The following is a 69,488-nucleotide window of genomic DNA, read 5'->3' on the forward strand; positions in this document are numbered from 1 at the left end:
GACGTGGGCCCATCGTCACTGTTCTGGAGGATCTTTTTGCAGGAAAAACAAAACTCTGCTTCACTTTTAAGGTGCCCCCCCCCCCACCCTTCTGGGCTCTTCTCCTATTTCCAGAATTCGAAACTTGTTTACAGTCTTCTTTTCATAAATATTTCATTAATATCTTTGGAGAAGTGTTGTTTACTTCCGGGGAATGCCTCCCCCAACACCACACACACACACACACACAGAGGCTTTACAGGGGGCTGTTGTTAAAGTGCTAAACCCCAAAAGCCAACAGAATCAATGTATTTTTAGCCAGGGTGACGTTGTTGTTTTCCATTTGGGCTCAGGGGAGAAAGCTAGCTTTCATTTAGTTTGTGCCAGGTATCCGAATCTGGAATTGACCAAGCATTCTTAGAGGAGTTCTGGCTTCTGCTTTTTTTTTTTTAACATTGCCTTTTTCCAAGGCCCGTTGCTGAGATACAGAGCGTGCCACACATGTTGATTTGAATGGGGAAAACTTCTTTTTCGCTTTCCGCCGTTTTCTCAGGCTGCAGCTTGGTGTGAAGGCTGCTTTTTGAGCAAGAGAATAGAATAGAATAGAATTTTATTATTTGTATGCCGCCCTTCTCCGGAGGACTCAGGGCGGCGAACAATTCAAGGGGGAAAAAAGGGGAACATAAAAAGACAAAATACAAATAATAAAAGTAAACAACAGTCGCACAGCCATACATGTCGAGAGGGGAGGGAACTCATCACCCCCAGGCCTGCTGGCAAAGCCAGGTTTTGACGGCTTTTCGGAAGGCTGGAGAGAGGTGAGGGTCCGAATCCCTGCGGGGAGTTCATTCCAGAGGGCTGGAGCTGCCACAGAGAAGGCTAATAACCCGGGTAATAGCCAGGTGGCATTGGCTGGTAGATGGCACCTGGAGAGGCCAACCCTGTGAGATCTAATGGGTCTGTGGGAGGTAATTGGCAGCAGGCGGTCTCTCAAGTACTCAAGAGAAGGAAGATTTTTCTTCCCTGCTTCAGTGCGGAGACCGAGCGAGAATGTACAGTTACTCTACCGGCATCTGAAGGCACAATTTATCTGACGCACTCCTGGATTTCCCGTCTGCGGAACTGCAGGTGTTCATTGCCTGCCCAACTCTATTGGCGTAATACCATCGGCTATCCCCATGGCTAATTAGACCCCTGCTCCTCTTCCCATTCATTGCCAGCCCTCTCCAAGGAAACGGTAGCAGAATTCTGGGATGTTGAAGTAGCAATAGCAACAGCAGTTAGACTTATATACCGCTTCATAGGGCTTTCAGCCCTCTCTAAGCGGTTTACAGGGTCAGCATATCGCCCCCAACAACAATCCGGCTCCTCATTTCACCCACCTCGGAAGGATGGAAGGCTGAGTCACCCCAAAAGAAATGTTCACCTAGAAAGACTTCCTGTGCAGCATTGGTTGAGTTTATAACTTTTTTATTTTTTCTAAAAAAAAAAAAAAAGGATTTTTCTCCATTGCATTCCAGAACTCAAGAGGGCAGAAAACAGGCACCCAAAGGGCATCCAACCAAGCCCAGCGAGGGAGGGACAGAGTCTTAACTTAGCCCCCTCCCAATTTCCCCCCCCCCCCTGTTTATCCAGGAGGAGGAACCCCAAGCCTGGCTCCGATTGCCGATTTGAAGAAAGAGGTAAGGAGAGGAGGATGGAAGGGAGAGAAAGAGAAGGAGAGAAGGTAGGAAGGGGAAGAGGAAGAGTAGGAGTAGAGGACAGGTAAGGGAAGAAGGGGAAGGAGAGGAGGAAGGAAGTAGAGAAGGGAGGGAGAAAGAAAGGGAAAATAAGGTGGTGTTACAACAGGAGGAAGGGATGATAAATAAAGCAACCCAAACTGTGTATTATAACCTATTAAATGAAATAACAAATGTACAAGAATGACAAATGTCAAGAAGAATAACAATTAGGTGAATGTATACTTAAAATGCCATGTAAGAGAATAAAAAAATAAAAAAAACTTTGCAGGCAGGGGGCTCCTCCAATGAAAGGGGGGGTCGACCTTCAAGCCCCGCTGCCCCCAAGGGAGCCTCGGCTCAACCTTATGCATGCAGGAGCGGGCGAAGAGGATGTCCAGGGGAAAAAAAAGAGGCAGAAGAGGGGCTGCGGGGCCGAGAAACCCCCCCACCCACCTCTTCCCTCTGCGCTGCCCGGTCTACCAGCTTTGAGAGCGCCCGCCTGCAGCGCCTGCCCGCACCACAACTCCCGGCATCCCCTGCGGCAAAAGTCGGCGGCGGCGCCCGCGCGGGGCAGGCTGGGAGCTGTAGTTCGGCGGGCGCCGGCTCCCCTGCTCGGCGGAAAGGTGAGCGCGAGCGGGCGGCGGGCCGGGGTCGGCGGCGGCAGCGGCGGCGGCGGGGAACCCCCCCTCCAAGGGCGGCGGGGGGGTCGGGCTCGGAGCCCCCCGCCCCCTCGCGGCCTGGGAGTAGGCCCGGTGCCCGTCCAGGCCCTCCCTGCCCCGGAGGCGCCGCTGCCGCCGCCGCCGCCCCGCCGGGGAGGGCCCTCCGGTCGGGGAGGATGGGCTCTGGAGTGTGGGGAGGCGGGTCCGGGGTGGGCCTGGGCGGGCGGGGCCTCTGCGGAGCCCCCCCAGCCTGCTTCTCCCGCCGCCTCCCCCGCAGGCCCCGTTGTAGCTGAGGCCGCCTTCCTCCTCCTCGCAGCCGCCATGGCCCTCTCGCCCGTGGCCGTGCAGGTGCCCGGCATGCAGGTGAGTGGGGGCCCGGGGGGGAGGCTGGCGGGGGTCTTTGCTCTTCCGCGGGGGTCCCTGCCCTGTTGGGAGGGGGGGCTGAGTTGCCTGGCAGTGGGGGGGAGGGCTGGGGGGGCTCACAGGGGGTGGGGGGCGAGGGGACCCCCCCTGCCAGGGCTCCCCTTCCTTGAGGGAGTTTGGCAACGGGGGGGGGTCTCTGCGATCCAGGAATTGCACCCCGTTTTCCTTGGGGTGGGGTGGGGGGGTCCAAGCGGCAAGGGGAGGGGCTGTAAGGGGTGGGGGTCCTGCTGCCAAGCTGGGAGGAGGGGGAATCCTGGTGCCCCCCCCCCAAATGCAACCAGTGTTTTAGAGTGGGTGGGTTTCTTTCTCTCGTGTTGTTTTTCTCCACTGAAAAGAGTTGGGGGCTTCTTGGAAGACAAAGGCAAGACAAATTTGGGCTGCATTGAGTCCCTTCCTTACCCCCCATTCCACCCCCACCCCCCAAAAATCTGACCTTGCTCCAAAGGGGGGGGGAAACATTTGGGGGGTAGAGCTTGATTTTCTCCAGTGCCCCCCACCGAAGGGCTGATGAGCGAAAAGGACCAACACCCCCCCCCCCAAAAAAAGTATGGATGGTGAAACTCTTCCCCCAAAGTGTTTGGATGCAAAAAGTTGAGACTTTTGGTGGTATTTTTCCAGCTTGTTTCGGATCCTCTGCAGAATTTTGTTTATAACCGGACATCATAAAACATCATCCTCCCAAGGCCGAATTTCTAAACTTGGGTGTTAAAGGGTCTTTAAATCATTGAATGTCGTGTTTCGTGCTTCTTGTCCTTGCTTAATTCCACCTTGTTTTGCATCATATTATTATGAAACAGGATCAGATGCCTAGGCGGGAAAGGGGAGCGGGATTCCCCCCCTTGCCCCCCCCCCACAATCCTTTCTAGCTTTTGCATGATCCCCCCCCCCCCCCCAAACAATCCTTTCTAGCTTTTGCATGCAACCCGGCATCGGAAATGTATTTATTCGTTTGGTTAGAAGCCTTTTATTGCAGCTTTAATCCACGGGACTCTTTTTAAGGGACGGACAGCTGAATTAACCATTGTTTATAATGAGGCAGGAAAGAAACTATCATCATCCCGGCTCGCCTGGGGAGGTGCCTTTACACACTTCCAGGTCAGAGACTCTTCACTAAACATGGTGAAGCCTTCAAGTCACATTTTCTTTCCTCCTCTTCTTCCCCTTCTTGGGCCTTTTACATCCGGCTCATTTCCTCATCCGATGAATGATGGGACCAGGGGAGGAGGGGGGAGGTCTGCTTTAACCACCCGGGCCAAGGACCTGCTCCGTGCAGAAATCCAGAGAAAAACCTGCCCTGACAGAGGGTTGACCTCCTTCTGCTTCAGCTCATCCAACCAAGGGGAAGTCTGTGGTCTTCTTTGATAGTTGGCTTCACCGTCAGGCCCTTAGGAAGTGGGTGCTGTTTTTTTCACTTGGAGTCTGCTTACCTATCCCTTAATTCTGTGTTTTGGGACGGGCTTCCATGTGCTTTGTGGACAGGATGGGATGTCCATTGTAACATCCCAATCGCTGCTGTTAAATGGCTCATTGTTCTTCCCTTCTCAAGGTTAAACATTTCTGTCTTATTTTTCATTCTCTTGGCCGTTTCTGGATCTATTCCAGTTGGTGTGAGCCCTCCGTGTGTTTGTGTGTGTCTCTGTGTGTGTTTGTGTTGCTGAAAACTGAACACACTGATCAACATGGAGTCTGATTAATGCAGCGTAAAAAGTGACTTCCTGTGTTTTCAGAACTGCCCTTCGGTTGAAGCAGTCTAAAATTCCATCTGCCTTTTTTGTGTGTGTGTGTAGCCATACCACATCACTTCCTCATACTCAAAGTCTGCAAGCCACCCCCTTTTCCTAGACATTCTCCACAAGTATTGTCTCGTAAGGTGTCCCTTTTCCTCTTACCTGTGCTTTCGATGTTCAGTTTCCTTAACTCGGAGCAGGGTCCTTCTTAAATTTCATTCGGGCATCTTGGGCACCCTTTCTCTAATCTATCAGGGTCGTTCTGAATTTTATTGCCATGGTCTTAAGATATTTAGCTGCTTCCCTCAACGTTGTGTTATCTGCAGATATGATAAGCATTCTCCCTCCACTTCCTTCATGTGATTAATACAAATGTGCACAGCCTGGGACTTTACCCTTTCGGCATCTCGCATGGTATTTCCTTCTAGTCTGAGGAGGAAACGATAAACGGTGCACACTTTTTCGAGGCTCTGTGTGCTTTCTGAGCCAATTTTTGAGCTGTTTCATTTCATTTCATTTTATTAAGTTTGTATGCCGCCCTATTCCCAAGAGACTCGAGGCGGCTAACAATAAAAAAGGGAGGGGATACAAAAAATAAAACAAAACAACAAGCTGTTCATTTAATTGCTGTGCCACCCATCTAGTTTGATAGCCACAACGATGCAGTGTATTTTGTCAAAGGTTTTGCTCAAAATGAAGACTTACCGTCAGGCGCCTGTGGCACAATCAGTCTACTATGGTAGTTACCAAATCGGTTCCACCACAAAACCGCGGTAGACAAAAGCGCGGTTGACGAAAGCGCGTATGTGACGTCATCACAGCGCGACGAAAAAGATTGAAAAATGTAAAAATAAAGCGAAAACCTTACCCTAACCCCCCCAAACCTAACCCTTAACCTAACCCTAAACCTAACCCTTAACCTAACGAAAAACCTAACGCTAACCCTTAACCTAACGCTAAATGTAACGCTAACGCTCTAAACCTAACCCTAACCCTTAACCTAACCCTAACCCTAACCCTTACCTTTATGTGAATCGGCTTGCTGTAATTTAATTTTTATTTCAATTTTTCGATCTTTTTCGTCGCGCTGTGATGATGTCACATACGCGCTTTCGTCGACCGCGCTTTTGTGGAACGCGGTTTTGACGGGTCACGACCAAATCAACACTTGAAATAAAGTTAGCCTGTCAAGATCTGTTCCTAACAGACCCGCGTTAAAAGTTTGCAAGGTTTGGTAGATCATTTGAAGATCTGCTCCAGTCTTCCTAGGAATCGGCGTATGTTTCAAGGATCCCTCTCCTGCAACGTTTGCGCTTCTCCAACACATGCAAAATAACAACAACAACAACAACAGCCAGTCTGAATGCAGGAAGTGGATGGGTGAGTCTGGTTTGGTTCTTCCTGTGAATCCACCGAGCATCGTTGTGTTTGCTCATCTTTGAATAGATGTGAACTTTAGGGTAGCAGCTGGTTTGCTGCCCGTTGAGATTTCCAATCTTGGCTTGGGCCTGCAGCTTCCCAGAACCGAATAACCTTGCTTGGGGAAGAGTATTATTTTCCAGTGTTTTCGAAGTTGTGGTGGGGTACGAAATGAATCTTCTTAGCCTTCTTAGCGAACGGGGCAGCTCTGTTAGCCACTGTGCATTTAATGAAGTTTATCTACGCCTTGCAGTATCTTCCCCCATCTTCCTTGGCCCTGTGAGCTGGCCACAAGTTTATCATTGCCCTGCGTGCAGGAAGTGTAGCTAAGTTCAGCTCTCTCAAAGGAGCATGTCGTAAGCGTCAAAATACTGAGAAAAAGGCCTGTTGGGGATTTTTTTCTCTCTCTCTCTTTCTTTTCTCTGCTGAGAATTAGGGCCTTCGAGGCTGCTGATTAAGAGTGATTGTGCCCAGGTCTGCTCAGATTCCACAAAGGTTGAGCACTCAAGAATTTTTTTCCAGCGGGCAAAGTTTGACGCGAGAGGCACCAAGAACAAACACAGGGAATCTAGCTGTCGAAACAGGCATTTTTGTTGCTGCTTTCTGTGGAACATTAGAGTTCGCAGGGCACCGTGATCCTTCAGGGAGTCAGCGGCTGTTTATGTCATGGCTATATTTACATCCGTGTTTTAACTTGTAGGTGGTTTGCGTTCAAGTTGGGGCAGGTTCATCTCTGCGCCTCCAACTGCATTCTCAGCGTTACACTTGGTTGCCTATGTTGTGTTTGGCACCGCTGAGCTTTGACTTCTAAACCCCACCTGTCCCCCCCCACCCCCCCAGAAAGGTGAAGCTACCTGGTGCCCCATAGATTGGTGGCCTACTTCTGCCCCAGTTACAGTTAGCTTGAGCTGATGGATTAAAAATGCCCAAGGAGTCTCGGATCGTGACCCGACAAATGCGCGCCTGACAAAACCGCGGCGGTAAAACCGCGACGTCGACAGCGCGCCCACAAAGGCGCGGCGACAAAAGAGCGGCGACAGAAGCGCTCTTTTGATTACGGTTAAGGTAAGGGTTAGGTTTAGAGCGCGCTTCTGTCGGCGCGCTGTTGTCAGCGCACTTCTGCGATTTTGAACTCGCGGTTTTTTTCCCAGCGCTTTTGTCGGCGCGCTTTTGTCGAGCGTGCATTTGTCGGTGAACCGTCTCGGATTGCAATGCTTGGTTTATCAAAGTAGGAGAAATGGAGAGTGATGGGCTTTCTGGCACGTAGACAGCAATTATACGCCCCCTTTTTAATTATAACCAAGATTGATCGCGGACCATGATATTTCTCCACCAGGTTTCCCCCACCAGCTCCTTTGAATTAAGTACTGTATTTTTCGGAGTATAAGACGCACCTTTTTTCTTCAAAAAAGAGGCTGAAAATCTGGGTGTGTCTTATACATTGAATCTCTCTCTCTCCCTACCTACCTACTATACTTCTCTATCTATCTCTATCTATTTCCTCCCCTCTCTCTCTCCCTTTATCTACCTACCTACCTAACTACTTTCTCTCTCTCCCTACCTACTTACTGTATTTCTCTCTCTCTATCCCTCTATCTACCTACCTACTTTTTTTAAAAAAATGCCTCTTCAAAACCTTGGTGCGTCTTATACTCCAGTACGTCTTATACTCCGAAAAATACGGCACTTTTCTAGGAATAATCTACTCCCACTGGATCAATGTCTGATGTGACATCCCACCCATGGCTGAAACAGTCTTCTAAACATAGATGGAAGTCTAACTTCAGTCTATCTTGACTATCAGCTCTTCTGGGTCCCAGTTCCTTTTACAGCGGTTCTATATAAAACTCTTCTCAATGTTCAGCGTTAGCCGGGAAATTCAGTTAAACTATGTTTTTGTAATCTTAAAATGTACACCGAGGAATGTGGGAACTTGAGGAAAAGTTACTTGATCAGGAAGTACTTTTAAGCTGATCGTGTCTTCCTCCTGAAATTTCTCTTCCCACCTCCCCCCCCCAAAGGTATTGCATATATCTCTCTAATCAGACATGTAATTGAATTTTTTTAACGTGCTGGGAAATAAAGAGTCCATTACAAATTCTATTAGCTCAAAAGATTGTGGCTGAATAGCAACATGGAAAAAGTGTAGGTGAAGGGGGAAAAACACAGCCCGTTTTCCTCATTTTATCTCCTGTTTTTTTTTTTGCCAGTGAATGAATATTGACAGTTTCACTCCTTTGATGTTCAGGTTTTAAAATCAGATGTTCTGTTTTGCTCAAAAGTTTCCCCCTTTTTAATCATTTTCATTCTTGGGCTCTGCTGATTTCCTGGAATAATAACCTTGTGGGTTTCCTCAAAGCATTCTGCCATCGTATTAAGATAATAAAAACACTATTAACGAAACAGCTTCTTTTTGTTGTTGTTAGATCCTTAACTTGGATCGGATTATTACTTAAAAGGAAAGCGGGTGATATAAACAATCCCTTCTTCCACGCTTTCAAATTGCTCTTCAAGGCCATCCTTCCTCCTCCACGCTCCTAATAAAGAAAGGGACCATTATATGATTAAAAGATAGGAAAGGATTTGGCCACTTCTAATTATTACCATTAGCGAAGCCTGCTCCCTTATCCTGTTACTTTTTTTTTCTGGATGGCGTTGAAGTCCTTGTGGCTTGTTTTCAGGACGCGTAAATTGATCTGAAACTCAAGATCCTTTAAGAGTTTCAGGGAAGTTAGTTAGCCCTGCGGGGGGGAAAATGTCAGCGCGCCGAGATACCTTTCCAAGTAGAAATGATGGCAGAAAAATAAGCCAGTCATTCATTTCTTTCACGCGATGGTAAATATTTGTGCCTTTTTCGGTTTTTGTTTAGTTTACATTCATAACTCTCCTTCATTGAGAACAAAGCGGCTGGTTGTCGGCATTTTGCAGGTCTTCGGAATATAAATAGGATTTGGCTGGATCTGCTGCTCCAGGGCTCAGGATCTCATTCTTAAATTTGCAGGACGAGAGACCTGCAGGATTTGCAACCGGGGTGATATGGCAGGGGTGGTGAGCAAGAGGTTCCCTTTGGAAAAAGGAAGGGGGTCGAGAATATTCGGCCCCGGGAATGTCAGATCTGAGATTGGGTGACCCAAATTTATGCATCTTTAGATGGAAGCTCTCAAAATATTCAGCAGTGGTCAAACTGGGGCCTGAATCCTGCAGTTGCAGTTCGAGGCAGACATGCTGGTGAGATAAGAGTTACTAGCTTGGTGGCTTCTCAACCATAAGAACTTTTAAGATACGTGGACTTCAACTCCCAGAATTCCCCAGCCAGCTGTGCTGGCTGGGGAATTCTGGGAGTTGAAGTCCACGTATCTTAAAAAGTTGGCTAAGTTGAAGAAACACTTCTTTAAATCCTTTCCCTGGGCTGGAAGCAAGCAACCCTGTATTACGGCTAGTCCTCGACTTACAACAGTTCCCTGAGTGACCGTTCAAAGTTACAACGCCACCGGAGAAGTGACTTACGACCATTTCCCCACACTTGCGGCCGGTGCGGCATCATCCCCCCCCACGATCACATGATTTACATTAGGATACTTGACAACTGGCTCAGTTTTACGGCAGTCGCAGGGGGTGTGTGTGATGTGACCCTCTTTGGCGACCAAGCCGATAGGGAAAACTAGATCCGCTTAACAACCACGAGGCTAATTTATGAGCAGCAGCGACTCGCTTGAAAGAGAAGTCGTAAAGCAGATCGGTTAGCAAATTCCTCCCTTAGCAGCATAAATCTTGGCCTCAATTGTGGCTGTGGGTTGAGGACTACCTATCTTTAGCGATAAAGCTCTTTTTTTTCCAGATCTTAATATCGCAGGTGCCCCCCTGCCGAAAAATCTGGAACCCAACCTGCAATCCTGCCATTTGTAAACAAAATAATTCAGCAGCTCAGTTCATGGGCTCACTTGGTTTTTCAGGTTTCACCGGAGTTTAAATTAGCAAACAAATTAAAACCACGATAACACCCACCCCACTTTTATTGGGGCCGTTGGGAATTCAAAACGGCCCTTGGCGTTACAGAAGAGGCTCTTTTAAAAAGCTGCGTTCCGTCGTAGTGATCAAGAAATGCCTTGCGACGGACATATATCTTCAGGAACATTTTTTTTAAAAAAAAAGATTCTTATAAACCATTCGCATAAAGTGGCCCATGTTCAGCCTTGCCGTGCGATGAAATAACGTTGGAAATGATTGCTTAGTTACGACTCTTGAATCTTGTGGAGTCCTCGTGGCGGTTTAAAAACGTATAAATAAATGGAACGCGGAGATTTAAAATGAAATAAGGACATCTTTCAGCGTCTCTCTCCATTTCTGTAGACTCGGAAAGCAACAGAAATAATATTGATGATCCCATCCATCTTACAAGTGGTGAAATCAGAGGGAATCATGGCTTGGATGTTTCCTGATCTCTCTTTAACCAAATTGCTTACTCAGAACAAGATCCCACTAAATCCATTAACAATGGAAAGCCCAGTAGTCCCTAACAGTTTCTCAAGAAGTTTCTCAAACTGGTTCCACCACAAATCCGCGAAGCCCTTATCCGCGGAGACATAAGCGCGAAGACTAATTCGCGCCGTTCTAAGCGCTAAGGAAAAACGCGACCCTACCGCGATGACATAATCGCGGAGGGCAAATTCGCGCATTCCCAAGCACTCAGTACCCTAACCATAAACCTAACCCTAACCTTAAACTTAACGCTAAACCTAAACCTAAACCTAACCCTAAAACAAACCCCTAAACCTAATCCTAACCCTTACCTTAATTGAAGTCGGCTTTCTGCCGCGGCGCCGTTTTAAAGCGCCCTTCTGTTGCCGCGCTGTTGTCGCGGCGGTGATGACGCGCGGTGATGACGTCGCGGCTTTAGCGCCGTGATTTTATCACCGCGATTTTGACTAGCGCAGTTTTGTCGTGCCACGTCTCAAACTAACATCCTAGAAGAAAGGCTCAAGATCCAGAGGGATCTCGACAGGCTTGAACCCTGGGCCCTATCTAACAAAATGAAATTCAGTGTAGAGAAAAGTAAAGACTTACACTTAGGTAAGAAAAACCAGAATCACACGTATAAACTGGGTGAAACCAGGCTTAATAGCAGTGAGAGGGATCTTGGGATCCTAGTGGAAAAGCAGCTAAATATGAGCCAGCAGTGTGCAGCAGCCACCAAAAAAGCCAACACAATCCTAAGTTGCATTACCAGAGCAATACAATCCAGATCAAGGGAGGTACTAATACCACTCTATAAAGCCCTAGTAAGGCCACACCTAGAGTACTGCATCCAGTTTTGGTCACTACACATTAAAAAAGTTGTTGAGACTCTAGAAAAAGAGTCTAGAGTCTAGTGCAGAGAAGAGCAACCAGGATGATGAGGGGACAGGAGGCTAAAACCGTGACCCGTCAAAACCGCGTTCCACAAAAGCGCGGTCGACGAAATCGCGTATGTGACATCACAACGCGACGAAAAAGATCGAAAAATAAAAATAAAAATTAAATTACAGCAAGCCGATTCACATAAAGGTAAGGGTTAGGTTAAGGGTTAGGGTTAGGGTTAGGTTAAGGGTTAGGGTTAGGTTTAGAGCGTTAGCGTTACGTTTAGCGTTAGGTTAAGGGTTAGCGTTAGGTTTTTCGTTAGGTTAAGGGTTAGGTTTAGGGTTAGGTTTAGGGTTAGGTTAAGGGTTAGGTTTAGGGTTAGGTTTGGGGGGGTTAGGGTTAGGTTTAGGGTTAGGTTTGGGGGGGTTAGGGTAAGGTTTTCGCTTTATTTTTACATTTTTCGATCTTTTTCGTCACGCTGTGATGACGTCACATACGCGCTTTCGTCGACTGCGATTTTGTCGTCCGCGGTTTTGTGGTGGAACCGGCTAAAACATAACGATGAACGGTTGCAGGAACTGGGCCTGGCTAGTCTAGGGAAGAGAAGGACCAGGGGAGACAGGATAGCAGTCTTCTAATATTTGAGGGGCTTCCCCAGAGAGGAGGGGGTCAAGCTATTCTCCAAAGCACCCAAAGGCCAGACAAGGAATAATGGATGGAAACTGACCAAGGAGAGATTCAACCTGGAAATGAGGAGGAATTTTCTGACAGTGAGAACAATCAACCAATAGAACAGAAGTTGTTCATCACTCGAGACTTTCAAGAAGGGACTGGTGGCTTCCATTTGTCAGAAATGGTGTAGGGTCTCTCCTGCTTGAACGGGGAGGGGGGGCGTTGGACTAGATGACCTCTAAGGTCCCTTCCAACTCTTTGTTAATCTGTTCCAACGAATCTTAACCTGGCTGAGAGATTCCCTATTTATCTAAGCCTGCGGTCTCCGGGCGCTGTTTTAACGAGTGGGCAACAATTTGTCGTGCATTTTATAAGAACAAGATGATTCTTGTTGCGCTGGCTTTGTGTGTTGTCATCTTGATCAAGCTCTGTCAGGCGAAGAGGGCACTTCCCCTCTCGAGTTCCAGATTAACGCTCGAAATGGGGAGGATCAAACACTCTCGGTTAAAGTGTGCCTTCACAAAGGACAGAGCGCTCGGGGAAAACACAACGCCTTGTTCTCGAACTCCAGGGCTCAAACAACCCGCTGTGAAAAGCAGCTTTATGCTCCTCCGGCTGGGCCGCCTGAAGCAGCCGGGGTTGAGGTTAGTTTGATGGATGGCCGCGTAGCCCTGAGACTTGTTAGCGTGTTCAGTTTCAGAGAGCAACTTAAATGTTGTGTAGGCTGCACAAGTGACAAGCTCACAGGCCTTTTCTGTTTTGAGGACCCAAAACAGAGGAGGAACTTGTGTGCCTGTGAGACTTCTGTTTTTTTTCTTTTTTTAAACCAGAGAGCTTTAAACAAGTGGATGCGATTTAAGGAAATTGTTCAGTTGTTTTTCCGCATTGAAACTCGAGATCTGGCTCTCTCGCATTATGTTAAAAGAAGGTTAACCCGAGGTTTGGTGGAAACTGATTCATCGTCTGGGGTGATCCATACATGGCATGAACCAAAGCATCAATTCAGACGTCATGGGTGTAGTATGGTAGATGATACATCTTGGCTGGCTGGCTGGCTGGGGAATTCTGGGAGTTGAAGTCTTAAAGTTGGCTAGGTTGAGAAACTGACCCTTCTGGTCCCTCCCAACTCTATCATTCATGTCTGGCTGGGGAATTCTGGGAGTCGAAGTCCACAAGTCTTAAAGTTGACTAGGTTGAGAAACAGTGGTGACCCTTCTGGTCCTTTCCGACTCTATCATTCATGTCCGGCTGGGGAATTCTGGGAGTCGAAGTCCACAAGTCTTAAAGTTGGCTAGGTTGAGAAACAGTGGTGACCCTTCTGGTCCCTCCCAACTCTATCATTCATGTCCGGCTGGGGAATTCTGGGAGTCGAAGTCCACAAGTCTTAAAGTTGACTAGGTTGAGAAACAGTGGTGACCCTTCTGGTCCTTTCCGACTCTATCATTCATGTCCGGCTGGGGAATTCTGGGAGTCGAAGTCCACAAGTCTTAAAGTTGGCTAGGTTGAGAAACAGTGGTGACCCTTCTGGTCCCTCCCAACTCTATCATTCATGTCCGACTGGGGAATTCTGGGAGTCGAAGTCCACAAATCTTAACGTTGGCTAGGTTGAGAAACAGTGGTGACCCTTCTGGTCCCTCCCAACTCTATAATTCATGTCTGGCTGGGGAATTCTGGGAGTCGAAGTCCACAAGTCTTAAAGTTGGCTAGGTTGAGAAACAGTGGTGACCCTTCTGGTCCCTCCCAACTCTATTGTTCATGTCCGACTGGGGAATTCTGGGAGTCGAAGTCCACAAGTCTTAAAGTTGTCCAGGTTGAGAAACAGTGGTGACCCTTCTGGTCCCTTCCAACTCTATCATTCATGCCTGGCTGGGGAATTCTGGGAGTCGAAGTCCACAAGTCTTAAAAGTTGCCCCGGTCGGGCACCCCTGTTGTAGAACAAGAGCACCCTCAATCCTCTTTGCTTTCTCGCTCCATCTGACTGTTTCCTGGGAGTCCCCAGGGCCTTGGGCGAGCTTTTAAGAATGCAAATGTGGCTTGTAAACGCTTCCAAGATCCGGTCTGGTCTGAATACTGGATTAGTTCATGTGCTTATGTTTCTTTCAGCTGGAGCGATCTTTGCATAGAGCTGCTGCTGCGCTTTTAAACAGGATTTTCAGGGGCGGCTGTTCTAAAAATACACCGAGTTCTGGAAATTCCTGCTTGACTTCCAAAGGCTTGGAACCCGGGACATTGGCACCGCCTGACTCGCTTCAGAATCAAAAAAGAAGGGGGGGGGTGGGAAGCTTCTTGCAGTGGCCTGTTTGTCTACCCTGAGTAGCCTCGTCCAGCTGTGTGCCGAGATGTAGGGATGGAAATTTCCATCGGGGGGATTGAGCTTTTCCAGCGAGAAAGAGAGGAAAGGCCGCCGTCTGGGTAATTATCAGCTGGTTTCTTAAAGAGAAACAATTAGGCAAAAGCGGGAAACGTTGCACAACCAGGGGTTGCTTGCGCACGAAAAGGACAGCTTAGAACATGTGGCGGGAAAGAGGCTCTTTACGGCCAAAGCTGGGATTCCGGAGGCTTTGTAGAAGCCCCCAGCTGCGGAACATCAAGGTCCATCTTGGGATCAGCGGTAGAGCCCCATTCTTCCGCCAGACACAGAGCTGGATAGAAGAGACCCCAACCCTCTTGGTCCCTGGCTGGTACCTGAGAACGGGAGTCTCCAATCTTGGCAACTTTTAAGACTTGTGGACTTCCACTCCCAGAATTCCCCAAGTCGTAAAGTTGCCGAGGTTGGAGTGAATTTATTTATTGATTTCATTTATTAGTTTGTCAAACATGTACAAGATGACAAGTATAAATGTAAACATGGACATGAACAAAGGAAATGAATACAGATAAATGGGGGCAGTAGGACAGGGACGGTCGTGACCCGTCAAAAGCGCGAACGTCATAAGCTCGCCGACAACACTGCGGCGCTAAAAGCGCGTCGACAACAGCTCGCCGACAGAAGCGTGATTTCATTTAAGGTAAGATTTACAGTTAGGTTTAGGGGTAGGTTTAGGGTTAGGTTGAGGGTTAGGTTGAGGGTTACGTTACAGCGCGCTTCTGTCAGCGCGCTTTAGGGCTAATTCGTCGCGCGGTTTTGTTACTGCGCTTTAGACACTGCGGTTTAGTCAGGCGCGCTTTTGTTGTGCGCGCATTTGTGGTGGAACCGGGACGGTGGGCACACTGGTGCGCTTATGCACACCCCCTTTACGGACCTCTTAGAAATGGGGTGAGGTCCACGGTAGACGGTTTAAGGTTGAAGTTTTGGGGGTTTGAGGATGTAACAACGGAGTCAGGTAGAGCATTCCAGGCATTGACCACTCTGCTGCTGAAGTCGTACTTTCTGCAATCGAGTTTGGAACGATTTACCTTGAGTTTGTATCGATTGTTTGCCCGTGTATTATTGCGGTTGAAGCTGACATAGTCGTTGACAGGTAGAATGTTGTAGTAGGCAACTGTGTACTATGAGTAGGCACAAGTGGCATGCAGAGCCATTTCTGAGGGCACATGAGGTGCTGCTCTGTTAGCTCCAGCGCGCCAGCTAATTTTCGACCTTGGTTTTCAGGCGTTTTTCACCCTCCAGAAGGCTTCCCTGAATGAGTAAACCGGAGGTTCGGGAACAGACTTCCGATTTGCTTGTTGGGCTGTTTTTCGTCCTCGGGAAGCTCCAGGGGGCTTTCCTGAAGCCTGCAGAAGGCAAAAAACGGCCCAGCACGCCTCCTGGAAGTCTGGAGGTTTCAGTGCGGCCTGCGTGCATGCGCCGGGGGTGTTGTTGTGCACAGGGCATTGCATTATGGGTGTGGACGCACACGCCCGCAAACCTCCCCGCTTTTGGCATGCCTCGACAAAACGGTTGGCCATCCCTGGCATGGTTCCACCACAATACCGCAAGGCCCTTATCCGCGGAGACATAAGTGTGAGTGCTAATCTGCGCCGTCCGAATCGCTAAAGCAAATGCGACCTTACTGCGCTGACATAAGCGCGAGGGCAAATCCGCGCCTTCCGAAGCACTCAGCCTAACCTAACCCTAAACCTAACCTTAACCCTAAACCTAATCCTAACCCTTACCTTAATTTAAATCGGCTTTCTGCCGCTGCGCTGTTTTAAAGCGCCCTTCTGTCGCCGCGCTGTTGTCGTGGCGGTGATGACGCGCGGTGATGACGTCGCGGCTTTAGCGATGCGGTTTTATCACCGCTATTTTGACGAGCGCGGTTTTGTCGTGCCACGCCCTGGCATATGAGAAGGAAAAAATAAAGCCTTTTGCAAAAAAAAACCCCACCCACCCATTATTTCTGGCGACCCCACCGTTGGACCCCCTCGGCCGAGCTCCGATGTCCTCTTGGCTCCCCTACAGAACCACCGCGCAGATCCCGAGGGGCTTTTCACCAAGCTGGAGCGCATCGGGAAAGGCTCCTTCGGAGAAGTCTTCAAAGGCATCGATAACCGGACGCAGCATGTGGTGGCCATTAAAATCATCGACCTGGAAGAAGCCGAGGATGAGATCGAGGACATCCAGCAGGAGATCACGGTGCTCAGCCAATGCGACAGCCCTTACGTCACCAAATACTACGGCTCCTACTTGAAGGTAAGAGGGGGGCCTTCGCGCCGGGCTCCCAACTGGGACGTGGGTGGTTCTGCAGAGAGGGGCCGAGTTGGGGTGTCCAGGAGCCATGGAGATGGTTGGGGGGACATGGCGCGACCCATTTTACCTTGCCTGGGTTTGGAGGGAGCATGAATGCTTTACCTTTGGACTTGGAAGGGGCAGCAAACTTTTTCTGTCCGCACCTGGAATCGGCTCCCCCTGTTTTATTCCAGGTATGGGCCAAGCATCCTTCGGTTTCAGTTCAGAGGCGACCCTGTACGGCAGTGGTTCCCAAACTTGGCAACTTTAAGACTTGTGGACTTCAACTCCCAGAATTCTCCAGCCAGCAGAACCAGCTCTGCTGGCTGGAGAATTCTGGGAGTTGAAGTCCACAAGTCTTAAAGTTGCCAAGTTTGGGAACCACTGCTGTACGGAACAGTTTATTGTATTTTTCAGAGTATAAGACGCACCTTTTTCCCCTCAGAGGCTGAAAATCTGGGTGCGTCTTATACACACGTCTTATACACTGAACACAGCATTTTTTTGCCTCCCGAAACCCCTCCTCCTTCATCAAAATGGCCGTGCAGAGCCTTTAGGAGGCTTCCAGAGTGCTCCCGTGGGCTGGGGAGGGCAGAAATGAGCTGAAAAAACGGGTCGTTTTTGGCAGGTCTGCAGAGTGCAAAAAACTTTTTTTTTTTTATTTGCCTCTTCAAAATCTTGGTGCGTCTTATACTCTGAAAAATACGGTATGTATGAAGTTCTACTCTAGGCTATGACAGTGTCCAGATTCCATAGAGTTTTAATTCTATCAGATTATCAGAGTTGGAAGGGACCTTGTAGGTCATCCAGTCCAACCCCCCGCCCAAGCAGGAAACCCTACACCATTTCTGACAGATGGCAGTCCAGTCCCTTCTTGAAAGCCTCCAGGGATGAAGCTCCCACAACTTCTGAAGGCAACTTCTGTTGATGGCTCTCACTGTCAGAAAATTCCTCCTTATTTCCAGGTTGAATCTCTCCTTGGTCGGTTTCCGTCCATTATTTCCTTGTCTGTCCTTCGGGTGCTTTGGGAAATAGTTTGACCCCCCCTCCTCTCTGTGGCAGCCCCTCAAATCTTGGAAGACTGCTATCCTGTCTCCCCTGGTCCTTCTCTTCACTAGACTAGCCAGGCCCAGTTCCTGCAACCGTTCATCATCGTATGTTTTAGCCTCCAGTCCCCAAATCATCTTTGTTGCTCTTCACTGCACTCTTTTCAGAGTCTCCATGTCTTTTTTATTGGAATTACAATACAAAGAGTTTTTCTTTAACACCCAAGTTGTGTCATAGTCCCCCAAAAGGATGATCAGAATTGCCTCTGGTTTCTGCTGTGAATTCAAGGCCGAAAGAGTCGGGAGGGGGACCAATTCCTGCACCTTTTCTGACTAACGTAACATGATTCAGAGGCTTCTGAACAAAGCACAGACTTAACACATCGCTGCTCCCCCAAAGACCAAACAGGCCCTCCCTTCCACGTACCTGCGTTAAACGTCCTCGGCCCGTAACGGTTCGCCAAGCGGCTCCTTGGATGCCAAGGGGGCGGAAGATCCACACCCAGTTACGGTTTATCCTGGCAAATTCTCAGAGACATTTTCTCAGCCTCCCTGTTCCCGCCAAGGGCGCCTGTGTAACCACAGCGGTGTGAAAGAACCAGCTGTTTGTTTTCCCAGTTTTCTCTGCTAGCCCCATGTGGAGCGTTAGAGAAGGTGCCAGAAGTAGCACCACAGATACCTGATCTGTCCGTTTCCAACTTCTTGAGAGGGTCAATGCCCTGTGTGTTTGCCTAACAAAGCTAGCTCTGTTCAGAAGTGCTGTTTCCAAATAGTATATTGCAATTATAGCCCCCACCCCAACTAAAAAAAAAATCAAGGGGTTCCTGCCCCCTTTCCCCACATTCCCCTATCCGCAGAAATCAGGAGGAAAACCGCTAACTTTTTACCCACATTCCCTTTTTAGGGCACAAAGTTGTGGATAATAATGGAATATTTAGGTGGTGGATCGGCCCTGGATTTGGTAAGTATTTGTGTCACTTTATCACCTTGGTTGATTCGTATTGTAAGCGATTGAAATGGATGGTGCCATTTCATGATTCTAGAAATGCTAGTCAGGGACTCTAAAATGTTTTGAGTCAAGAGGTCATTTCCAGATGTGTGCAGCCCTAAAAGATACTCCCGATTATTTGCACATAGTCCCAAAGTTTGCATTTTGGAAACACCTGGTGTGTTTTTTATTTTTAAAGCTCTGTTAATGGTGAATTAAGGGACGCGGCGGCTCAGTGGCTAAGACGCTGAGCTTGTCGATTCGAAAGGTCGGCAGTTCGAATCCCTAGCGCCGCGTAACGGAGTGAGTTCCCGTGACTTGTCCCAGCTTCTGCCAGCCTAGCAGTTCGAAAGCACGTAAAAATTCAAGTAGAAAAATAGGGACCACCTTTGGTGGGAAGGTAACAGTGTTCCATGCGCCTTTGAGCCGAGGTGGCGCAGTGGTTAGGGTGCAGTACTGCAGGCCACTTCAGCTGACTGTTATCTGCAGTTCAGCGCTTCAAATCTCACCGGCTCAAGGTTGACTCAGCCTTCCATCCTTCCGAGGTGGGTGAAATGAGGACCCAGACTGTGGGGGGCGATATGCTGACTCTGTAAACCGCTTAGAGAGGGCTGAAAGCCCTATGAAGCGGTATATAAGTCTATCTGCTATCTGCTTTGGCATTGAGTCATGCCGGCCACATGACCACGGAGACATCTTCGGACAGCGCTGGCTCTTCGGCTTTGAAACAGAGATGAGCACCGCCCCCTAGAATCAGGAATGACTAGCACATCTGTGCGAGGGGAACCTTTACCTAATGATGGATTGCAGCAGCCCGCGATTATCTGCAGTCGTCTGCCACTTTCTACAGATTGCAATACTTTTCAACGGCTGCGGTCCATCACAAAGGCTCGTGGGCAAGAAAGGTTCACCTCTTGGCAGCAACAAATAAGTGTCCTCCTTCCTGTCTGCCACCGAGGAGGCTCGAGAGGGTGTGAAACTTGACCGAGCTGCCTTGACTTCAGGACTTGGGCAGGGACGGGAATTCCATCGCCCGACTGAAACATGTTTTCTATTAGCACAGATTTTTCCCGCAGGAGCCTCCAGTTGACCCAGGGACTTCAGTGCGTTCCTTCGGGTCCGGTGGCCGAGGGACAGAACTGCTTGCGTCCCTCCTCTTCCTCGGGCTGTAAATAAACTTTTGCTAGAAGAAAAAGCCTGTTGCTTGACCTTTTTGTTTTAGCAAAAGGAAACCTTGCAGTTATGAAAACTACCCGTCGCCGTTAATAAATTGAAAGGCGGACTTTAAAAAAAATAATAATTAAAAATCAGCTTTCCACAGACAGAGATGCTTCTGTTGGAAGGCGAACCGGAGAGTTTGCTGTGGGAGCAAACACAGCTATTATTGAGGGGCTCAAACTGCTGGCTTTTCCATTTTGGGTTCCTGTGAATTTTAAAGCCTGAAAGGACGTATTGCTTACGACAGAGGCGTCCTTCATGGTGGGTGCAGCTTAGGAGGGGGCGAGAAAGCAGAGAGCCCGAGGGAGCGGCCTAATTTTCCCTTATCCCCCCAGGCAGCTTGACCACAGGGCTCTCTGGGAGACCCACCCTTTTCCTCCAAGATAATTCTGCCACAGTATTTACGCCTAGGCCCTCCACAAATGTCCTCATGGGGGTTTGAAGCCCGCTTTTGTCTCCTCGGATTAATGTCAGCATCTGCTTCAGTTTAACTCTCCGTCTGCAACTCCCTTTGGCCTTGGATGGCTCTCGGTTGTTACCCTGCAAAGCAGAGACCGTTTCACTTAGACTAGAAAAAAAAAACGTTTCTCGGCTCCATTAAGAGAGAGGTGGACTTCAGCTCCTAGAATTCTCCATGCCGGCTAGGGAATTCTGGGAGTTGAAGTCCTCAGGCTGAGAAACATTGAAGGCTAGCAGGAGTCTCCAAGCTTGGCAACTTTTAAGACTTGTGGACTTCAACTCCCAGGATTCCTCAGCCAGCAGGGGGAATTCTGGGAGTTGAAGTCCTCAGGTTGAGAAACATTGAGGGCTAGCAGGAGTCTCCAAGCTTGGCAACTTTTAAGACTTGTGGACTTCAACTCCCAGGATTCCTCAGCCGGCAGGGGGAATTCTGGGAGTTGAAGTCCACATCTCTTGTAGCTGGCGTCCAGAGCGGGTTGAGGAATTCTAGAAGTCCACAAGCCTTAACGCTGTCAAGTTTGGAGAGCCCTGGGCTAGAGGAGCTGATGTCAAGAGAGCAGGAGGTGGTCTTATCTGTAACACCCAAGAATCATTTCTTCTGTGGGCAAGATCCGGTAGAGTAGTCCCCTCAAGTCTGAGGAGGCCTCTTAATGGATTTTGCTTTGTTCCTGGAGCTTCTGATGGGCTTCCTTGCCATGAGAAATTCACCTGGGGACAGGAGTGGTTGCTTGTAGGCAGCTGATTCTCATCTTGAAGTCTGATCAAAGATGGTTTTGTGCCGGCTCCCAAGCCTTGCACACCAATAGTATCTTGAGTTGTCCCCGCTTCGGTGCTTCCACTGATCTCGACACGTTCAGAGGTTTTCTTGGTAACAAATGAAGAGATAAAGAATAAGATATGAGTTGAGGAGAGTAACGGGTTCACAACATCCAGATTTATTTTTGATAATGGCCTAGCTCTCTTTCCAGGTATTTTTTTAATTTAGTGACGTAAAACTTTTGTTGAAGTGCCAACTTTTGTTGAAGAGACGTTGAAACGTCTCTGACGAGACGGAGACAAAGCTTGAATCTCTCTCTTGCGCTAGGACCTTTAAAAAGGGGAGCAAACGGGCGTTTCAGAACCGACACGGGGCCTGGGGTTTCGTTAAAGCTTATAATAAACTCTGGTTATTCCCTCTCGAGCTCCGTGCTGGGCCCTTTGACGAATTCCAGATCGCTACGATGCTCAAGGAGATCCTGAAGGGGTTGGACTACCTGCACTCGGAGAAGAAAATCCACAGAGACATCAAAGGTGCGTAGAAAGAGGGAGGGAGGAATCGCCCCCCCCCCCTTCGGACCACAGCGTCCCTTCTCTGGTTAAATGAAGTTTTCCTTCTCTTGTCCTCCCGGCCAGCTGCCAACGTGTTGCTGTCTGAACAAGGAGATGTGAAGCTTGCAGATTTTGGGGTTGCTGGACAACTGACCGATACTCAAATTAAGAGGAACACCTTCGTAGGGACGCCTTTCTGGATGGCCCCCGAAGTCATACAGCAGTCGGCCTACGACTCAAAAGTAAGATCCTTAGTAGGCCTCGGACGGCCTCTTTAATTTATGTAAGAACGTTGGAGTAGCTGGTTACCATCCAGAATTGCAGCTCATTGTGTAGTGGGATTTTTTAAAATACAGCTAGTCCTCGACTTACAACAGTCCGTTTAGTGACTGTTCAAAGTTACAACGCGGTGTAAAGTTACAACATGGTGTAAAGTTACAACGCAGTGTAAAGTTACAACACGGTGTAAAGTTACAACACGGTGTAAAGTTACAACGCTGTGAAAAAAGTGCCCGTTTTTCCCACTTACGACCTTTGTAACATCCCCAGGATGTTGTGATCAAAATTCAGATGCTTGGCAACTGGTTCAGACTTAGGCAGCGTCCCAGGGTTACGTGATCCCCTCTTACGACCTCCCGGCAAGCGAATTCAATGGGGAAATCCAGATTCACTTAACATATAAGTATTCCTAACTTATCAACCGCAGTGATTCACTGAACGATCGTGGCAGGAAAGGCTGTAAAATTGAGCAGAGCTCACTTAACGCGTGTCTCACTTAACAACAGAAAATCTTGGCTCAGTTGTGCTCGAGGCCTGCCCGTATATGTCTTAAGTCTTCAAGGGGAAATTACCAGTCCCTAACGGTCAGGGGTGGGTGGGGGAGGGCAGCAAATAATATTAATATACGAGTAATAAATAAATAGTTGATGGGACTGAATAAGAGGGCCAAGGAAGGCGTGACCCGTCAAAACCGCGCTCGACTAAGCCGCGCCCGATTAAACCGCGTCACTGACGTCATCAACAGGGCGACAACAGCCAGCGCGGAGAAAGAAGGGCCCTTTAAATAGCGCTTTGAAAGCAAGCCGATTCAACTTAAGGTAAGGTTAAGGGTTAGGGTTAGGGTTAGGTTTAGGGTTAGGTTAAGGGTTAGGGTTAGGGTTAGGTTAAGGGTTAGGATTAGGTTTAGGTTAAGGGTTGGGTTTAGGGTTAGGTTTAGGATTAGGTTTATGGGGGTTAGGTTTAGGTTTAAGAGTTAATTTTAGGTTTAGGGTTTACAGTGTGCTTCTGTCTCCGCGCTGTTGTCGCCCTGTTGATGACGTCAGCGACGCGGTTTAGTCGGGCGCGGTTTTGTGGTGGAACCCAAGGAAGTCTGGATACCTGTTCCACCTTCTGACTTTTGTCTCTCAGGGAGGTTCAGCTTTTTCTCTCTCTTTTTTTGCCGTTCACGCCTTAAAAGCTTTTAGGTGAAAAACTCTTGGCGCTTCTCCAGAAAAGACAAGCCAGTGCGGAGCCCAGAGGACAGTCTGCTGCTTAAACACACAGACATTCTCCCCACGTAGTGAGTGAGCCACTCCTCAAAGCCAGATTTTAGCTAATTTCCGTGCAAACCCACAGAATTAAAGTGTAGGATTCACCTTCCCGCTGTTAGCGCAGGTCGCATTGTCCAATTGAACGTCAATGTATTGCTATGAGAAAACGTCGTTGAGTTTGGCAAACCCCTGCTGAAGTGTCCTTGGCTCTCATGCTCATCTTCTCGATGTCCGGAGCCTACATTCCACCTCCCGCTTCCCTGCCCTCTGATTCTTCGGCAAGCGGAAAGAAGCGACAATCGTCGCCACAACATAAGCGTGCTTCAAACTTGATAGTCCATCTTCCAGGCTTCCTGTTGACCTTAGTTTCAGACACACACACACACACACACCGGGACCCATCAGGTCGGTTTGTTCTTCCCCAGGAGCAAACGTATCCGCAGTTTATCATAAGCCCGACTGCCCAGGTTATAAAAACAAAAGGGTGTTTGCACATTGTGTGTAGTAGTTTAAAGGTGCTCCCGGAAACCCGGAAGAGCATCGACCCGCGTCACGTAATTCAAAGTTTGTGCTTTGAGGGAGGGTGGGGGGGACTCTCGACCTCATTCAAAATAGCCGGCCAGATACCGTATATACTCGAGTATAGGCCGACCCGAATATAAGCCGAGGCACCTAATTTTACCACAAAAAACTGGAAAAGTTATTGACTCGAGTATAAGCCTAGGGTGGGAAATGCAGCAGCTACCGGTAAATTTCAAAAATAAAAATAGATACCAATAATGTTTTTGAATATTTATTTCAAAGAAAAACAGTAAACTAGCAGTGTGTTCAATGAAATACTTCACTCACCTCATGATGCTGATGTCCCGCTGTGATGATGATGTCCCGTGCAGCCGCGGGAGCGATGTCCCGCCTCCTATGACACACGGCACAGTGATTCCTATCATTGGATCACTGTACCAGAGGAGGTGGGACATCGCTATGTGGCTGCTTGCCATAACAAGGAGGAGGTGGGACATCGTTGCAGAGCGGCAGGAGGGGGAGGAAGGGGAATCGTAAGATAGCCCTGCATTACATTAGAACGTGAGGAGGGGGGATGGTGCGGTGCGCGCTGCGCGGCAAACTGACACAGAGGGAGGGGAAACTCACAGGGGCACTGGGCCATTCACGAGTGTCACCCAGCGGCATGGCCCCGCCCCTTTTTCTCCTCCATTTCGGGCAAATTTTTCACTGACTCGAGTATAAGCCGAGGCGGCTTTTTTCAGCCCAAAAAGTGGGCTGAAAAACTAGGCTTATACTCGAGTATATACAGTAAATAGCTAAGTATAAATAAATATAGAATTGTACATAAAAATGGATAACGAATAAGGAGAACATGAATGTAAGATAGAAAGGTATAGAAAGGGAAAACACTAACTGTAAAGAAACCGATACGGAGCTGCTGTATGATATACGACGGAACTTCTTGTTCCTATGTTGCCTTAAGCCACGTGTTTGTTTTTTGTTGATGTGTTTATGTCTTTAAAATAAAAACTTATCCTCTTCCCTTGCAGGCTGATATCTGGTCTCTTGGGATCACCGCCATTGAACTCGCCAAAGGAGAACCTCCGAATTCCGACATGCACCCGATGAGAGTCCTTTTCCTCATCCCTAAAAACAACCCCCCCACCCTCGCCGGGGAATTCAGCAAACCCTTCAAAGAGTTTATCGACGCCTGTCTGAACAAGGACCCGACGTTTGTGAGTGTGTTTTTGGCTATTCCCTGGCCCCTGCGTCCAGGTGGCGGGGTGGGAGAGGTTCCATCTTGTGGGGATCTTCTTCTTGGGGGCTAAATGTATCACGATGCGTCGTCGTGATTTCGAAGGCTGCCGTCTTCTCTGCACCCAAAACGCAGCCGGATAAACCTTTCAAGCATTTTGTTGTGTTTTTTTCTGTGGCTTGGCCGAGGATTGTTTCGAGCCGCACAGGATGTTTGGAGCACGCCGAAGAGTGAATCAGATGAATTGGTTGGAGCTTAATTCTGAGTCAGATTCCAGATGAGACGTGTAATGAAAGTTTCACAAGGGAGTGTGGTTGGATTGGCAAAGTTCCCGACTCTCTCGGGAGTTAATGGAGGTGGACGGTTGTGACCGACGCTTAGAAAACATCTGTTGACCCACGGAGGCCGGCGAAAGAACATTAAAACGTTTAGTCTAATCGTTGCTCTTGGCGAAGTTACTGTTCGGGCCAATGAAGGTTTGGGTCATTGCTCTGGAGTCCACGAAGAGTAGATTTGTTTAGATCTCTGCGGATTCACTGTTAGGATCTCAACTTCCAGAATGGTGGTTAGCATCAAGGTTTTAATTTTTTTTTATTTAAAAAAGCAGATTTTTAATTGTTTTTTTCCCCCTCTACAACATCTTATAATCATCACATTAACATTGTTCTGTCATCATACCTGTATAGATCAATCTTATATCGCTTCTGTATTTATATACATTCACCTACAATTCTATAGCTTTCTCTATTGTTTCTCGGCTGAATTAACTTTATTCCTATTAAAATGTTTTTATTTTCCATTTTTCATTTTCATACAGTCACATATATACTGTGCATAGCCGGGGCCATACAACATTAAACAATAATCACAGCAGTTCCTCTTGTCAACAATACCCCCCAAAATAGAAACCCAATATACCTCTTCCACTCTCCCTACACCTCTTTCTTCCGCCCCCCTCCAACTTTCTATCTTCCCTCCATCATTCCCCTCTACCCTACTTCCCCTCCCCCTCTACCTCTCCTCTCTCCCAGTCTACTCCCTCCCTTCCTTCTCACCCTCCCTCCCATCCTCTCTCCCGCCCGTTCTACCCCTCTTTCTTCTATCCCACTCCCACTGAATTAACTTTATTCCTGTTATGCAACCATTTTATACCAGTTATCCCAAATTTCATAGTATTCAGACTCTTCTTTGTCCTTGAATCTTGATGTTAACTTGTCCATTTCTGCACAATCTGAAACGTTTTAATTTTTTTTTTTTAATATTATTTGGAACGCTGAATGAATTTCACAGAATGAAAGGTAAATCAATAATAAACAAAAGCAAGAAAAGGCGAGGTGGACTTATAAGATGAGGATTGAACCGGAAGCGGTATGGGACAATTTGCCACAGCCGACTCCCCAAGGAAGGGCCAACTCGCTGTGGGACAATTCAACACTTTCAATTTAATTATTTAAAATAATTAAAACGTTATTTTAACTTTTGTCATCCACATTTCATTTATTCCCTCCTTTGGCATTCTTTCTTTAACTATTCTATTCTACTGTGGCTTCGATATTAGTGTAACTCTTGTTCTACGATGAGTTGGCCATTGTAGGTTGTCGTAGGCTCTCCCCAATGGTATGTCTTGACTGGGTTCTGGAAAAGCTCTTCTTGAGAGGAAGGCCTTTTCCCACCCCTGAGCTTTCCTCCCATGGTGGTTGAGAATTTGATCAGCAGGTCTTAGCGGAAGCAGGCCATCCTTTCGATCTCCTGCCCTCGTCCACCTAGCAATAGCAATAGCAGTTCAGCCCTCTCTAAGCGGTTTACAGTCAGCATATCGCCCCCAACAATCCGGGTCCTCATTTCACCCACCTCGGAAGGATGGAAGGTTGAGTCAACCTTTGAGCCAGTGAGATTAGAACCGCTGAACTGCAGCTTAGCAGTCAGCTGAAGTGGCCTGCAGTACTGCACTCTAACCACTGCGCCACCTCGGCTCTATCTATCTCTCTAGAAGATAGATAGATAGATAGATAGATAAGATAGAAGAGATAGATAGATAGATACAGTAGATAGATACAGTAGATAGATAGATAGATAGATAGATAGATAGATAGATAGATAGATAGATAGATAAGATAGAAGAGATAGATAGATAGATAGATAGATAGATAAGATAGAAGAGATAGATAGATACAGTAGATAGATACAGTAGATAGATAGATAGATAGATAGATGATAGATAGATAGATAGATAGATAGATAGATAGATAGATAGATAGATAGATAGATAGATAGATAGCAATAGCAATAGCAATAGCAATAGCAATAGCAGTTAGACTTATATACCGCTTCATAGGGCTTTCAGCCCTCTCTAAGCGGTTTACAGAGTCAGCATATCGCCCCCAACAACAATCCGGGTCCTCATTTCACCCACCTCGGAAGGATGGAAGGCTGAGTCAACCTTGAGCCGGTGAGATTTGAACCGCCGAACTGCAGCTTAGCAGTCAGCTGAAGTGGCCTGCAGTGCTGCACTCTAACCGCTGCGCCACCTCGGCTCTACACCTCCAGCGCGTTGAGGCTCTTCTGGAAAACGAACCGACGCTTCTTATCTTTCCCAGCGTCCCACAGCCAAGGAGCTGCTGAAGCACAAATTCATCCTGAAAAACGCCAAGAAGACTTCTTACCTGACAGAGCTGATCGACAGGTTCAAGAGGTGGAAAGCCGAAGGCCACAGCAGCGACGAAACGGACTCGGACGGCTCGGATTCGTGAGTCTGGATGGCGGGGAGGCGGGGGGGGGGGGGCGCGAGGACCGAAGGGCCGGCTGCTGGCTCTCCATGCACCCAAAGGCGGTCCAGATCGGGAGGGCCTTGAGCCCCCTTGCGAACGTGTTTTTAACAAGCTCACCTAGCCTGCTTCTCTGATTGATGGGTTGATTTTGCCTCCTCCCCCTTTGCCTTTTAGCGAGTCTAGCAACAAGGAGAATAATTCCCATCCCGAGTGGAGTTTTACTACCGTGCGGAAAAAGCCGGACGCCAAGAAAGTGCAGAACGGAACGGTAAGTTTAGCCAGCATATTTATCACTTCCCCAAAAGGGATTTATTTATTATTACTATTATTATTGTACAATTGTATCACAGCGGCCAGTTGTTTCGCCGGATTTGGCATTGGTTACTAGTCGGGCCCCACCCAGGGGCCTAGGACGTCGTAACGTATTTTCGTAATATGCGTGCAGATCCAAGCAGTGCGGCTTTTTGCCTTTGACTGATGGTGATTTTGTCAATTTTTAACTGTTTTAAATGTAATTCCAGTGCTTTTGGAATAGCACCCAGTGTGCCAATTACCACTGGAATCACCACTGCTGGTTTGTGCCATAGTCGTTGAATTTCGATTTTTAAGTCCTGGTATCTTGCGATTTTTTCATGTTCCTTCTCGGCGACCCTGCTATCACCTGGTATTGCGATGTCTATGATTGTGACCTTATTTTTCTCAACCAGTGTGATGTCTGGTGTATTATGCGCCAGTATTTTGTCGGTTATTATTATTATTATTATTATTATTATTATTATTATTATTATTTATTTATTTGTCTTGTATGCCGCCCACTCCCGGAGGACTCCGGGCGGCTCACAAAAGACAAGGGAAACGGGGGAACGAGACAAAGACAACATATTAGAAAACAAAACCAACATTCACAATTTCTGTGGAGGTAGATGCTTCTCAGCTCCCCTCAGCCTGCTGGAACAGCCAGGACTTGGTGGCTTTGCGGAAGGCCGGGAGGGTAGTAAGGGTCCGGATCTCAACAGGGAGCTCGTTCCAGAGGGCCAGAGCTGCAACAGAGAAGGCTCTCCCCCGGGGAGTCGCCAGCCGACATTGGCTGGCAGATGGAATCCGGAGGAGACCCAACCTGTGCGATCTAATTGGTCTGAGAGAGATTTGACTTTTATTAGATGAGACAACAAGCCTTTGAGGTTTATTCATTGCATATCGTCAGTTATACATCTCCAAATTATCCGTTCCCCGGGTCAAAGGTTATCTCTAAAAGAAAGAAAACCTTAAAACCATGCCACCACCATTCCCATTAAGAGATCCCCAAATTGAGAGGGCACTTTGCCAGTCGTTTGTGGGCAAGACATCTCCAAATTGAACAGGCTACTTTCCCACCTGGAATTACCAGCTGGCTAGATCCTGCCTGCGATGCTTCGGACTTAACGATGTCTCGAGGTTTCAGGGCGCTTCAAATGCTGTGTCTGAAAACATCCCTCCTGACTCTCTAGGACCAAGATCTCCTGAAAACCTTGGGCTGTTTAACCCTGATCATCAATCCCGTGTTTGCAGAGGTGAGTGTTGTGGCCAGCAGAGCTGGCAGCCGATTCAGACAGTGAGGAGGGTTGGGGAGGAACCTGGGCCAGTCCTGGAGTCTGGAGAAGGCTCCGATGAGGGCTCTGTGTCGGAGGCAGAGCGGGGGCCAGGGCCATCTGCCAGTTATCAGCTGCCTTCAGAGTCGGACAGCAGTGAGGCAGACGAACAGCTGGAGCCTGTTCCCAGTGTGTACATGCACAGAGTTGCCAGACGAAGGGAACAGCTAAAGAACGGGTCTACTTGGGAATAAGGTCACGGGGACGATGAATGGCCCCTCCCAGAGGGAATAAAAGAGGAGCGAAAGGGGAGTGGAGTTTGCAGGAGACAGTTAGTTCGCTTTATCCGTTCGTGTCTCCGAGACTCCTTGCCAAGTTCTGCAGATATCGTCCTGGCAGCTCTCCAAGCCAGATAAGGTCTGTGACTGTAAATCCTCCCTTGAAAGACTTTGCTGGATGTGAATGAGCAGAATTCAGTCAATTAATAATAGGGGTTCTTGTCGGGACAAGGAGTTTGCTTCAGGCTCTCGGGAAGCCCCGGTCAGAATAGTGAGTCTCTTGACCCCTTCGGGCCCTGCATGGCTGCCACTGAAGCCCCTCACCCAGCTCTCTTTGCCCCCTGCTCAGCTGAAGCAGCAAGACTCCAACAACGCCAGCAAGAGGCGGGCCATTGAAGAGCTGGAGAAGAGCATCAGCCTGGCAGAAGCCGCCAGCCCCGGGATCACCGACAAGATGGTGAAGAAGCTGATGGAGAAATTCCAGAAGTAAGATTTGGGAGGAGCATGATTTGGGTTGGTGGTCCTTGACTCACGACCAGAATTGAAGCCCTGGATTTCCGTTCCTGAGCCAGAATAGCCGCCTTGTGCCATGTTACAGCCTGCCTTGCCGCGGTTGTTAAGCGAATCAATGCAGCTGTTAAATTAGTCACCCAGTTGTTAAGCGAATCTGGTTTTGCTTGTCAGAAAGGTCGCAAAAAAGGGAATCATGTGACCCCCCCCCTGGGACACTGCGACCGTCATAAATATGAGCCGGTTGCCAAGTGTCTGAATTTCGACCCCGGGGGATGCAACAGTGTGAAAAATACTCTTCGGTCCCTTTTTTTCCCCCCAGTGCTGCCGTAACTTTGAAGGGTCTTTCTTTTCTTTTTTCTTTCCCCCGAATTACTTGCGTTGGGATTATTCTTTATGCTATTTATGTTGTTTGTATGCGTTGTTACGAATTGCACCACTGGGTTCAAACCAAGTTCTTTGTATTTATTTTGTACAATGACAATAAAGGCGACTGTATTTTTCGGAGTATAAGACGCACCAAGATTTTGAAGGGGCAAATTTTTGTTTTTAAAAAAAAGTGTATGCACTCTGCAGACTTCCCCAAAAACGGCCCGTTTTTCATGAAAACGGGCCTTTTTTTTGTCAAAAAAACGGCCGTGCGTAGCCTTTAGGATGCTTCCAGGGTGCTCCTACGGGTTGGGGGGGCAAAAATGAACGTTCTTTGCTCATTTTTGCCCTCCCCAGCCCCTAGGAGCACTCTGGAAGCATCCTAAAGGCTACGCACGGCCGTTTTTTGCAAAGGGGGCGGGGTTTTGGGAGGGGAAAATGCTGTATTCAGTGTATAAGACGCAGCCAGATTTCTCCCTCTTTTTTGAGGGAAAAAGGTGCGTCTTATACTCTGAAAAATACGGTATTATTATACCTGCATTCGCGGAAGGACACCTCCCCCCGCCCCCCGTAGCTCTGACGCCCTGATGGAACCTCCCCTCCTGGCCTTTCTCTCTCCCCAGGTTCTCTGCCAACGACTCCTGAGGAAGGACACCCGCAGCACCCCCAGGATGCCATCCCGCACGGAGGCCTCTCCTCACCACCCACCAACCTCCCTCCTCTGCCTCGGCTTCTTTTCTTGAGTTCTTGGTGCCTTTCGAGATCATCGCAATAGAATTTTTTGGTGATCGCGGATTCGGATTTAAGGATTGAACTCCACTCTTTTTGTAAATGGCATACGTGCTTTCCTTCCTTCTTTCTTTTTTTCCCCTTTTCCTTCCTTCCTTCCTTCCTTTTTTTCTTTTTGTAAAGAGCGACTTTTAACATTTTAGTTCCCAACTCCTTTAATCCAGCTCAAAACGAGACAAAAACCGTCTGTGCCCTTTGCTTCTAAGAGGCAGCCGGGGGGGCTCACAATTGCCAACCGCCTCGGCCTCCTCCGCAAATCCGGAGCCTTTCCCCCCTCCCCCCCTTTTTAAACTTCGCAGAAAACACATTTGGGTTTGTTTTCTCCTCTGCCTGAATTGCAGGTCTCCTAAAGCCCCCATCCCCACCCCCCCAAAAAAGGCCAGACTCGGCACCTATCTTTGAGGAGCGAAGGCTACGCAGACGCACCTCTCCGCCGGGCCCCATTTGGCCCCGTCGTCTTTCTTTGGGCCCGTGCCGAGTGTGAGGAATTTGGCACCGTGTTTTATTTTATTTGGGGGTGCTGGTGGTGGAGGGTGTCACCTCCGCCTGAAAGCAATACGTCGAAACGGCTTGGCCAGTTGTCCCGTGAACGCCGCGTGCCGTTTCTCCGTAGCCCCTTTTCGTAGAGCAACATATCCCAGCGGCCGCGGGGCAAAAAGGGGGGGGGGTCAGGGGTAAAAAGAAAACCAAGATGGCAGCCCGGGAAGGGGGGTGGGGCACACGCCTCTGAAGCCCGCTCCTCTTTTTTTTTTCCTTGTTTAAAAAAAAAATGCATTGCACACGGAAGGGGTGGGCTGTGGGCTGCGCGTGGACGCGGCCGCCGTTTTCGGTTCCCCCCTCCCCTGAAAGAAACGTTCATCATGGTAAGAAATTTTAAAGCAATATGGTTGAAAGGTTTTTGGGGTGGGGATTGGCAATAACGGACCCCCGTTTGGCCCGAGTCGTTTCTCTTGGGAGTAAAATGGGAGAGAGAGGAGAGCCTGCTCAGCCTTGCCGGTGTCCGAGCAGTACCTGAAATGGTGTCACCAGCGTTTTGTGAGGTTGTGTGTGTGTGTGTGTGTGTTGTTTTTTTTGTAAGATATTGATAGACTTACTTTCTTGAAGTCCTTTTTGTGCATCCACAACAGCCCTTTAATTTCCCCCCTCCCTCCCTTCCTCCCTCCCTCCCCAAAGTGTATTTTTAAATATCTATTTACCAGTTAATATGCAAATAATTGAGTTATAGATATTCTTTCACGGAGAAAGATAAGTACTGTGCAGTACAGAGGTGATTTTTTTTCCCCTTTTTTTTCAGAAAAGGTAGAAGAAATTATAAACTTGCTTTCGATTATATATTTATGGTACTGTTGAGATGAGGTTTTCTCTCTCTCTCTCTCTCTCTCTCTCTCTCTCTCTCTTTTGCCTTTTCAACCCAAGTTTGTATATTATGCTATCGAAGTGTGTTGTATTTCAGTCTCTGGTTGTGGAAGTGTGGGTGTAAATTTATTTTTGATAAAAAGTCTGGATATGTTTAATTTTATAGTTCAGATCTGCACATTTTTTTTTGTTGTTGTTGTTTTTGGTTTTTGCACAAGATTCGTTTTAAAAGGATTTGAAGTGTATCAGCCAAATACGGAACGGAGTTAAATAAGAGTGCAAAAAAACCAGTGATTTTTTCGTTGTTGTTGTGATTAAAAGTTGCCATTACAACCTTTTCTTTGTAAGGAAAAACAAAAAAAGATATAAAGACACTGGCAAGAGAGGGTGGATAGAAATGCCAAGGAGAATTGTTTTCAATGGTGCCTACACTGTAAAAAAACCCCACGAAGAACTTTTAACTCCTTTGTTTTAATTTTAAAGAAATGTTTGTTTTAAAAAAAAATTGTTTCATTGCTATATACCTGAAACACCATTAGAAATTTATATCTGAGGGGGTGGGAGGGTGGGTGGGTGGGAGGGGAGGGGAAACAGTCTGGACATAGTTTTTGAAAACAATAATGTTACGGATCAAATAAAATATTTTTATAAACGCAGAAGCCGTTGTAAATACAGTTTGATGCGAAGCTTTACAAAATAACCCTTATCATTTGAGTTGAGAACGTCGCACTCTTCCCTCCCGGCCTCTTGTTAGTTCTGTAAATCTGTTTATAGATGAAGCTTCTTTCACACTTTTGAGGAAAAGGGGGGGGGGGGCGCAGAAAGTCAAAAGAGTTAAAAGAAAACCACACAAATAAATATTTAAGTTCTCTAATCTTCTGTGGTCGTTGTGTGATTGTGTGTCCCAACAAAAACACCTGAGCCAAGGATCAATTAAGAAGGCAAGTCACAGGTGGTGTTTTTTTTTGCAATCCTCCCCCCCCCTCCCCACAATCAACCTTTTTGAGATCCTTAACAGAAGTGGGATGTCAACCCCCATAATCCCCTACTCTGCTAGGCTGGCCAGGGATGATGGACGATGAAGACCACTGCATCCGAAGGTGGGAAAAGGCTTGGTTTTTCCTACAAGGAAACCCCCTCCTCGTTTTTTTTAAAAAAGACAAATTAACATCTTTTAATAATAATCTGGAGAAGCTCCAGGGGAGAATTTGAATCTGAAACAGTCTCAAAAAGTGGACTTTCAGGTTTGTATGTAAACTGAATTTTAAAAAAAAAATGCGTGGCAGATAAGACGGTATCTGCTGGTCCCGAGTTCCTTGTCCCAGTTTTTGGGGATCGAGGGGCAAAAGAGGACCCCCTTTTGCTAAAAAAAAATTGCCGTGACAGAATGTAGGAAGATGCCGTAAAGGAAGGGGGCTTCCAACTGTGGCCGTTTTTAAGACCGGTGGACTTCAAATCCCAGCATTGCTGGCTGGGGAATTCTGGGAGTTGAAGTCCAGCGGTCTTGAAGTGGCCGAGGTTTAGAGCCCCTTGCTCTGAAGAAAATCTTGTGTGTTTTTTCCGCTGGAAAACAGCTGGGCTTCGACAACACCAGGAGGGAGAACTGAACGGCATCAAGCTCTTGAAAGAAAACCCACCCACCCCCTAAAAAAAATCTTTCAAATCCACGACGGGAAACTGAGTAACAAAACGAGGACTGGAAAAACATCTGTGCTCCATATAAACCTGAGAACCGCATACAGCACAGGTGGAGCTGGCTCCGTGATGGGCAGCAGTATCCTACGCACCGTCAGACTGACTCCACCCTGGAGGTGGCCGCCAGTCAGCCTTTACATCATCTCTGAGCCGAGGTGGCGCAGTGGTTAAATGCAGCATTGCAGGCTACTTCAGCTGACTGCAGTTCTGCAGTTCGGCTGTTCAAATCTCACCGGCTCAGGGTTGACTCAGCCTTCCATCCTTCCGAGGTGGGTAAAATGAGGACCCGGATTGTTGTTGGGGGCGATATGCTGACTCTGTAAACCGCTTAGAGAGGGCTGAAAGCCCTATGAAGCGGTATATAAGTCTAACTGCTATTGCTATTGCTATCTCTGCATTTACAACTGGCATTTCCAGCAATCCCGCAGCTCACAATTGGAAGCTTAAAAAAAAAAAAAAAAGGAAGGAAACAGTAGATTAATTATTTCCCCGCTCCCCTCTTACCAACATGCTCTTTTCTGGATTTAATTGGTGATTGAGTTGGGAAATCCTAAGCCTGATGCAAAAGTTAATTTGTCCAGTATGATGTTTATGATGCCCTCTCCCAAATAATTGTAATTTAATAAATTTATATGCCGCCAAATCCCGTAGGATTCCGGGCAGCTTACAAAAACAAGGTTAAAGATAAAAAGTTAAAAATAGAAAAAAGAAACAAATTTAAAAGCAACGCACCATACACTCAATCTAGGTGGGGCTGGGCCTTGTTCATGGGGTCAACAGCCCCAGGCCTGCCGGAACAGCCAGGTTTTAGTGGCCTTACGGAAGGCCGAGAGAGTGGGGAGGGTCCGGATCTCTGCGGGTAGATCGTTCCACAGGGCCGGAGCAACTACAGAGAAGGCCCTCCTCCGAGGGGCTGCCAGCCGGCATTGTCCGGTCGACGGCACCCGGAGAAGCCCCAACCTGTGAGATCTTATCGGCTGTTGGGAGGTATGTGGCAGGAGGCGGTCTCTCAGATATCCAGGTCCTAGGCCATGTAGGGCTTTAAAGGTGATGACCAGCACTAAATATGCACTAAATCAATGAAATTGTCCCTTGAAGGAAAAGAAACTCCCGATATGTAAAGCCAATTAATTCTGCTTTTCCTTTTAACAGTGTCAGTGAATTCAGCAGGTGTTTTTTGTTTTAAATAAAATTCACAAATGGGCAATACGCCACGTCCTTTCAATCTGGGCCGTTGTTGTGCTGCCTACATAAAATAATTGGAGGTGCTCTCGGGATCATGGATCATGGTGGAAGCAGGGACCAGGGGCTCCTCTCCCTCCAGCTGCAGGCTCCCCGAGGAGAGGTGAATCCGCACCCGGGGTCTTTTGAGAACCCGCCCGTAGAGGGCATAGTAGTCCGGGAGGAGGTCCGAATCGGAGTCGCTGGATTCGGTCCCGCTGCCCGCGTAGCGCTCTGCGCTCCGCTGCACTTGGGGAGGTTCTGGGAAAGGCGGCTGGGCGAGCAGGCATTGCAAGAGGTCAATCTTCCTGCTGGTCAAGACGGGGCAGGGTCCGAGGGGGCGGAACTCGGAGCCGCAAGGGAATCTGGTGGCTTTGACGTCCGACTGGCTCAAAGATCTTTTGGGGGTCTCCGGAACACCGTAGCCGAAGACGTTATCCTCTTCCTCCATGCTAAGGTGGGTGACATAGGGTGCCCGGGGTAGGGCCAGAGGCCCCATCGACTTGGGGTGGGCTGCAGCTGGGTTCCTTTGTGGCTTCAAGGGTGCCTCGCAGGGGTTGACCTCCACAACTCTTTCCTCGGCGCGGTCAACGGTGGGGCTTTTGGGGTACTGAGGTGGCCGATCCACGTAGAAGAAAACGGGAGGAGAAGCCACCTCCAAGGGCTGATGGGAGGCTGCCACGTAGGGGACATCGGTGTACGTGAGCTGCTGCCTTGGGCTCCTGTCCCTCGCGTCGCTCAGGGAAGGGCGCTTGCTGGCGCCATCCAGCTTGGAGCTGGGCTGGAAAGAGGTCAGGGGGCTCCTCGGCTCGTAGAGACTGGCCGCTTCCCAATCGTGGTCCAGCTCCGTGTAGACCATGGGGAAGGCGGAGCTGCTTTGGGAATGGAGCAGCAGCAACCTGGGGTCGGCTTCTGGTTTTGACCGCTCCAGTTCATCGGCAAAGATGACCTCCACCGCCGAGTTCCTCCGTCGATTGTCTAGGGTGGGCTCAGAAGCGTGGATGCCGTTGGCGCCGTAGTAGCCCCCCATGGTGCCGTAGACAAGCCGCAGGTCTTCCATCTGTGGGGAAAGCGAGGCATCAATGCTGAAGCTAAGATGCAAGGTTTAGGCAGCCTACTGTGAAATCCCCATTCCCTTCCAACCCTACTCCAGGGGAAGGATACTGTGAAATCCCCACTCCCTTCCCACCTCACTCCAGGGGAAGGATACTGCGAAATCCCCATTCCCTCCCCACTCCAGGGGAAGGATACTGCGAAATCCCCACTCCCTTCCCACCTCACTCCAGAAGGATACTGCGAAATCCCCATTTCCTTCCAACCCCACTCCAGGGGAAGGATACTGCGAAATCCCCACTCCCTTCCCACCTCACTCCAGGGGAAGGATACTGTGAAATCCCCAGTCCCTTCCCACCCCACTCCAGGGGAAGGATACTGTGAAATCCCCACTCCCTTCCCACCTCACTCCAGGGGAAGGATACTGCAAAATCCTCACTCCGTTTCCACCCCACTCCAGGGGAAGGATACTGCGAAATCCCCATTCTCTTCCAACCCCACTAACCTGCTTTCCCGCAGGGCAACAGAAGAAGACCCAGCCAATCAGCTGGGACTCGGGAGGCAGAGAATAGAAGGGGTCAGAGGCAGATAGAGGTGGTATTTGCCGGTTCTGCAAACTACTCAAAATTTCAGCTACCGGTTCGTCAGAACCAGCTGAATCCCACCTCTGGTGTTAGGCTTCTTTGGGCTGGAGGAATCTGCAAATCCCACTCCCTCCATCCTTTCAACCACACCAAAGCCAGGAAAATAGGTGGAAGCTCTATTTTTAAGGTGCACCAAGGTGCTATTTTGCTCATGGGGGGCGGGGATGGCTGCTCCCTTGAGCCCTTCTACCCCTCCCCAACAGATCCCCCCCCCCGACGCAAATGACGTACCTGTTTGGAAACATCGGTTAGCAGATCCGGGGAAGATCGGCATTGCCTGTCATTGTAGCGAGAGGAATAGTGTTTCCTGCAAGAGAAAAACCAACCCAACGGGTTTTTTAAACTCTTCTCCATTCCTGAAGCTTCTCCCACCTTCTGGCCAGCGACTTTGAGACGGCCTTCAAGGAGAGCTTCGCAGCGGGATTGTTCGCCCGCCAAGTTGTGACCGGGCACCAAGATTGGGGATCTTGGCAGGAGAGAGATTTCTGCTGGGCTGTTCGTGGGGTTCACTCTCGAGAAAGCCCAGCTGTTCCTTCAGCCGGGAAATTTGGGGGTGCCCCGCCCCTTTCGCTTGAAGGAATCTCAGGGTACCTGAGAAAACCTTGCAAGCTTTTATAGAGGAGGAGGAGGAGGAGGAGAGCAGAAACCTACGAATAAGGTTGCAAGGGGACCGGAGGAAAAATATTAATGACTTAATTGTGGGCCATCCACACCGCAATCAACCAATAAAAAGCCACACCCAGCCACATAAATACAACATATAGAATAGTCCAAAGCACCCATTTTTTGGAGGCAGATGGGTACCAGCATGAATTTGACCAGAGGCGAAACCTGTTGGACTGGCCCAGAGTGGATCCTGCGAGATTATCCTGGTTTGTGGAAAATGTTCTTTCAACAGGTAAATTACCTCTCGAAGGGCAAACTCTTCTGCTTCCCTTTGGTCCTCTGTTCCAGCAGCTGCCTCTGAGTTCTCCCACTGTCGTTGCAAAGAGAGAAGTAGCTAAAAAGTTGCTGCCTTTGCAGCACCCATCGAGGGCACCCCAAATACACCCACCAAAACGTTTTGAGGCTGTCCCTTGTGTGGGGGAACAACCCCCCCCCAGCCTCCCAGGAGCTTACAGGTTAACATTTCCGTGACCCGTCAAAACCGCGTTCTACGAAATCGTGTATGTGACGTCATCACAACGCGACAAAAAAGATTGAAAAATTGAAATAAAAATTAAATTACAGCAAGCCGATTCACATAAAGGTAAGCGTTAGGTTAAGGGTTAAGGTTAGGGTTAGAGCGTTAGCGTTACGTTTAGCGTTAGGTTAAGGGTTAGCGTTAGGTTTTTCGTTAGATTAAGGGTTAGGTTTAGGGTTAGGTTAAGGGTTAGGTTTAGGGTTAGGTTTGGGGGGGTTAGGGTAAGGTTTTTGCTTTATTTTTACATTTTTCGATCTTTTTCGTCGCGCTGTGATGGCGTCACATACGCGCTTTCGTCGACCGCGATTTTGTCGTCCGCGGTTTTGTGGTGGAACCAACATTTCACACCCAGAAAAGGCAGGAGAGAAGCAAAGAGGAAGAACTTGTGACCGGCGGAGCCAGTGGCTGGCTTCCTTCCACTGGAGGGTTCGCGAGAAAATTTTGGTGGTCCGCAGAAAAATTATTTGCATTTTTTTTAAATATTGCACTAAATCAGGGGTCCTTAAACTACGGCCCCTGGGACGGATATGTGCAATGAATGTTTGTGTTGCTGCAGAGAGTCTCCCCCTTTGGGGTCTTTTTGTGTGGGTCGGAGGGGGGGCAGAAATTCGGACTTGGGGTCTGTTTCGGTCTCCTGGTGGGGGGGCTTTGGGCGAAGGCTGGAGGGAAGAGCCGCTGGTGGCGAAGAGCCGGAGGGCCTCGTTCCAGTGGGACTGCATCATGGCCTGGAACTGGCTGACCATCTCAGCCTGCTGAGCCTCCGGGCGCCGGCACCTGGCCTTGCACTCCCGCAGGTCTTCCCTCTGCTTGGAATGCCTATGCTCCTAGTCCTCAGTGAGGTGCCTCTGCTGAGCCTCCTTCTCAGTCAGATCCAATTGGAACCGAGCTTTTTTGCCAACTCTTTCTCCTGCTTAGCTCCAGCAATGCTTCCTCTTGGGGCCCTAAGGAGCCCGGGGCGGGCAAGCGAGGAGTGGTTGGGAAGGGCGGGGTGAGATTGAGTTGGCCACGCCCAGCAAGTCACGTGACCACCTAGCCACGCCCACCCAGCCGGTCATTAGGCAGATCATATTAGTAGATGCTCGGGATTTAAAATTATGAATTTGGTGGTCCCTGAGGTCCGAAAGGTTAAGGACCCCTGCCCTAAATCACCTGTAACGGAAGCTGGAGCCTTTGCTGCAGAGGAAGGGTTTGGGTTTTGACTTTGGCTCCGCGGAGAGGCGGAAGAAGGCGTGGTATTCGACGCACGTCTTCCAAAAAGCCTTGCAGGTGTCACGACTCGCCATGGCAAACTCCAGGGTATCTTTGCAGAGAGCCTGTTGGGGACGGAGAAGAAAAAGACAAGTGTTTCTTGACCTTGGCAGATAGACTTCCATTCCAAGAATTCTTCATTTTCAATTGAGCCTACAGCCTGGAATTTCATAGTGGCCTCTCATCCATGCTCTGCTTAACTTTTCAAGATCAAGCATCCAATCTTTCTGAAAGCCGAGGCCAGGGAATAGCAAAATTAAGAGTTGGGAGAGCCCTTGGAGGTCTTCTAGTCCAACCCCCTGCTCAGGCAGGAAACCCTAGACCGTTACAGACAATGGGCTATCTAATCTCTTCTTTAAAACCTCCAACTCAGGGTAGGAGGGAGGGAAGCAAGGAGGGAAGGAAGGAGGGAAGGAAGGAGGGAAGGAAGGAGGGAAGGAAGGAGAGAAGGAGAGAAGAAAGGAGAAAAGGAAGGAGAGAAGGAAGGAGAGAAGGAGAGAAGAAAGGAGGGAAGGAAGGAGGGAAGAAAGGAGAGAAGAAAGGAGGGAAGGAAGGAGGGAAGGAAGGAGGGAATGTAGGAGAGAAGGAAGGGGGGAAGGAAGGAGGAAAGGAAGGGGGAAAGGAAGGAGAGAAGGAGAAAAGAAAGGAGGAAGGAAGGAGGGAAGGAGAGAAGGAGGGAGGGAAGGAAGGGGAGTAGGAGAGAAGAAACGAGGGAAGGAAAGAGGGAGGGAGGGAAGAAGAAGTAGGACCGTTGTAAGATAAGATGGATCTATGGGATGATAAAAAAACAATCTTCAAGTATATTGTCAACTGTAGGGAAAAATTGTTATAAATACATATTATTAATAACAGTTATGAGATCATATAATTGTGAATGTATATATGAAATTGATAAAATAAAATAAAAACAAAAAATAAAAACCTCCAACTCTGGAGGTCTATGGAGATTCGAAGTCCTCCACATCATGGTTGCCCCAAAGGTGCTTTTTTCAAGAGGCCACTGGACTTTCTGGTTGGTCTGAGAAGATCTTTCGCTTCTCATCCCCGGAGCTGAAGAAGCTTCTTGGGTGAGAAGCAAAACATCTTCTCAGAAAAACCAGAAAGTCCTGTTGCCTCTTGAAAGAAAGAAAAAGCAACTTTGGGATTTCCAGTGTTGGAGCAACTTTTGGAGGCAAGTTGTTCCACTGATTAATTGTCCTCACTGTCAGGAAATTTCTCCTTAGTTCTAAGTTGCTTCTCTCCTTGATTAGTTTCCACCCATTGCTTCTTGTTCTACTCTCAGGTGCCTTGGAGGATAGTTTGACTGCCTCTTCTTTGGGGCAGCCCCTGAGATATTGGAAGACTGCTATCCTGTCTCCCTTGGTCCGTCTTTTCATCAAACTGGACATACCCAGTTCCTGCAACCGTTCCTCATATGTTTTAGTCTCCAGTCCTGTAATCCTCTTTGTTGCTCTTCTCTACACTCTTTCTAGAGTCTCCACATCTTTTCTACATCGTGGCGACCAAAACTGGACGCAGGATTCCAAGTGTGGATATCGGAAGACTGCTATCATGTCTCCCCTGGTCCTTCTTTTCATTAAACTATCCAATCCCAGCAACCCTTCTTCGTATGTTTTAGCCTCCATTCCCCTGATCCTCTGTTCCTCTTCTCTGAATGGCCCCAGAAATCCTTCCTTTTCCCTCCTGCTATTCACCCCAAACAATATGGAACTTGTTGCAGTGATGGTCTGCCAGTCAGCCTGCCTTCTGCCTCAATGGATCATTTCTGCAAAGAGGGTGCCTTAGACTAGAGAAATATCACCCAACCCCCAACCCCCACACAGACATTGACACACACAGACAAAAAACACAGAAATCCGAACCCAAACCACCCCAAAGTACCGAAACGTTGGCGTGAAGCTTGATCAAGAAATGCTTCCGTTTGAAACTCAGCTTCCGGATTTTGGACCAGTTGAAGGTATTAATCTTGGTGTTGCCCTGAAAAATTAAGAGCCAACAAGCAAGAAGGTCAAGGGGTGTTCAACCTTGACCATTTTAAGCCTCGGGGACTTCAACTCCCAGAATTCTTCAACTCCCAGAAGTCCACTTTAAGCCTCATGGACTTCAACTCCCAGAAGTCCACTTTAAGCCTCATGGACTTCAACTCCCAGAAGTCCACTTTAAGCCTCATGGACTTCAACTCCCAGAATTCTTCAACTCCCAGAAGTCCACTTTAAGCCTCATGGACTTCAACTCCCAGAATTCTTCAACTCCCAGAAGTCCACTTTAAGCCTCATGGACTTCAACTCCCAGAATTCCCCAGCCAGCACAGCTGGGAGTCGAAGTCCACGAGTCTTAAAGTTGGCTAGGTTGAGAAACACTGGATTAGGTGACCCTTCTAGTCCCTTCCAAACAGTGGTGGGTTTCAGAGTTTTTTAGAACCTCTTCTGTAGGTGTGGCCTGCTTTGTGGGAGTAGCTTGCCAGTCATGTGACTGGGTGGGAGTGGCTTGTGGGCATGTGACTGGGTGGGCGTGGCCAACATGTAAAATGTGGTGAAACTCACTTAACAACGCTCTTGCTTATCAACCAAAATGTTGGCTCAGAAACTCTGGCATTTGAAGCACGCAAGTCTTAAAGCTGTCAAGTTACAAGACCCTTAACCCTTTAGAAAAAAAAAACCAGGGGTGTTCAAACTTGACAGCTTTAAGATTTGTGGACTTCAAGTCCCAGAATTCCTCCTCCAGTCATGTTGGCTCAGGAACTCTGGCATTGAAGTGTGCAAGTGTTAAAGCTGTCAAGTTACAAGACCCTTGCACCCCTAACCCTTTAGGAATAAAAAACCCCAGGGGTGTTCAAACTTGACAGCTTTAAGACTTGTGGACTTCAAGTCCCAGAATTCCTCCTCTCGCACTTCATCTTGATGATGTCCGGACGGGCGGGGGGAGGGAGCTGGAACCGGCTCTAAACGGCACTGTAGATTTGTGGAACCTCTTCTATAGAAGAAGTTAGAACTGGCAGGAACCCACCCCTGTTTCCAACTCTATCATTCATGGCTGGCTGGGGAATTGTGGGAGTCGAAGTCCACAGGTCTTAAAGTTGGCTAGGTTGAGAAACACTGGATTAGGTGACCCTTCTGGTCCCTTCCAACTCTATCATTCATGTCTGGCTGGGGAATTGTGGGAGTCAAAGTCCACAAGTCTTCAAGTTGGCTAGGTTGAGAAACACTGGATTAGGTGACCCTTCTGGTCCCTTCCAACTCTATCATTCCTGGCTGCCTGGGGAATTCTGGGAGTCGAAGTCCACAGCTCTTAAAGTGGCCAATGAAGTAGATGAAGACATAAGCAGGAACATCACACCTGACAGTGTCCAGGTGTTCAAGGTGGCTCACAGAGAACCCTTTTCAGTTGCTGGGCCTGAGGCTGCTCAACCTCCAGCACAAAGTGGGGATTATGCATTTTTAATTTTTTTAAAAAAATCTTTCCCTTTGAGAGATCTTCCTAGCTGCCTCTTTCGCGCCAACGGAAAGCCCAAAGCCCCTCTTTAACCAGCAATTGCTTCGTGGTTGCAGAGTTGAATGTATTGTCTCGTTCCTTTTTTCTTTCGCTACCGTTTCGCTGGAGGAAAAACCCTCATTTCTGCACCCAGAAGACAAAGCAGCTCGCCCCCCACCCCCCGTTTCCCTTGCTCCTTCCCCAGCTGTGGGCGAAGGCTGTCGCAGAGCCATCGCCCACGTTTGCCAGCCAAAGTCTGCGTCTCCCCCCACCGCCAGCCCCCTTGCGCAGAAAGCCAGGGAGCTGTAGAACTATGTAATTGCCACGAAAATGAGGCTTGCTATTCTCGGCAGAAAATTATACGGTCACGGCTTGTCTCCCTACTGTGAAACACATGCCTTCTGCGCTATCCGACATGGCATCAGTTGCGTTCAGCGAGGAAAGACAGGCGTCAAGGCGCCCACATCAGAGGGAGAAGCCACGAACGGCATGGGGACCCCCAAGGGATTTTTCTCACCTACTAACCCTGGAGGCAATTCCCCAGGCTATACTTAGAGCGGGAAGCTTTTAATTAACATCAGAAAGGACTTTTGCTGACCAGCTTCTGACGGGCGCCCCCGTTCAGTTATCAAAGAGTCCCGTCTAGAACTGTGAGGGTGAAGCTAAGGCACCCATGCCAGAAGTAGCACGCATACAGGGCCGGATTTCCCTATAGGCTAACTAGGCTTCAGCCTAGGGCCTCAAGATCAAGAGGGGCCTACATTCAAATTGTTAGCAAAATTAAAATTACACTAGTCTAAAAACAGTGAACACTAAAACACTGAACCAAAAATAAGGAGAAATTCTACGCAGATGACTAATAAACAAACATAAAAATGTATTGGTTAAGATCGCTCCAGCGCCGCGGCAGTTGGGGAGCCCGCCCACGTTCCCGGCACCGGCGGTCGGGCGAGAGGCGCGGCCGCTCCCAGTAGCCGCCCCGTCGACGCGGAGCCCACCAGCGGCCAGGCAGGTGAGGGCGAGGGGGCCGAGCCGGGCAGCTGAACGCAGCAGGGGAGGCGGCTGGCCTCGCTGCCTTTGCCGCAGAGCAGAGCCGCCCTCCGTCGGGAGGCCAGCTATATATATTGATATATATTGATATATATCCCAGTAATGATGTATTTTATTGTCTCTCATGCAATTTACAAACTTAAAAATGGGAGGTGAAAGGGCCTCATAAGTGGAATAGCCTAGGGCCTCTTTTCATCTAAATCCGGCCCTGCACGCATGCCATCTCTCCAGGCATGCAAAGCTGTCGCCCGTTGTTCTTCTGGGTTCAGGTGCGCCGGTCAGCTGGTCTTCACACGCGCGGGAGTGCTGGAAAGTGGAAAAGCTGCCCCCTGGTGGGCATGCACGCAGGGGGCAGCTGCTATTTCTGGTTTCTGATGCTCAGGCACGCAAGGAAGACCAGCTGGGCACGGTGCACGCATGAGCCGGAAGCTGGAAGATCACCTTCCCGGCACGGGCATGCGCAACTAGGTGGTTACTCTTAACGGTTTCTGGCCTGCGTGCACGCCCATTTTGGCACTCAGGGCTGAGAAGGTCGACCCACACTGGTCTCGAATGATTGACAGCTGGCAAAAGGGCTCCACAAAGGGCTGCTTTTAATGCTGCGGGCAGCAGAATGCCGCCAGCTCCAAGAATCCATCCTTTCGGATGGGTATCTTGCTTGGAAAGGAGCCTTCGTGAGAAATGATCGTTACCCGCAGCACCAGGACTCCCATGTGGGTAACGGCCAAGTTGATCTGGGTGCCTTCCCCATCACTGGCAGGGTGGGGACGAATGCCGTACATCTCTAGCTTCCTCGCTATGTCCAGGAGCTGCACATCGGATTCGGCCGGAGTTTTGCCCCTGCAAAAAAAAGAGAGAGGACGGGCTCAGCAACCGAGCCGGAGGGGAAGGGGCTGGCTGTGTGCCCAAACCTATTTTTGGGCTCAACCAGGACGTTTTCCTGGTTGATTGTTGAACGAAAGTTGTGTTTTACTATTTTTTTCTTTGTTCACATTTTGTTTTGTTTTTGATGTTGCACTTCCCTCCCTTGTGATTGTAAGCCGCCCTGAGTCCCCTCAGGGAAAAGGGCGGCCTATAAATTTTAATAAATTCAAATTCAAATTAAATTCAAATTCCTCCCAGTTCTCTTGCTCCCAGTTTGGGGACCGGAAATCTCTCCCTTCTCAAGTTCCCGATTTCCAGTTCAGAAAGTCCCGTGGAATGAAACTTTCTACGAGCGGAAGTTTTGATTTCATTCAAGCTCTCCCTCGCAAGGTACCCTGAGCCAAAGTAAAAAGTCTAGCCCTGATGACGTTGCCTAGCTGGGTAATGAGACGCCTGCAAGAAAACACAGGAGTTCAGAGAGCACCAAGGAGCCCGCAGCCCTCCTCCTCTCTTCCTTATTGCAAACTCCACCCCGCCTTCCAACACTGATGCTGTTACCTAGATGGGCAATGAAATGTCTGCAAGAAAGCAGATGAGCTCAGAGAGCATGAAGGAGCCCTTAAAAAAATTAAAAAGTGTGTGCGGAGGAGACCGGACACTTACATGTGCTTCTTATGATAGCACATGATGCTGTTCCTGAGATCCTCTTGGTTTGGCAAGTATTTGTGCGTTTCCAAGTGCTTTCGGTCCATTTCTTCGTGGAAATCACCCAGCGCAGCTGCAGGAACAATCAACACAATGAAGAACGCTTCTGGTCAATGGAATTGGCTTTATTTGGAGGTCACACACCCTGGTCCATGCCCCAAAGGGTCAAGGTTCCTCTCGCACATATGCGCTAGCCGTTTCCCGACTCTAGGGGGAATGGTGCTCATCTCCGTTTCAAAGCCGAAGAGACAGCGCTGTCCGAAGACGTCTCCGTGGCCATGTGGCCGGCAGGACTCAACTCCCCCGAAGGCGCACGGAACGCTGTTCCCTTCCCACCAAAGGTGGTCCCTATTTTTCTACTTGCATTTTTTACCTGCTTTCGAACTGCTAGGTTGGCAGAAGCTGGGACAAGTCACGGGAGCTCACCCCGTTACGCGGCGCTAGGGATTCGAACCGCTGCTCACCTTTCTGATTGACAAGCTCAGCGTCTTAGCCACTGGCCCACCGCGTCCTTCCGTCCACAAAAGCCAGGAGCAACCTCAGGACCAGCCCACGGCAGAAGGGAAGGCGGGGAGGGGGAAAGAAATGCCTTCTGCCACCCCGTGGGTTACCCGTTGGGGGGCGTTTCCCTCCCCAAGACCCAGCCGCGTCCTTGCCCTCCTCTTCCTCTCCCGCCGAAGGCTCAGGGACCCACATTGTAGAAGATGCGACACCATCAAAGCCGAGCTGTTCTCGCTGCAAGGGAGTTTCCCGCAGGCCAGGTCCCTCTTCAGCTGAAGGGTGAACAGGTACCTGAAATGACATTATTCAGGGGTCTCACTCGGGGTTAACCTTCCTCTGGAGAGGCGACATGGGTGGGTCTCGTTTTACGACCGCCTTTGAGAATTCCCACTGCCGAGCAAGCTTTTGTTAACGGGGGGTTTGTGTTTACAACAATTTTGCCACCGTTGTTAAAAGGAATCGGTGCGGTTCTTAAGCAAATCGTGCAGTTGTTTATTTATTTATTATTTAGACTTATATACCACTTCATAGGGCTTTCAGCCCTTTCTAAGTGGTTTACAATTTTTTTTAGCAAATTGAGTCAGCAACTTGCCCCCACAGTCCGGGTCCTCATTTCACCCACCTCGGAAGGATGGAAGGCTGAGTCGACCTTGAGCCGGTGAGATTTGAACCGCTGAACCGCAGATCACAGTCAGCTACAGTGGCCTGCAGTACTGCACCCTAACCACTGCGCCACCTCGGCTCTTAAGTGAAACCGGCTTCCCGCAATGCCTCTGCTTGTCGGAGGCCAGCTGGGAAGACCCCCAAAGGGTCAAATTCAATTGCGGGATTGCCTAACACCTGAATTTTAATCCCCTGAACATGAGGATCTTACGCTGGATTGTAAGTGTCCCTACTGGTGCTAAGTCATTTTTTCCAGTGCTATTGTGAGTTGGAAGGGTCACTTCACAAAATACTCCAGGCCTTATAGATACGCTTCTCTCCGATTCTTAAGGACTAGAAACTTGAATCGAAGTTTCTTAAGGACTAGATACTTGAATTCAAAAGAAACAGCTTCTTAAATGTGCTGAATCCAGTCTGAATCCAGCATTGTTTGCTAAGGATGTGGACCTCGTGTCAACGATTATCCCTTGTTTTTTTTTTTTGGCATTATTTGCCTAGTTCCATACCCCGTTAGCAGAGCCGAGGTGGCACAGTGGTTAAATGCAGCACTGCAGGCTACTTCAGCTGACTGCAGTTCTGCAGTTCGGCGGTTCAAATCTCACCGGCTCAAGGTTGACTCAGCCTTCCATCCTTCCGAGGTGGGTAAAATGAGGACCCGGATTGTTGTTGGGGGCAATATGCTGACTCTGTAAACCGCTTAGAGGGGGCTGAAAGCCCTATGAAGTGGTATATAAGTCTAACTGCTATTGCTATTGTTTCCCTGAAAATAAGACCTCCCTGGATAATAAGCCCAATCGGGCTTTTGAGCGTGCTAAAATAATCCCTACCCGAAAATTTTGCAACACAGCTGCAGCCATGAGGTGACCCCACTGGCCTCCTCCTCCACCTCAAAAATAATAAGCCCTCCCCAAAAATGAGGCCAAGCGCTTATTTCAGGGGTCAAAAGAAAGTCTCGTTTTGGGGGAAAGACGGTATATTTAACGATGCGCTATTAAATATACTGCTCTACATGGGGCTGCCCTTGAAGAGTATTCGGCGACTTCAGCTAGTCCAGAATGCGGCCGCGCGAGCAATTGTGGGTGCACCTCGCTTCACCCACGTAACACCTATCCTCCGCGAGCTGCACTGGCTACCTGTCGATCTCCGGGTACGCTTCAAGGTGCTACTTGTCACCTACAAAGCCCTTCATGGTACTGGACCTGGGTATTTGAGAGACCGCCTACTGCCAATCACCTCCACTTGACCTATTAGATCCCATAGACTAGGCCTCCTCCGAGTCCCATCTGCCGGTCAATGTCGACTGGCAACTACGCGGAGGAGAGCCTTCTCGGTGGCAGCTCCGACCCTATGGAACGATCTCCCCATGGAGATTCGTGCCCTCACCACCCTCCAGACCTTCCACACAGCCCTTAGAATCTGCCTACCCCGTCAGGCCTGGGGCTAAAGACTGTAACCCACACGAATAGTTTGAATGTTGTGCTTTTAATGATGTACTGTCTTATGTGTTAATTGTTTGTTTCCCTCCCCTTTTTGAGTTGTAAGCCGCCCTGAGTCCCCCCAGGGAAAAGGGCGGCATATAAATAAATTACTCTAAACTCTAAACTCTAAACTCTACTTCATGCCTTTAAATATTCCCTGCCTCCTGTTGCTATTGTCACAGCAATAACAGCAATAAACTTTCTTTGCATCCAGGCTGAACTGTATACAAACAATTTCACCCCGGGAGCTGCGTTTCATCGAGGTTTCTTGTTCAACAGACACCCGAAAGAAGACAAGCCATCCTTCAGGATGCAATTATATGCCTTGATTTGTTTTAAAAGGGAAGCCTTAGGAGACGAGGGGCGAAAAAAATATATGCATGGAAACATGAAAAGGAACCGAAGGGGAAAAAACCAATGCGCAGCCTACCTCGTCAACTCTTCTTTCAGATGGCCCGGATCCACTGGGAAAAATTTCACCATAAATTTGAAAAGAATCTCCTTAGGATCTTAAAACACAACATCTTCATAAGTTTGGTTTCAAAAGTCTGTCGGGAACATTTACACACATCTTTTCATTTGAAAAGTGGCCCTTTCGCTAAAGACCAAACCCAGCCATTCCCACCGGCCCCCCCGAGACTCATCCGGCCTTTCCTGCTGGCTCTAATGCAGGGACCCCCCCAAACTGTGCTTTGGTGCTCTGAGCTTGGTGGTTTTGTTACCTAGTTGGGTCATAAGGAGCCGAGGTGGCGCAGTGGTTAGGGTGCAGTACCGCAGGCCACTTCAGCTGACTGCTATCTGCAGTTCAGCGGTTCTAATCTCACCGGCTCAAGGTTGACTCAGCCTTCCATCCTTCCGAGGTGGGTGAAATGAGGACCCAGACTGTGGGGGGCGATATGCTGACTCTGTAAACCGCTTAGAGAGGGCTGAAAGCCCTATGAAGCGGTATATAAGTCTTAACTGCTATTCCTATTGCTATTGCTATCTATCTATCTATCTATCTATCTATCTATCTATCTATCTATCTATCTATCTATCTATCTCTGTCTCTCTCTCTCTGTCTCTCTCTCTCTCTCTCTCTCTCTCTCTCTCTCTCTTATCTATCTATCTATCTAGAGCCGAGGTGGCGCAGTGGTTAGGGTGCAGTACTGCAGGCCACTTCAGCTGACTGTTATCTGCAGTTCAGCGGTTCAAATCTCACCGGCTCAAAGGTTGACTCAGCCTTCCATCCTTCCGAGGTGGGTGAAATGAGGACCCAGACTGTGGGGGGCGATACGCTGACTCTGTAAACCGCTTAGAGAGGGCTGAAAGCCCTATGAAGCAGTATATAAGTCTAACTGCTATTCCTATTGCTATTGTTGCAGACATTTCATTACCAAATTTGCTAGCATCATTGATGCACTGATGATGTTACTTAGTTGGGTCAAAAAAAACATCTGCAAGAAAACAATCAAGCTCAGAGCTGGCTTCTTCTCCGAGCTACAAATATTCTCCTGAGTTGAGGTGGTTTTCAACTTGCACACTGATGGGGTGCTGACGGTCATCAGGAGGCCCCTCCTGCCCTACAAGGGGTGCCCAGGCCTCCCCCCCCTCCACCAGCAGCAAGAAAGATGAGATGGTTCCCAGGCAGCTCCTGACCCTCCCTGCTTTCTACCGAGGGGCATAAAAGGGCTTGGGACCTCCCCCCACCCCCCACCCACCTCCACCACCTCCAAGGTCCTTACTTTTAATCTGCTTTGTGATGGGCTTGAGAAGTTCCAGCCAGGCCTGCAAAGAGAGAAAGGCAATTTTACGAGGGGGGGGGCACTAGCAAAAAGCCTGGGGAGGGTCTGCGGGAGATAAAGGGGTCAATTCAGGGCCTTTCGCCCATCTTAGAGCCGAGGTGGCGCAGTGGTTAGAGTGCAGCACTGCAGGCTACTTCAGCTGACTGCAGTTCGGCTGTTCTAATCTCACCGGCTCAAGGTTGACTCAGCCTTCCATCCTTCCGAGGTGGGTGAAATGAGGACCAGACTGTGGGGGGCAATATGCTGACTCTGTAAACCGCTTAGAGAGGGCTGAAAGCCCTATGAAGCGGTATATAAGTCTAACTGCTATTGCTATTGCTAATTTGCCAAAGCCTGGCCAGTCCCACCTATTCCCTTGCCAATGCTTCCTTTATAAGAGCCGAGGTGGTGCAGTGGTTAGGGTGCAGTACTGCAGGCCACTTCAGCTGACTGCTATCTGCAGTTCGGCGGTTCAAATCTCACCGGCTCAAGGTTGACTCAGCCTTCCATCCTTCCGAGGTGGGTAAAATGAGGACCCGGATTGTTGTTGGGGGCGATATGCTGACTCTGTAAACCGCTTAGAGAGGGCTGAAAGCCCTATGAAGCGGTATATAAGTCTAACTGCTATTGCTATCTAGCGGAAGATGCTTCTTTTGCACAAAGGTGTGTCTCAGAATTCCTCTTCCAGAATCTTGACTGAGACAACTGCCCTCCCCGCTCTAACTGGCTCGGGTCCTTTGGGGAGGGGAAAGCCCCTCTGCAAGCCAGGAGACACCCCCGCCCCACCAAACCCCTTTAGCTTCTGTCCACTTCAGCAACATGGCTGCAGTTCAGCTTCTGACCCCTTGCAGAGGGGGAGACTCGTGGAAACGGGTGTGTCTAAAGGAGCTGAATGCAATTTTAGAAGCCCCCTGCAGCCCCTCACTCCCCACATCCTAGCCCCACAAAGACCCCCTCGCCCTCCCAGAGGTGGTCATTCCTCCTCCCGAACTTACAGCATGCCCCGCAGAGCTCCAGAACTCCAGTCCAAAATATTCTTTTTCTGCCAGGTTCAAGTGGTTGCAACTGAGGTGGAATAATGTTTTCCCAGAAGACTTTTGCTAAAGGGCCAGAGAGAGAGGAAAGGAAAAAGGAAGGAAGGGACAGGAAAGGAAAGAAGGAAGGGAAGGAAGGGAGGGTGGGAAAGGAAAGGAAAGAAAGAAGGGAAGGAAAGCAGGAAAGAAAGAAGGGAGGGAGGGACAGAAAAGGAAAGAAGGAAGGGAAGGGAGGGAGGAAAAACAGAAAAAGTGATAATAAAGATTGTCTCTTATCCTCTTAACTTATATCTTATATCTTATTATCTATCTTAATGTGAACTTTTAAAAAGTCTCAGAGTCGCAAAGGAGAGATCAGAGAACCAACCACTGGAAAATCTGCAGTCAATATACTGAAATTGTCACAGTTGTAAAGAGAAAGAAAGAAAGAAAGAAAGAAAGAAAGAGGAAGAGGAAGAGAAAGAGAAAGAGAAAGAGAAAGAGAAAGAGAAAGAGAAAGAGAAAGAGAAAGAGAAAGAGATACGGTAGGTAGGTAGGCAGGTAGGTAGGTAGGTAGGTAGATGATAGATAGATAGATAGATAGATAGATAGATAGATAGAAAGATGATAGATAGATAGATAGATAGATAGAAAGATAGATAGATAGATGATAGATATAGATGATAGATAGATAGATAGATAGATAGATAGATAGATAGATAGATAGATAGATAGATGATAGATAGATAGACAGACAGACAGACAGACAGACAGACAGACGACCAATGAAAGAGAAAGATGGATAGATGGATGGATGGATGGATGGATGGATGGATGGATGGATGGATAGATGGATGATAGATGATAGAGATAGATAAGTGAAAAAGATGATAGAGATAGATGATAGATAGATGATAGATGGATAGATAGATAGATAGATAGATAGATAGATAGATGATAGATAGATAGATAGATAGATAGATAGATAGATAGACAGACAGACAGACAGACAGACAGACAGATGACAGATGAAAGAGAAAGATGGATAGATGGATGGATGGATGGATGGATAGATGGATGATAGATGATAGAGATAGATAAGTGAAAGAGAAAGATGATAGAGATAGATAGATGATAGATAGATGATAGATAGATAGATAGATAGATAGATGATAGATAGATAGATAGATAGATAGATAGATAGATAGATAGATGATAGATAGATAGATAGATAGATAGATAGATAGATAGATAGATAGATAGATAGATAGATAGATAGATAGACAGATGCCAGATGAAAGAGAAAGATGGATGGATGGATGGATGGATAGATGGATGATAGAGATAGATAAGTGAAAGAGAAAGTTGATACAGATAGATAGATAGATAGATAGATAGATAGATAGATAGATAGATAGATAGATAGATAGATAGATAGATCTGAGTGGAATCAAAACATTTCTGTTGCACACTAGAACTAGAAAAATGTGCTTTATGTCAGCTCCGAGGCCTGGAGCTGCCATTCAGGGGAGAAGACTGGGCTAGCTGCCAAGACTCACCATCCCACCTACACAAACTGAAGAAATTCATGCTAACAATCCATGATTAATTGCCGGGTGGTTTCGCTCTGGGTCACAAGGTGATGGGTGCGCGCATGCACGATGTAGCTATAAAAGCTGGTGGGGAAGCACATCTGGGTGGCAGCTCTGACAATTCATTCATTGCCTTGGTGCTTTGCTGGTCAGTTCGTGCCGAAGGAAGAATACTAACTGCCTTTCAAACCGTTTCTGGGTTTGGCTGGTTTCATTAACCCTTCAGAACCCGACAGCTTATAAAAGTCGAAGTCCTCTGGAGGGCTGAGCCAGACGCGGGATAGAACGAAGCCGCCGCTCCTCTTGGAAGTTTCTGGCTGGACCTGTTGGTGGGCCGATTCCTCCTGGCATCCCTCCACAGGCCCCTGTCCTCTGATTTGGGCTGCCAGGGAAATTGAGGGTTTGCTGACACGCCGCGCCGTGCGTTGTGCTCGGTGCGAAAGCGCGCACGCTAACATCTTGGCAGATCATCCCTTGTTGCAGTCACGGAGGTTTAAATTGCTACCCTGGTACCAAAGAGGCAACTAGGGAAATGACAGGGTAATCACTGCCTTTTCTGGAAGGGGGGGCGGGGGGGAGGTGTTGAAGGCGTCCTATTTCCTTACAGGCAGCAGAGTGGCAACAGCAATTAAAGCAATTACCGCTGTTTATTCCTCCTGCTGCAGGATTTGGGCGCTCAAGAGAGATCAGCCGGGGACTTGGAAAGAAACCGCTTCAACTGAGGAGATGATGCTCCTGGGCCTGGGAACGTTGCTCTTTGCAAGCTCATTGAGCCGGTTGCAACATTCAAGGTGTAGCAGGTGTCAGGTGAGGGTCGTTCCCAAATCAGGTGGGGGGACGGGACTGGAAGCACCTTTTCTGATTAACACACTTTATTCAAAGATTGAAGCTCAACTGCTGCCAATTACCTCCCACAGACCCGTTAGATCTCACAGGGTCGGCCTCCTCCGGGTTCCGTCTACCAGCCAATGCCATCTGGCTACTATCTGGGGGAGGGCCTTCTCTGTGGCAGCTCCGGTCCTTTGGAATGAACTCCCCACGGAGATTCGGACCCTCACCTCTCTCCAGGCCTTCCGAAAAGCCGTTAAAATCTGGCTGTGCCGGCAGGCCTGGGGTTGATGAGTTCCCCTCCCCTCTCGACTTGTATGGCTGTATGTCTCTTGTGTATTTTAATTACGTGTATTGTGTTTGTATCCCCTTTTCCCCTTTTGAGTTGTTCGCCGCCCTGAGTCCCTCCCGGAGAAGGGCGGCATACAAATAAACTAAATCTTAAATCTTAACATTAAGAAAACTGAGATCATGCCATCCGTCCCTCTCAATTCCTGGCAAATAGATGGGGAAGAAATGGAGGCAGTGACAGATTTTATTTTCCTGGGTTCTAAGATCCCCACAGATGGGGACGGCAGCCAAGAAATTAAAAGACGCTTGCTCTTGGGGAGGAAAGTTATGGCAAATCTAGACAGCATCCTAAAAAGCAGAGACATCATCCTACCAACAAAAGCGTGTATAGTCAAGGCTTGGTTTTCCCAGTTGCGATGGATGGCTGTGAAAGTTGGGCCATAAGGAAGGCTGAGCGCCAAAGAATGGAGGCCTTTGAACTCTGGTGCTGGAGAAGACTCCTGCATTGAGTCCCTTGGACTGCAAGGCCATCCAACCGGTCAGTCCTAGAGGAGATCAACCTTGACTGCTCTTTAGAAGGCCAGCTCCTGAAGAGGAAACTCAAAGACTTTGGCCACCTAATGAGAAGGAAGAAGGACTCCCTGGAGAAGAGCCTCATGCTGGGAACGATGGAGGGTAAAAGAAGAAGGGGACGACGGAGAAGGAGGTGGCTGGATGGAGTCACCAAAGCAGCTGGCGTGAGCTTAAATGGACTCCAGAGGAGGGTAGAGGACAGGAAGGCCTGGAGGAACATCGTCCATGGGGCCATGATGTGTCGGACACGACTTTGCAACTTATAACAACAATTCAAAGACAGAGAAGTGCACTATCTGACCCATGCATTAGATGTTTCCTGGGTCTTCAGGATAGTGTCCCTCAACCTTGGCAGCTTGAAGATGGGCGGACTTGGGAATCCTGGGAGTTGAAGTCCACCCATTTCCAAACTGCCAAGGTTGAGGGACACTGGCTGGAGAATCCTGGGAGTTGAAGTCCCCCCCCCAACCTCAACTCTAACAGAGGGCAACCTGCCCTTCTCTGAGACCTTGGATCCATTCTTGTCCTGAAACGTTCGGATGCCTTTGATCCAAAGCTGGCTTCTTGCAAATTAGCCTTTGTATTTTGTGCACCCGGAGTCTTTGAAGCAGCTAGATTTTCTCATAAGGTGACACATGAACCCCTTCATATCACGAAGGCAAGAAAGGGACAGTACCCTCCCTCTGCTTTTCGCCCTCTGCGTGCGGAATTCGCTAAAACCCCTTCTGTTTACTGACCTTGAAATCCACTTAAGAGATGTCCATATCTCTATCCCACCGGTTCTGCTATCAAGAGCCCCTTCTGTTTAAGAGAATCCATTGGAAATGTAACCCTAGGCTATCTCTCCTTCTCTCTCTCTCTTTCTCTCTCCCTCTTTAAAAAAAAAAATTCCAGGACATTATGGTGACTATTTGACATCAAATGCATCACATGCCTGGAAGGTATTCTGGAGCCTTTGAAAAGAAAGGCCAACTCTGGCGATTTAATGGAAGTTATTTCTTGCAGCACACATGGCCTTTAAAGCTAAACCCGAGAAGGAAAGTGGCAGGAGGGCGAACTGGAAAAGAAGGAAGTGAAAAATGCTGAATCTGAAATTTTAAAAAGGGGGGGGGAAATCAGCGCCAAGAATAATCCATCCCGCAAAAGTCGGGTTTCATGATTACAACCCACTTTCAAGATAGACTCTTAACATATCTCTGCCCCTGAGTTTCCAAGGGCTTCTCAACTATAAATCTTAAAACAATTCGGTATCAAGAACAGCCTATCAAGATGGAGATTAGATAGGGTTTTTTTTTAAAAGCTAAATTATTTCGCGCTTATGCTCCGTTCTGCGTACTTTTAGAACTAAAACGATCCATATTGTGGTGCTGTTCTTACTCAAGGTTCTTTCTTTAAAAAAACAAAGGCACATCCGCATGGATGTAGCAAAAATTCTACTACAGTTTGATTTCAAAATGTATGTTTTTATTGCCTGGGAAGATTTCATTTTGAAACGGAGAGCTTCTTTCAGAAAGATCTCTCCTTTAGATAAAGGTATTAGGTAATTCCACTTTAAGCTGTAAGGCAAACTCCATGTTTATAAAGTGAAACAATGCTAAATTTACCAAAATGATAAATTGTCTCGGTGGTAACTATCATTTTGACTCACTACAATTCTGTGATTTTTAGCTGTCAGAAAGCCTCTTTTTCAGCACCTGGATCTATCTAATTCATCCTTTGGTATTCATTTGATAGAACAAACGAAGCAGGAGCCGATGTATAAAATAACCGTTCTTAAAATTCTTAACAATTTGGGGATTACAATCCAAGATGGAGATTTAATGGGGGGGGGACACTGTCTTTGCACATTAAAACGATTTATTTGTGATCAGATAACACCACGATCCTCGATTCTCGTCCGAGGGATATTTAGAAATAGTCCTTACTGCGAATTAGCAATTGTTCAAAACGTGGAAAGATGCAATTAGATTAAAACAAAACAAAACACAACAGTACTGAAATTAAAACATCATCCTGTCGAAGAAGGTTCAAACAAATCCCACCAAGCGAAATAACGGAGAAGAAGCAGCGAATATACTTACATCAACCACGAAGATTTTCTGAGAGTCATCCAGAAACTGGACTTTGAGATGGAGCATCCTTAGGGTGAGTGGCTCGGCAGCCAGCGAGGTTGAGGATCTGTGCAATCTGAAGGGAGGGAGGGCGTCTTCCCATTCATAGAGAATTTTATTCTTGGCTGGATAAGAACAGGAGCCTGGAGTGCAGGTTTTCGCGAAGGAGCAGAAGACCAAAAGGGAAGATGGAGGAGATGCGACGACCATCACGAAACCGGAAATCTTTGGCTTGTGCCTTTTTTCGTATTCACCTCCTTTCCAAAATCCTCCATATAGAGAGGCGAAAATATTCTCCCCGGCACAAAGAAATAAAGACCATCGTGTGTGAATCAAACCCAGGGGTTCTCCAGAACTGGTCCAGCCCTGCTCCATCGATCCTGAAGATGAAAAGGCAAGCAAGAGCAGAGGATAGAAATGGCCTTCTTTCTGTTTTTTTAAAAGTTTAGGGCTGTTGGTTCAGAATTCTAGGCTTCCTGCATCTTCATTGCCTTTTTAAAAAGTTCCTGTCACTGGAAAAAAAAAATAGCAAAGATGTTTAAAGACAAATCAGCGAAATGTTGGAAACCTCAACAAGCAATAGGTTCCTATTATCATATGTGGTGGACATGTGCAGAAGGAAACATTGGACTAGCAATAGCAATAGCAATAGCAGTTAGACTTATATACCGCTTCATAGGGCTTTCAGCCCTCTCTAAGCGGTTTACAGAGTCAGCATATTGCCCCCAACAACAATCCGGGTCCAAATTTTACCCACCTCGGAAGGATGGAAGGCTGAGTCAACCCTGAGCCGGTGAGATTTGAACAGCCGAACTGCAGAACTGCAGTCAGCTGAAGTAGCCTGCAGTGCTGCATTTAACCACTGCGCCACCTCGGCTCTCGGACTAAGATAAAGAGCATGGCTAAAGGAAATGTTGCAAGAAGAAATAGAATTCAGACCAGAGATATTTCTACTAGGTATTATCCCAGAGAAATTCAAGAAAGAGGAAACCTATTTGATTATACATGTAACTATAGCGGCAAGAATCGTATTTGCCCAAAATTGGAAACCAAAGAAGCTGATGAAGAGATAGTAAAAAAGATATTAGATTGTGCAGAGATGAATAGGCTGACAATGAAAATAAAGGATAAAGAGGAATCGGAGTACTTCAAGACAGGGGGAAGATTTTATGATTAGCTAGAGCAGTGGTTCCCAAACTTGGTAACTTTAAGACTTGTGGACTTCAACTCCCAGAATTCTCCAGCCAGCTCTGCCGGCGGATGGAATTTGGAGGAGGCCTAGTCTGTGGGATCTGATAGGTCTTTGGGAGGTAATCGGCAGGAGGCGGTCTCTCAAGTACCCAGGTCCAATACCATGAAGGGCTTTATAAGTGACGACTAGCGCCTTGAAGCGTATCCGGAGACCAATAGGCAGCCAGTGCAGCTCGCGGAGGATAGGTGTAACGTGGGTGTACCGAGGTGCACCCACAATCGCTCGCGCGGCTGCATTCTGGACAAGCTGGAGTCTCCAAATGCTCTTCAAGGGCAGCCCCTTGAAGGGGAGGGGGGGATAAGGAATCCCAACCCCATTAGCTGTGCCAAATCTAATTTCACTTCCCCAGAGAAACAGACAATCATGTTCTGCAAAAGGTCGAAGGGTCTCCTATTGCTCTGAGATGATACTTCTAAGCGGAAAAGTTTTTGGAAATAATTTTTGGATCACAAGCTGGTCAAACACAAGGAGAGCCGAGGTGGCGCAGGGGTTAAATGCAGCACTGCAGGCTACTTCAGCTGACTGCAGTTCGGCTATTCAAATCTCACCGGCTCAGGGTTGACTCAGCCTTCCATCCTTCCGAGGTGGGTAAAATGAGGACCTGGATTGTTGTTGGGGGCGATATGCTGACTCTGTAAACCGCTTAGAGAGGGCTGAAAGCCCTATGAAGCGGTATATAAGTCTAACTGCTATTGCTATGTAGAGCCGAGGTGGCACAGTGGTTAAATGCAGCACTGCAGGCTACTTCAGCTGACTGCAGTTCTGCAGTTCGGCGGTTCAAATCTCACCGGCTCAGGGTTGACTCAGCCTTCCATCCTTCCGAGGTGGGTGAAATGAGGACCCGGATTGTTGGGGGCGATATGCTGACTCTGTAAACCGCTTAGAGAGGGCTGAAAGCCCTATGAAGCGGTATATAAGTCTAACTGCTATTGCTGTTGCTAAAACTCTGCCTGCCGTTACTTCCTTGAACCTTCTCAGGGGGATCTAAAAAACCTTTACAAAATGATTCATCTGTAAAAACAACAGTTCCCTTTAGCGACCATCCAAAGTTACAACTGCCGTGATTCACTTAACAACGGGGGCAAGAAAGAAAAGTTGCTTCGTTTTCTGGTGGACGGCACGGCTATCATTGGCTTGGAAACAGCGCCCTCTCCTGGCTGCATTGAAATGCAAACTCTCCCCTTGAGTTGTGTTTAACCACAACTGCCGTGCACGTTGGCTGGGTCTTCCCTAACGGGGCTTGGCATCCTGTCATTCTATGCCAGGGAAAGGCAGACCCTGCAGGAGGAAGAGGACGGTTTGCAGAGCAAGGAGCCAATCCATGCCACGAGGTTCCCATCCTTAGAAGTCTTGAAGGGCTCTTATTTTGAGGTGGCTTGTCTAACACGCAAGGAAAGGAGAGAAGGGAAAGGAGAGGAGGAAGGAAGGAAGGAGAGAAGAAAGAGAAGAAAGGGGGGTAGGAAGGAGGGAGGGAAGGAGGGAGGGAAGGAGGGAGGGAAGGAAGGAGGGAAGGAAGGAGGGAAGGAAGGAAGGAGAGAAGAAAGGAGGGAAGGAAGGAGGGAAGGAAGGAGGGAAGGAAGGAGAGAAGGAGAGAAGGAAGGAGGGAAGGAAGGAGGGAATGTAGGAGAGAAGGAAGGGGGAAGGAAAGAGGAAAGGAAGGGGGAAAGGAAGGGGAGAGAAGGAGAAAAGAAAGGGAAGGAAGGAAGGAGGGAAGGAAGGAGGGAAGGAGAGAAGGAGGGAAGGGGAAGGAGGGAGGGAAGGAAGGAGAGAAGAAAGGAGGGAAGGAAGGAGGGAAGGAAGGAGAGAAGGAAGGAGGGAAGGAAGGAGGGAATGTAGGAGAGAAGGAAGGGGGAAGGAAAGAGGAAAGGAAGGGGGAAAGGAAGGGGAGAGAAGGAGAAAAGAAAGGGAAGGAAGGAAGGAGGGAAGGAAGGAGAGAAGGAGGGAAGGAAGGAGGGAGGGAAGGAAGGGGAGTAGGAGAGAAGAAACGAGGGAAGGAAAGAGGGAGGGAGGGAAGAAGAAGTAGGACCGTTGTAAGACAAGATGGATCTATGGGATGTTAAAAAAGCAATCTTCAAGTATATTGTCAACAGTAGGAAAAATTGTTATAAATACATATTATTAACAGTTATGAGATCATATAATTGTGAATGCATATATGAAATTGATTAAAAAAAAAGAAAGTTTGGGAAGAAATCTTTTCCCCAGCCCTCATTTATTAATAGCACCGAGTTCGCAGGGTTGACCCAGCTGGAAGGAGGAAAAGTCCCGCTCCAGAGCTTGACCATCAGACCTTCTTCAGTACACAAGAGATGAGGAGGGACATAATAAGAAGTACTTTTCTTTGGACGGTTTTGGAGCCCAAATCCCTTCCCCTCCCCGTGTTTTTGATGACAACAAGCTTGCAGTGAAGTTGTTGGTCCTTGACCAACAAGCCACGGGGGACAGAAGAGATGAAGGCTGGACTCGAAAGCCCATCAAGAACTCCCAAAGGATGGGAAGGTCCCAACGCATGCCTGCGTTGTTGCAGATAGAGATGCTGGATTTGGGGAATTATTGGCCTCCTCTCCCAGGTGTTTGATACCTGGGATAGTTCAGGTGGCGACATCCAATCAACCTCTAGTGTTTTCAGAAGCTCAACAGGACCAGTTAGTACCAGGAGAGGAGTTCATGAGGCTGTTGGGGATTTGGGGTTCTTGGTGAACTAAAGGAACTAAAAAAATAAATAAACCACTTCCTTATCATTGTCAAGAACTCAGGTTCAACTGATTAGAACTGTTTTAGCAAAAAAGCCATCACAGTTCTAGGCTGCATCAACAGAGGGATAGAATCAAGATCACGTGAAGGGTTAATACCACTTTATAAGGCCTTGGGAAGGCCACACTTGGAATATTTGCATTCAGTTTTGGTTGCCACGATGTAGAAAAGATGTGGAGACTCTAGAAAGAGTGCAGAGAAGAGCAACAAAGAGGATTAGGGGACTGGAGGCTAAAACATATGAGGAACGGTTGCAGGAACTGGGTAGGTCTAGTTTAATGAAAAGAAGGACCAGGGGAGACAGGATAGCAGTCTTCCAATATCTCAGGGGCTGCCCCAAAGAAGAGGGAGTCAAGCTATTCTCCAAGGCACCTGAGGGTAGAACAAGAAGCAATGGGTGGAAACTAATCAAGGAGAGAAGCAACTTAGAACTAAGGAGAAATCTCCTGGCAGTCAGAACAATGAATCAGTGGAACAGAAGTTGCCTCCAGAAGTTGTGAATGCCCCAACACTGGAAGTCTTTGAGAAGATGTTGGATAGCCATTTGTCTGAAACGGTATAGGGTTTCCTGCCTAGGCAGTGGGTTGGACTAGAAGACCTCCAAGGTCTCTTCCAACTCTGCTATTGTATTGTATTGTATTATATAGATCAGTGTTTCTCAACCTTGGCAACTTGAAGATGTCTGGACTTCAACTCCCAGAATTCCCCAGCCAGCGTTTGCTGGCTGGGGAATTCTGGGAGTTGAAGTCCAGACATCTTCAAGTTGCCAAGGTTGAGAAACACTGATATAGATGACCTGGTCTATTCCATTCATTATATTTGCTCAATCAGTTTTATGGGTGTCCCTCAAGGGCATCAAATTGGGGACGATGCCAAGACCAGCAGGGCAACTGAGATTTATTTATCACGCACCGCTGAGACCCGTTTCCTTAAGCTTCGTCGTCTCCAGAACCAAAGGAATGCAGCCGAGGCTTTCTGGACGCCTTACCAGAGGGAGTTCCAGCATGAGGCCTGAACTCGGCCACGAAACTCAAGTGGAGCCCTTGCTCTCCCCCAGCGTAGCTGTGGGGACGAGCCGGATATGCGCACAGAGCTTTTGTGTCTTCAAGAACTACTAGCTGAAGATGGTTTTGGTAGAAGAAGCGATAAAGGAAATCTCGTTTCCGCTTCACACTCCCGCCCTCTTCCTCATCTCTACCGATCTGAACTTCACTTGGTACAGAAGAGGAAGCCTCGCAAGCCACTTGCTGTCCCCTACAGAAGGGATGCCACCCTGGGCTCTGCCCCCACCAGGGAGCAAAGGCGGCTGGTGCCCATTTCCGGCCAGGTTGGAGAGAGAGACCCCCCAACCCAGATAGGCAGGAGCCAACCAAGGAGGCGGCTTCTCTCTCTTGTAGCAACTCTGAACTTACCGTATTTGGAGTATAAGACGCACCTCTTTTCCTCTCAAAAAAGAGGCTGAAAATCTGGGTGCATCTTATACTCCGGTGCGTCTTATACTCTGAAAAATACAGTAGCTGAAAAACCACCAGGGTGGTTAGATATGACTCTTGCCCAAGCCATCCGTTGCCCTTCCCCTCTAAGACCCCTGTAGTCTTGGGGGTTTGGGGGGACCAAGGATAGGGACCCCACAACTTTAGAAGAGCAGAAATAAGCTTCCTCCAACTAACCTAATTAAAATGACGATAAGTAATGCCGTTCCTAGAATTATGGACATGTTTTTTTTTTTAATAATGTCCCATCCTTCTGGAACATGAAAAACAATCTTCGTGGTCCTTCTGGCTCAGAGGCTGAGCTACAGGCCGCTCTTCGGCAAGACTCGGATTGCCACAGCTGCCACAAAATGCAACAGCCGCTCCGTAGGGATTTGGGTGGTGGGTCTCTACAGGAATTCCTGGTTGATTATGGTTTGCTATAATCTGGGTTTTCGCATTAGGTGGTAGGCCTGAGATGAAGGCCTTGTCCATTGTGGCACAGTAGGGAGATTAAATGTGATGACCCCCACCACCCAAGTTCTATTATTTTGAGATCCCCCCCCTCATTTGCAGGTCTTTTCTCCCCATTTCACTCCTGAGAAACTCAGGTTATGGCCAGCCAGTGGAGCTGGCAGCAGATTCGGACAGAGAGGGAGTTGGGGAGGAACCTGGGCCAATCTTGGAGTCTGGGGAAGGCTCTGACGAGGGCTCTGTGTCGGAGGCAGAGAGGGGTTCAGGGCCGTCTGACAGCTATCAGGTGCCTTCGGAGTCGGACATCAGTGAGGCAGAAGAACAGCTGGAGCCTGTTCCCAGTGTGCGCATGCACAGAGTTGCCAGACGAAGAGAACAGCTAAAGAACAGGGGTCGACTTGGGAGTGAGGCCACAGGTGGACGATGAATGGCCCCTCCCAGAGGAAACAAAAGAGGAGCGAAAGGGGAGTGGAGTTTGCAGGAGATAATTCACTTAATTGGTTCGTGACTCTCCGAGACTCCTTGCCAAGTTCTGCAGAGATCGTCCTGGCAGCTCTCCAAGCCAGATAAGGTCTGTGACTGTAAATCCTCCTTCGAAAGACTTTGCTGGATGTGAATGAGCAGAATCCAGTCAATTAATAAAAGGGGATTTTTGTCGGGACAAGGAGTTTGCTTCAGGCTCTGGGGAAGCCTCGGTCCGAACAGGGGGAGCACTTGCAACCCCCCAGGGCTGTTGTGAAGCTAAGCGGAATGCTTGCACACAGCTCGTGCAAGATCTCGAAAGAAGAACAAAAGTTGAAGATGGGGTTGGGTTTTTTTATAGAAGCGATAAAAGGAAATAACATTTCCGGTTGGTAGTCGGTTCCCTCCCTCCCTCCCTCCTTCATCGGTTGCAGATCAAAAGTGCAGATCATAAGAGTCACACCCGAGCTACTCAATCCTTCTTGTGGGGGACTTCAAGTGCAGTGGTGGAGATTTCTCCAGCTGGGCCTCCTCTCACAACACAGCCTGGCTGAGCAAGATGGGCCAAGCTGCCTCCCCTAAGCTCCCTGGAGATGCCAGTTGCCTTCCAAGGTCCTGGTTGATCAATGGTCCCCATAAAAATTCAGTGAAGAAGCCTCCGTGTCTTGTTTCTTCCTCTGATCACAATAGCAGTTTGACTTATATACCGCTTCATAGGGCTTTCAGCCCTCTCTAAGCGGTTTACAGAGTCAGCATATCGCCCCCCACAGTCTGGGTCCTCATTTCACCCACCTCGGAAGGATGGAAGGCTGAGTCAACCTTGAGCCGGTGAGATTTGAACAGCCGAACTGCAGATAACAGTCAGCTGAAGTGGCCTGCAGTACTGCACTCTACCCACTGCGCCACCTCGGCTCTCTATGGAGGGATACTTGGCCATCAAGTCTACCACTGGTTCTCCTCTCACCCCAAGACAGCCTAGTTGGGAGGCCTGACCAGGAGAGGTCTGGACTGTAGAGACCCTTCAGGACAAGGCCCAAACCATCCCCAAAACCATATTTATCTCCACTCCTTTCTTTCCAAATTATTATAAGGCAACGGGCGATTGTTGTGTCATTGTCATGTGTCACATCCCCAAAATAGACAGGGCTGGAGAAAAGAAGGGAACGTACTGAGTAGAAGAATTAAAGTTGACTTGATTAACATTTAATCTTAATTACTCCCAGAGTATTTCACCATTTCCCCCTTCCGTGGGGGTTCCCACAACAGTAGAAGCTGAAATTGTGCAACAGTCTCTCCAAAGGTTGCTGCATGAGCCGAAGGACACTCTGGGCGTGTACCTCACGCCCACATCGTGCTGCACAGAAGCTAACATGCGCTACGGGGAAAGCCGCAAAAACCGCCCTCCCACCGTAGCTAAATCAGGAACGAGAGGAAACCACTTTTTGGTAATACAGGTATCTATTTTATTAAAAAAGTTACAAACAGCTGGACTGTAGGGCTGTCTTACAAAATGAATGAATGAATGAAAACTGGAAGGGAGAGGAGAGAGAGGGGGGGGGGGGAAACCGGCGGCTCACTTTTACAAAGCATTTGATCGTCGTGCTAGTTTTGCAACTTGCCAAATTCCCAGACTTTTTGTTTTTTACTTCTCTCCTCCCCCCCCCCCCAAAAAAAGAAAGAGGTACAGTACATTTGATACGCTGAATTAAATCACGAGAGACATTCAGGCAGAAGACGGCTGGGGTGCCACATCCGGGAAGGAGATGCCCCCCTATACGCGTAGCCCTGGAATTGCTCCTGACAAAAGGCTGGGTTCGGGCACCTGGGTGGCTACCCCACACACCCACCCACCCGCCCGCCGGAGCACCGTCTGGCTCCCCGTTGTGCAATGTGGAGAAAGAGGCATGTGAAGCGTCGGGGGGGGGGGGAGAGGGGTCCTCTTCCTCTGATTAATCCACTGGGACCTTGGCCCAAAGGCTTCAGGATTCAAATGTACCAGCACCTTCTCGGCTGAACCACAATAGGGGGCAACTTGTGCAGCTCCAGAATCCTTCTGGAATCCAAGGCCGGGAGGCCGAACAGTGGAAAAGGCTGCCTGGATTTGAACCTTGCAAAACACTTAACGACCAGGAAGGGCCGCCTCTTTTAAGTGCCCCCCCCCCCCAATCTGCGCTGAAGGGCAGCAGCCCAGATAAGATGCCAAACTCTTTGCCGTCCCCAAATCCAACTGGGAAAAAAAATTGGAATTTTTTTTTTTAAAAAAATGGTCAACCAACAGAGAAATTTAGGGAGTTAACGCGACGTTTCTGCCGCTGAGGAAATAAGGTTACAGTCACCGAGAGAGTTCTGCATTCCCCTTGGCACGTGGGATACTTGGCCAATGTAAAGAGCACTGCAAAAGAGGGTTTGTTTGTGTTACACTTGGGAGATTTCTATTATTAAAGTGCAAGCCTAATCTTTTACTACTTCACTGCAAATTTTGAATGGAGAGAGATCAAAACTCTGGGCAGGCTCAACGGTAAAAGGCCCAGCATGCTATAGTGCCAACTGCCAACCCAGAAAGATTCAAGGGTGGAATTTGATCAACACTTTTAAAAGTTTTGGGCTGCTACGGAAATCAGGGCTTATTAGATGTACGGCCAAAGGACTTCAGGTGGGCTTTTAAACCTGGCGCAGGCTCATTTACCTGCCTGGAGTGGAGAAGAGACACTTCAGTGCCAGGAAAAAGGTCTAACCACAGTTGTGGTGCTAACATTTCCACGAATGCTCTCTTCCTTCTGCTCAAAAATCCGGGTTGCTCTTCAAAAACCACAAGGAGTTAAATTGCAGTTTTGGGGAGATGTTGGTGGCGGAAGGAGGCCGGTTCAACCGCGGCTCCTGTTGCTTTATCTCTTGGCTTGTTGAACCAACCGAGGCTGCCTCCAACAGAAACTGACAAGAGGAAATGACGGGAGCGCCAAGCCGGGCCAACTCATCTATTGCTTCGACATTTTTTGGACAGAAACAATAGTTAAAACCATAAAGTCAATTCCCCCCCCCCCCCCAGACCTTTGCCAAAGTCACCTTAAATCCTACGGGGGGAATCTCAAGTCCAGGTGTGCTTTGGAACACAACTTAAGAAGACAGACTGTCCGTTTTCCAAGAAAAGGGTTTTTCAGCATTTGGAAGATGAATGTAATAAAAGCAGATGAATGAGTGATTTTCAACACAGCCTTTTCTTTCCAAAAAAAACCAACAACCCCCAAATCCAAATACCATATAACAACAGAGAACACACATACAAATTGCTGGATGTCTCCAGTCCCCACCGAAAAAGCTTTCCCATCAGGCCAACCCCATGCCACCACAGGCTGCTGGAAACAGGGATGTCGTATCGTCCCGTATCAGGCAATTCTTAAACATCCTTCTATGACACCATCACATGTAAACAGAATGTTTCAAAGTTCCAATCAATGACATTTGAGAGGAGAAGAAATCTTTAGTTTTCACTCTTTTCTTTCTCTCTCTCTCTCTCTCTCTTTCTCTCTTTTGCAAATCAAGCACGGATGTGAGGTAATATACAGAAGTAACCATTTGTGTTTAAGGCTCACTTTTATTCTCCATTAATTTTTTTTTCTTCTCTCTCTTAAAAAGGCATTTGAGTAGGTAATACTGAGTTTAAAGTTTAATAAATACAAGATTTAGAAATCAATTAAAGAAATAAAATAGTTTAAAATGAACTTTTTGCATATTAGCCATTAATAGGAACTTAGAAAGCTATTTAAAAAAAAAAACACCCCAAGAGATCAAGAACAGATTCCCAAATCAAATGGTAAACATGCTAAGTGTTTGTAGCAGGGCTCGGGCCTCTCCCCAGCTGCTCCCTTGCCTGTTTCACAACGGAGGCCTGGAAAAACGTGCTCTGAAGACCGAGACCAGGTTAAGGAAGGGTCAGTTCGGCAACCTGGGCTTAAAAAGAGTCCTCCAATGCAGCATCTGTGCAAATTTCCTCTGAGTTTTATCTGTAAGGAAGAGAAAGAAATCTTGTCAAGGAGCCCCAGGTCCTCCCAGGGCGCACAAGGAAGCTGTTTTGACGGCATCACCGTTTTGACGGTACGAAGGTCCGTTTTCCCGTCACCCCAAAAAGAGTTTTATTTTTGACCTGCAGATTAATTTTTTTGCAGCTTTTCCAGGGGATCTGTGAGAGACTCATCCCAAGCCACACAAACACCCTGCTTTATAAAAATGCAGAGAGAAGTAGCAGTGCCAATGCCCCCCAAAAGTTAAATCCAGTAGACTCTCCCCCCAAACCAGATTTCTTACGCAATGCAGCTGGGGAGGAAGGGATGGGGGAGAAAGCTTGTGACTAAATCTATTACGGGAAGGGGTTGTTTTAAAGAAAAACTAGCAATATGGAAAACATTTTTCTCTGCTTCTTTCCTTGGGAATATAATTATCACTTCCATTGATATTAAATGGGGTTTGCTAAAAGGTGGAAATACACCACGTAAAATAGAGAATGGAAGGGAGATAAAGAGAGGGAAAGGGGGAGAAAGGAGATAGGAGAGAGGGAAGGTGTGGAAAGAGAGGAGAGGGAGAGAGCAAGGGAAAGTAGAGAAAAGAGAGAGGGAAGAAGAAGGTAGGGAGGAGAAAAGGAGGAGAGCTGAAAGACGAAATAGGCTACAATACGGTGTATGGAAAGCAGAAGAGCAAATAAAAATTGAAGAGGCTTAATGGCAAAAATAATTGCTATACTATTGAATACTCAAAACATGTTTGTGGACTATATTATATGTATGTTAAAATACCTTGGCGACTGAGGAAAGGTGACCTTTGTCTCACAGATATTTCAAAAGAGGGCAGTAAAAGAGACTACAGGAATGGGGAGAAAGATGAGATGGAAGCTATTCAGCCTCTCTCTCTCTCTCTCTCTTTGGTTGCAGATAATTTGGAAAGAAAAAATTCATTACTTCTGTTTTATTTCGCTTCGTGCAACCCGTGTGGGTTGCAACATGACTTCTTTTGCTGATCATGTCTTCAGTCCCTGGAAAATTCAAGGGCAGCTGACACATGACCACACTTTCACAACCTCCCCCTCTCCGTTAGAGCTAAGAGGCCGCTTCGGGTTAAGGCGCGGGCGTTACCACTCAGCCGTTAAGCTTTCCCCCTTCTTCAAACAGAGCGATTTGCATGTTTCAGAATAGCGTGCAGGAGAAAATTGCCCTTGCAAGAAAAAAAATAATAATCAACATTTATTCACAAGGAGCCAGGGAAGGATCAACTATAGCAGGCCTATAAAAGATGCACGGCAGATAGTAAATACTTAGAACAGTGTTTCTCAACCTTGGCAACTTGAAGATGTCCGGACTTCAACTCCCAGAATTCCCCAGCCAGCATTTGCTGGCTGGGGAATTCTGGGAGTTGAAGTCCGGACATCTTCAAGTTACCAAGGTTGAGAAACCCTGACTTAGAATAAAGCTAGTGGAGTTTGCATTTCATCAAATTGTCGAGCAAGAGTAAGAATTCCGAATAAGAGGTGGCTAATAATGAATCACTGAAACAGAAGTTGCCTTCAGAGTTGTGGATCTCCATCAATGGAGGTTTTTAAGAAGAGACTAGACCAGGGATGTCCAAACTTGGGAACTATAAGACTTGTGGGCGTCAACTCCCAGAATTCCCCAGCCTGCATAACTTACTCTCTTGTAATCCCTTCCTCTGCAATCTCTCCACTTAGATCAGAGGTATTCAAACTTAGGAATTTTAAGACTTGTGGGCGTCAACTCCCAGAATTCCCCAGCCTGCATAACTTACTCTCTTGTAATCCCTTCCTCTGCAATCTCTCCACTTACATCAGAGGTATTCAAACTTGGGAATTTTAAGACTTGTGGGCGTCAACTCCCAGAATTCCCCAGCCTGCATAACTTACTCTCTTGTAATCCCTTCCTCTGCAATCTCTCCACTTACATCAGAGGTATTCAAACTTGGGAATTTTAAGACTTGTGGGCGTCAACTCCCAGAATTCCCCAGCCTGCATAACTTACTCTCTTGTAATCCCTTCCTCTGCAATCTCTCCACTTGCATCAGAGGTCTATAAACTTGGGAACTTTAAGACTTGTGGACTTCAACTCCCAGAATTCCCCAGCCAGCCATGTATGGCTGGCTGGGGAATTCTGGGAGTTGAAGTCCACAAATCTTAAAGTTCCCAAGTTTGGACAGCCCTGGATTAGACAGTCAATTGTCTGAGATGGTATATAGGGGACTCTTGCCTGAAGCAGAAGGCTGGACTAGAAGAACTCCAAGGTCCCTTCCGGCTCTATTCTGATTCTAATAGAAAGCCCCCTTATTATCTCACGATGGCACTTTCTTTGCCAAAGACTGGAGAAGATGGTTTGTGAGCGTTACGTGTTGAGTTTAACTGTTTGCCCTGCTACTTGGCAAACCATGTTTGTTGGGACCGAGTACTGCAAGGCAGCTGATCCTGGCTTCCGGTTATTTTGGAAACAGGGTGGAAGAAAAATCCAAGAACTCGAGAGAGAGAGGGGGGTGGAGGGGGGGCTACCAGCTCAATCACAGCCAACTCGCAAAAAGGCTGATGTGTTTTGGGGGCGTCCAGCAAAG

General features: G+C 48.1%; 3 protein-coding genes across 3 annotated transcripts in view; 1 reads left to right on the forward strand and 2 right to left on the reverse strand.

Moving 5' to 3' along the window:
* Positions 1–2,276: 2,276 nt before the first annotated feature.
* On the forward strand, positions 2,277–32,824 carry STK26 (serine/threonine kinase 26). Its single transcript, XM_087728201.1, has 12 exons — positions 2,277–2,323; positions 2,637–2,722; positions 16,319–16,549; positions 18,536–18,592; positions 21,478–21,586; positions 21,689–21,846; positions 24,687–24,872; positions 27,490–27,638; positions 27,835–27,928; positions 29,148–29,210; positions 29,856–29,992; positions 31,009–32,824. Exons 2-12 carry the CDS (start codon positions 2,681–2,683, stop codon positions 31,028–31,030), a joined length of 1,248 nt encoding a protein of 415 aa, XP_087584327.1. The 5' UTR covers positions 2,277–2,323; positions 2,637–2,680; the 3' UTR covers positions 31,031–32,824.
* Positions 32,825–35,335: 2,511 nt separating this feature from the next.
* FRMD7 (FERM domain containing 7) lies at positions 35,336–56,504 on the reverse strand. The gene is made up of 12 exons (XM_087728200.1): positions 56,448–56,504; positions 51,065–51,169; positions 50,031–50,073; positions 48,737–48,770; positions 46,359–46,456; positions 45,623–45,737; positions 44,788–44,935; positions 41,456–41,551; positions 39,476–39,639; positions 38,051–38,119; positions 37,375–37,450; positions 35,336–36,506 (listed from the first exon to the last, which is right to left on the reverse strand). Exons 1-12 carry the CDS (start codon positions 56,502–56,504, stop codon positions 35,472–35,474), a joined length of 2,040 nt encoding a protein of 679 aa, XP_087584326.1. The 3' UTR covers positions 35,336–35,471.
* A 7,826-nt stretch (positions 56,505–64,330) lies between these two features.
* RAP2C (RAP2C, member of RAS oncogene family) overlaps positions 64,331–69,488 on the reverse strand; it is a 7,356-nt gene continuing 2,198 nt past the window's right edge. The window contains exon 3 of the mRNA XM_087728377.1: positions 64,331–66,892. The gene's annotated coding sequence lies outside the window, so the exon portion shown is untranslated. The remainder of the gene's footprint in view (positions 66,893–69,488) is intronic.

Source organism: Thamnophis sirtalis, unplaced genomic scaffold, assembly GCF_051295495.1.
Source record: "Thamnophis sirtalis isolate CommonGarterSnake01/CBP01778 unplaced genomic scaffold, rThaSir2_p1.2 scaffold_13, whole genome shotgun sequence".
In the NCBI taxonomy this organism is placed as follows: domain Eukaryota; kingdom Metazoa; phylum Chordata; class Lepidosauria; order Squamata; family Natricidae; genus Thamnophis; species Thamnophis sirtalis.

Bases quoted from the DNA above. Each gene is read 5' to 3' on its own strand.
- STK26 (XM_087728201.1), top strand. From the start codon at position 2,681: ATGGCCCTCTCGCCCGTGGCCGTGCAGGTGCCCGGCATGCAG. The intron at 27,639-27,834 runs GTGAGTCTGGAT...TTTGCCTTTTAG, and splicing joins GACTCGGACGGCTCGGATTC to CGAGTCTAGCAACAAGGAGA. The intron at 29,211-29,855 runs GTGAGTGTTGTG...CCCCCTGCTCAG, and splicing joins TCAATCCCGTGTTTGCAGAG to CTGAAGCAGCAAGACTCCAA.
- FRMD7 (XM_087728200.1), bottom strand. From the start codon at position 56,504: ATGCTCCATCTCAAAGTCCAGTTTCTGGATGACTCTCAGAAAATCTTC. The intron at 38,120-39,475 runs GTGATTTAGGGC...TTGCAACGACAG, and splicing joins GGCTCCAGCTTCCGTTACAG to TGGGAGAACTCAGAGGCAGC. The intron at 37,451-38,050 runs GTAATTTACCTG...TTTCTCTTGCAG, and splicing joins AAGAGTTTGCCCTTCGAGAG to GAAACACTATTCCTCTCGCT.